General features: G+C 56.0%; 2 protein-coding genes and 1 pseudogene across 21 annotated transcripts in view; all 3 read left to right on the plus strand.

The window, feature by feature from the left end:
* Positions 1–12,633: 12,633 nt before the first annotated feature.
* Positions 12,634–45,593, plus strand: ELN (elastin). Of its 19 annotated transcripts, none has more exons than XM_057528832.1 (37): positions 12,638–13,001; positions 19,008–19,058; positions 20,030–20,059; positions 20,916–20,948; positions 23,103–23,132; positions 24,408–24,443; positions 24,943–25,038; positions 25,284–25,346; positions 25,432–25,488; positions 26,167–26,214; positions 27,209–27,280; positions 27,560–27,589; positions 28,088–28,159; positions 28,821–28,862; positions 29,272–29,331; positions 29,917–29,973; positions 31,736–31,831; positions 31,917–31,976; positions 32,545–32,802; positions 34,005–34,058; positions 34,643–34,753; positions 34,978–35,028; positions 35,430–35,516; positions 36,367–36,423; positions 37,399–37,494; positions 37,578–37,637; positions 38,192–38,296; positions 38,979–39,017; positions 40,416–40,487; positions 40,573–40,632; positions 40,932–41,015; positions 41,548–41,586; positions 41,799–41,852; positions 42,235–42,279; positions 42,665–42,694; positions 43,346–43,396; positions 44,563–45,593. In XM_057528832.1, exons 1-37 carry the CDS (start codon positions 12,920–12,922, stop codon positions 44,604–44,606), a joined length of 2,412 nt encoding a protein of 803 aa, XP_057384815.1. In that variant the 5' UTR covers positions 12,638–12,919; the 3' UTR covers positions 44,607–45,593. The 19 variants fall into 19 exon arrangements, with proteins under 19 accessions (XP_057384834.1, XP_057384832.1, XP_057384825.1 ...); XM_057528836.1 differs by having other exon boundaries at positions 28,088–28,105; positions 34,975–35,028; XM_057528831.1 differs by having other exon boundaries at positions 12,641–13,001; positions 34,975–35,028.
* On the plus strand, positions 44,713–45,593 carry LOC130704850 (uncharacterized; annotated as a pseudogene).
* Positions 45,594–55,957: 10,364 nt separating this feature from the next.
* Positions 55,958–68,918, plus strand: part of LIMK1 (LIM domain kinase 1) — a 24,895-nt gene continuing 11,934 nt past the window's right edge. Inside the window, exons 1-5 of one of the 2 annotated variants that reach the window (XM_057530181.1) lie at positions 55,958–56,197; positions 57,925–58,021; positions 64,517–64,655; positions 64,974–65,083; positions 66,634–66,840. In XM_057530181.1, the coding sequence (XP_057386164.1) occupies positions 56,143–56,197; positions 57,925–58,021; positions 64,517–64,655; positions 64,974–65,083; positions 66,634–66,840 (608 nt within the window). In that variant the 5' untranslated portion in view covers positions 55,958–56,142. The remainder of the gene's footprint in view (positions 56,198–57,924; positions 58,022–64,516; positions 64,656–64,973; positions 65,084–66,633; positions 66,841–68,918) is intronic. The other variant, XM_057530182.1, reaches the window with a different exon arrangement.

Raw genomic sequence — 68,918 nt, forward strand, 5'->3', positions numbered from 1 at the left:
CTCACAATTCTGGAGGCTAGAAGTCCAAACTCAAGGTGTTGAAAGGGTCATGCTCCTTCTGAAGGTTCTAGGGAAGAATGCTTCGATGCCTCTTTCTAGTTTCTGATGGTTGACAGCCATCCTTGGAGTTCCTTGGCTTGTAGGTGATTCATTTCGATCTCTGCCTCCGTCTTCACATGGCCATCTTCTCCCTGTGGGTCTCTGTGTCCCTGCATCTTCACGTGACCTTCTTATGAAGACACTAGTCATTGGATGTAGGACCCACCCTAATCCAATAGGACTTCATCTTAGTTTGATTACATCTGCAAAGACTCTGTTACCAAATAAGGTCATGCTCACAGGTACCAGGGATTAGGGCTTGAACATATCTTTTGGGGGACACACTTCAGCCCACTTCAAAGTTCAAGAACAGGCAAAACTAATCTGTGGTGAGAGACATCAGCCAAGTGGTTATCTCTAGCGGGTACTGACTGGGAAGGGGCACAGAGGAAGCTGCTGGGCTGGAAGTGTTCTACATGTTGATGTGGGTGGTGGTGACATGGGTATGTACCCAAGCTACCCACCTACCCTCTGTGCACTTGACTCTGTATGTGTTATTCTCACTTTAAAATGCCTTTGTGGAGCTGAATTAACTGTTGGGTGAGTGAGCGGATGTCATTATGTAGGTTAGTATGACAACACACACACACATGCACACACAACGCTACACAACCACAGACAGGCAGACACAGAGACACACATACAGACCCACTCATCCTCACTGATACCTCCCCCAAGGCCTCGGTCTCCTCGTCTGTCATCAGCAGGGGTTGGCAGGAGTGTGGAGCCCAAGGCGGAGGGGGATTCTTCTCCCCTGGAGCTGAAAGCCAAAACCCATTCTGGGGGTCACGGAGACCACCCCACCAGGCATCATTCTGGGGCCTGGAAGGTGAGTTCAGGCAGCCAGGTCTGCTCAGGATAAACAACTTAATGCAAACCCAGGGACCTGAGAGCCTCAGGTCCTGTAGGAGTAAACCCCTGAGAGGCAGAGAAAGATGCAGGCAGGAACATGTAGAAACCAGCAGGAGAAAGAGCGAGACACATGGAGAAAGAGGCGGAGACACACAGAGAGAGTGAGACAGAGACACAGAAGGAGCGGGATGGAGAGAAGGGGACATTCATCCATTCACTTCTTTCCCACCCAGCCACCCCCAGCATGTGTTCTGGGCCAGGCCATGATGGGTGCTGGGGACACAGAGGGCAAGACATAGCACTACCCACAAGGAGCTCCTGGCTGTGAAATAGAGACTCCAGCTGACCGAAGGGAGTGGGGAAGGCTTTAGGGCAGGTCTGCCTCCTTCTTTTCCCAAGGGAGTTTGTGTCCCATCCCCCTCCCTCCACCCCTTCTTCTAGAGTCCAGAGAGGGGACGGAGCCCAGAGAGCAGTGGAAGTGATGGGCCAGCTTGGAGAGGGCCACAGACTCAGCAGGGACGGACCCCCAATGCAAAGGGCCAGCTCCAGGAGATGTGTCTCAGCCCCCTCTGCATCTCCACTCTTCTTCCTCCCCACTTCCTCCCAGGCCTGCTCCGTCTAAGGACAGGGGCCAGGGACAGATGCTGGGCTTGAAATAAGGTTCAAAGCCCAACTGCTATTATTGGCTTTGGGACCTTGGGTGAGTCACTTAATTTCTCTGGGCTTCAGTTTAGTCATTTGAAAAATGGGAAGAGAATGTTTTAAAATATAAGTTTTGTTATTATTCAGTTATGGTGAGGCCAACAGATCAGGAGACCACTGCCATTGAAGAGGTAGTTTGAAATGGATGGCTAATGGGAAGCAGCTGCATAGCACTGGGAGCTCAGCTCGATGCTTTGTGATGACCTAGAGGGGTGGGAAAGGGAGGGTGGGAGGGAGGTTCAAGAGGGAGGGGATATGGGGATATATGTATACATATAGCTGATTCACTTTGTTGTACAGCAGACACTAACACAACACTGTAAAGCAATTATACTCCAATGAAGATATAAAAAAAAAAAAAAGAAAGAAAACGTTGTTTGTAATACTCAGAGATCCCAAGAGAAGAAGACATGCCATTCAGGGCCACACAGGGAAGCAGCAGGGCCGGTCAGTGGGCAGAGGGAGGGGGACACATGAGCAATAGCCTTTGTTGTGGTTTTTGTGGGAAGGAAGAGGGGAGGCAGGGTGAACAGGGTTAGGATTGGCTACTTTGAATAATTTCAGCAGGCTCTGGGGCATAGGAATGTCCCTGGTTGTCTGATACCTGGCGTGGGGTGATGAGGGTCGGTGGGTAGTAGCCCTGAGTGTGAAAGCTCCATAAGGGAGGTGGTTGAGGTGTGAACTCTGGATTGGTTGGTTTATATATGAAAGGCCCTCTCCCAGGCAACTTGTTTATTACCTCTAGAAATTGGCTAACCCTGGCGGGGGTGGTCCCTCCAGACTCAGCAAGGTCCCAAGATGGCAAAGCATCAAAAATACAGAATAAAAAGATGTGATTAATACAGGGAAATAACAGCAGCTCCTCATTCATTTGGAGATTAAACGAGTTACTGTTGTTGAAGCTCCCAGCATAGTGCCTGACAGGTGACAGGAACACAGTACAGGCTGGAATCCAAAGCCACATTCCTCCTCCTCTGAGAAGCCTTCCCGAGCTGACCACACCTGGCATCTCTTCTGCTTGATGGCCCCCAGTTCCCCATTAGTGCCATCAGATTTTTTTTTTTCTATACCAGTGAATTCTACACACACATGTTTCTGGGGGACCAGGGTTCTCACCAGTCTGGGTTGATGGGGAAAGAGTGGGCAGCTCAGCCTGAATCCAAGGATATTTTAAAAGAAATGGATGAGAAGAATCATACACCCGCCTGGATACTCGACCATCTGGTAACACAGTGTGACCAGGAAAGACCCTTTGGAGAAGTCAGTACAGGGGAGGGGACTTCCCTCCTATATGGGACATTTTGAATGTTGTGTCAGGAGGTACACACACTTCCTCAAACCCAGGCAAGAATCAGAACCAGAAGTCCTGCTCTCAGGAGAGGGTGCAATGAACATGTTGATGCAGTGAGCATCTGGAGGGCTTAGTTCCAGAATGTTCCTTCACTGTACTTGGGGCCTGGGAGGAAGAAGGTGGCCCCCTTGCCGGCTCCCACAAGTCCTTTGTTATGGACTGATTTGTGTCCCCAACCCCAAAGTCTTATGATGAAGCTCTGATCCCCAGGACCTCAGAAGGTAACTGTATTTGGAGACAGGGTCTTTAAAGAGGTAATTAAGTTAAAATGAGGTCATTAGGGTGGGCCCTAATCCAGTATGACTGGTGTCCTTATATGAAGAGGAGATTAGGACACAGACACACAGAGGAAAGACCACGCGAGGACACAGGGAGAAGACGGCCTACAAACCGAGGAAAGAGGAAAAACCAACTCTGCCCACACCTTGATCATGGACTTCCAGCCTCCAGAAATGTGAGAAAATAAATCCCTTTTGTTGAAGTCATCTGGTCTGTGGTACTTTGTCAGGGTAGCCTGAGAAAACCCATACACCCTCTAGAAACCTCTGGTGGCTCTGCCTTCTTTCCAGAAGCAGAAGCTGTGGTTGGGAGGCAGGTGACCCTTTTTGCAGAGGACTCTCATGGTCAAGGTTAGGCCAGTGGTTCTCACACTTGAATGTGCATCAGCATCACCTTGTGGGCTTGGTAAAGCTCAGATCACTGGTCCCACCCACAGAGTTTCTGAGTTGGTAGATCTGGGGTGGGGCCTGAGAATCTGCATTTCTAACAAGTTTGTTCTCATGTGGTGCTCATGTGGTGCTGCTGGTTCAGGGACCACACTTTGTTCTTGTTTTTGTTTTTTAATTTATCTATCTATCTATCTATCTACCTATCTATCCGGCTGCGCCGTGTCTTATTTGCAGCATGCGGGATCTTTTAGTTGCGGCGTGCGAACTCCTAGTTGCGGCATGTGGGATCTAGTTCCCCGACCAGGGATTGAACCCGGGCCCCTGCCTTGGGAGCGCAGAATCTTCTCCACTGGACCACCAGAGAAGTCCCAGGGACCACACTTTGAGAACCGATGATTATGATGCTCATTAAACTCTGAGAACCCCTGGCCTGACAGCCGGAGTCCCCTGTGGGAGGGTCACTTTTTGAGATGGGCCGTTTAGCCCAGTGTTTCTCGAAGTCTGCTGTGCATTGGAAACACCTGAGAGGTTTTAAAAATACCAACACCTGCACCCTCCCCCAGGGATTCCAGTCTGGGGTACAGCCTGGGCAGTGGAATTTAGAAACTCCCAGGGTTCTAATGCGCGGCCAGGGTTGAGAGGCACTGCTCCAGTCTACACGCCCATTGTTCTGCACCCCCTGCACCCTCAGGCCCAGAGCAGGGAGAAGTCACCCAGGATCACACAGCGATTGGGGCAGGTCAGAGAGTGGAATGCCAGTCTCCTGGGGACCCTGCCTTCCCACCAGAGTGGTGGCTTTCATGATTTTTCAAGCCCCAGAAGCCTTTCTTCAAATGAAATGTTACTCAGAACCTTAGTATATAAACCAAACACAACTAGGTCTGCCTTGGTTGGTACCAGCTGGGTGGGGCCTGGAGCCCTGCCCCCCCCAACCCCCAGCAGCCCCACCTCTGTCCTCAGGGTTCTGAAGAGCGCACCCTAAGATCGCTGAGCTCTGCAAGATGTCCTCTTGGGGGCCTCTGGGGAATCTGCAGGGCTTTGGTGCCAGAAGCAGGCATAGCGCCCCCCTGAGAACAATGGTGACCCAAGCTTGGGGGCCAAGACCTCAGGTCTTTTTAAAAAAATTAATTAATTAATTAATTAACTTTTGGCCGCGTTGGGTCTTTGTTGCTGCGCGCGGGCTTTCTCTAGTTGTGGCGAGCGGGGGCTACTCTTCATTGCGGTGCGCAGGCTTCTCATTGCAGTGGCTTCTCTTGTTGCAGAGCACGGGATCTAGGCGCACAGGCTTCAGTAGTTGTGGCACGCAGGCTCAGTAGTTGTGGCTCACGGGCTCTAGAGCGTAGGCTCGATAGCTGTGGCGCACGGGCTTTGTTGCTCCGCGGCATGTGGGACCTTCCCGGACCAGGGATCGAACCCGTGTCCCCTGCATTGGCAGGCGGATTCTTAACGACTGTGCCACCAAGGAAGTCCCAAGACCTCAGTTCTTGTCAGCTTAGCAGGAGCCTAACCTGTGGCCAGACAAGGTGGTGAGGGAGGTGTGTAGGAATGGGGGTCTTCCTCCCCACCGTTCACTTGTCTACCCGGACATCTTTCAGCCACATCGTGGGTGCCTCCTTCCCAAGAGCAGGAGGACGGCCCCCAGCGCAGAGCGTGAGGACAATTTGTAAACACTCATGGTAACAGTGTCTCTCAGACTTTCTGACTGACGTGCAGGAAAAAAGTTCATCTTCATCTAGTACTCCCATGCAAACATGTGAAACTCAGACAAAAGATTTAAGACACAAGGCTGATTTGGTCACATGTATTACACTTGCATCTATTCTATTCTCTCATTTTAAAATGCTGTTCCTGACCCACTAAATCAATTTTATACCCCACCAACGGGTCACAGCCTGCAATTTGAAAAGTGCTGGTAGAGCGTGAAAGGCTGAGCAAGAATGGACAGCTTCCTCGCGGAGTCAGTTACTGGTGGCTTGAATCAGGGCAGGGCCAGCTGGGATCTGTGCTTTCGGAAGCTCTCCTCCCCGTGCCCCCACTGCAGGCAAGCAGGCAGGCAGGCGGCCTGTGGGTGCACTGAAGGGTACAGGCCTTGGTCAGAGCTTTCAGCCTTCCTGCTTTTGCAGGTGCCACCCAGAGCGCATCTCCCTTTGAGAGAAGGGTACAGGATGCAGCTCTGGCGTCATCTCCTCCAGGAAGTTTTCCTGATCGCTCCTCTTTCCCAGGATTGCTGGTGCTGGTGTCCTGTGTGTCCCCCACTCCCGAGGCTTGATGCTCAGCCAGAGCAGGCAGCTCAGGAATGTGGAGGACAGAATGAGCGAGGGAGGAGATAACCCAGGCCCAGCAGGAGCCCCTGACCTGGTCTCACCTGCCTCCTACCCTGCGTCCTGGCAGCTGCCCTGGCCGCCCCGTGGGACCCGCCCGGAGCCACAGGGATCAGGCCAGCTGAGGGTTCCGGGCATGGGTGGAGGGGTCTGCCTAGGGCAGGGAGTGGCCAAACGTGGGATGGAGACTGGCAGAGCCCAGGAGGAAGAGAACTCCCTGTCCGGCAGTGTTCCTGGGTCAGGCTCTTGGAAAGGCTTCTGGGCATGGCGGGCTGGGGGAGGTGAGGCCATAAGGGCGACCAGGGCGCATGCAGGAGCGAGCACCACTGTGAGCCAGGCAGAGGGAGCACGGAGGAGGGCGGGGGGTGCCCGGACAGCTCGGCGCACCAGCTCCCAGAGCCCCGTGGGAACCCCTGGGGGCAGGCAGCTCTGCCCCAGGCCCTACTCTGTGCCCAACCCAGGGAGGAGAAGGCCCTGCTCTCCAGTTGCTGAGTGTACCCCAAAGCTGCGGCCATCACCCCATCAGAGAATGGTGTGGCTGGTGGAGTGAAATACCCCGAAGGCCTCAGCCCCAGGCCACAACGCCTTGGGGTGACCTTGGGCAGGGGGTGTGCTTCCTCAAGACTCAGTTTCCTCATCTGGGGAGCAGGATAGTTTATTCGGTCGTGAATACCTGGGTGTGTCAGTCCTGTATCCCTCCCCTCCTGCAGCTCACCAGGCTGCCAGCCAAGGCAGCCTGAAGTCATCTTCTCTTTGAGTCAGAATCCCAGAGGAGCAGGAGGCCCAGAGGAAAGATGTCCTGCTCTGGGATTGGGACAGTCCCCTGTGAGTCCCATGAGTGGATCACCCCTTGCAAGCATCCCCAGAGGCGGCCCAGGCCCCAGGCTCCCCAGGTTCAGCACAGTGTCAGGGTGCACAAAGGCATAGAGGCTCCCACAAGGGAGTGATTGAGACCAGGGCTTAGAGGAGACTCCTGGATTTTGGTTGGGGGTGGAGGGTGGAGGCCGAGAGACCCAGTAACTGGGATGGAATTTACTGCCCCCGCCCATGTGACAGGGGCTCCGAGTTAAAATTAAATAGATCTAAAGGAGATAGGAGTGCTCTTTCTGGTGGCCCGAATTTGTAGACAGGGCTCCTAACCCCTGTGTTTATAAACTTGGCTAATAATATCTCTGATTGAAAATGGAGATGTGCTTTGTAAACTGTCAAGTGTGAAAGCAATGAGAGGCGTGTTCTGCACTCCTCTGTCCTGGGTCCCCTGGGGCCGGGTGCGCAAAGCACCTGGCTCACAATGTTCTCCCCGGACCGCAGCAGACAGCCCGTGAGGCAATGTGGGAACAGCACGGGGCAGAACGGCCCGTCCGGGACACCCACCCCGCAGCTCGCACGGGCCAAGGACCCAGACTGACGAATGACTCAGACACGCAAACACCCAGGCCTGGGCAGAGGTGGCTGGATCAGAGATGCGTGCCTCGGGAGCTGGGACACCCTGGGCCGGCGGTGGAGCTGGCGCTTGTGGGGAGGGGACTTCCCCCTGGGCCTCCCGCTCCCCCAGCCTCAAACGTCTGCTTCAGTTGCCTGAAATGGTGTCACGGACCCCGTCCCACTTTTGAGCACTTGCTGTATACCAGACTCTTGCGGACACAAGTCACCCGTCTTAAAGGCTTGTGAAGACCCCTGTCTCCATAAGAGAAAGTGAGGGCTGCTGAGGGTTAATTATTATTAATGACACCATTATCAGGTATTAATTACTAGGTGATCCGTCCAAGCTCACACACTAATCAGCGTTAATCCATGTCACAATGATGACCACTGGCCCCTTTGCACCCCCAGCCTGCTCCCGGCACCCCAGCCTGGGGGTTGCAGAAATTCTAGCCCACCTCCCCAACTTCCAAACCCCGCTCTGAGCACAGCCTGTACTTTCCTTGGGCTGATCCTGTGTGATGAAACGAGATGCCATGAGTAGCCCAGATCTGTAGCGTGCTATCTCTTTCAGCTACAGACACTTTATGTCCAGTGAGGTCCCCTGAGGAGGGCCCAGTCGCCTCTGGGGAGGCCGAGCTGCAGAAGGCCTTTCTCCTCTCCTGTCTGAAATGTTGGCTCTGGGCCGAGGCTGCCTGGTACCCCTCAGTAGGAGGCCGCCCCCTCTAGCTCGGTCATCCGCACGATGGCCTCTCCGCTGTGGTGTGTGTGCCTCAGGCCTCCCCCTGCGGGCCCTCAAGGACTTCCCTTCTTCCCTCTGTCTCTCACCCTCATGCCCCACCCACCTGTAACCTTTCAGTAGCAAGAACCACCCTCGATGTTCCCTCCTCGCTTGTCCCAAGTCGGGCTCATCCCCACCAGACCCCTTGTGGTCTCGCCCTGCACCGTCCACCCTGCAGCCACGGGCCACACGTGCTTACTGAGCACTTGAAATGTGACTAATCCAAATCGAGATGTGCTCTGAGTGTAACCTACGCTCCAGTTTTAAGACTTAATGCAAAAAAGAATGCAAAATACATCATGAATAATTTTTTATTTCTGTTATCTGTTCAAGTGATAATCTTTTAGATATATTGGGTTAAATATAGCTTATTATTCACATTAGTTTTGCTTATGTTTTCTTTCGTTTTATGTGGCTACTAGAAAGTTTAAAATCAGAGGAGGGGGCTTCCCTGGTGGCGCAGTGGTTGAGAATCTGCCTGCCAATGCAGGGGACACGGGTTCGAGCCCTGGTCTGGGAAGATCCCACATGCTGTGGAGCAACTGAGCCCGTGAGCCACAATTACTGAGCCTGCGCGTCTGGAGCCTGTGCTCCGCAACAAGAGAGGCCGCGATGATGAGAGGCCCGCGCACCGCGATGAAGACTGGCCCCCACTTGCCGCAAATGGAGAAAGCCCTCGCACAGAAACGAGGACACAACACAGCCAAAAATAAATAAATAAATAAATGAAAACTAGTAAATTGGCCACATAAGATCTTAAAAAAACACACACACACACACACACACAAAACAACAACAACAACAAAAAAAACAAAAAAAAAATCAGAGGAGGGGAAAGCTCGGACTTAATGTCCATGGCTGTGTCTCATGGATAAGAGGGGATGGGCCAGAGGTCCTTCACTCTGCCTTCCTGCTAATTCTCTCTTGGAGCATCTACACTGGAACCTACACTACCCAACCAACATGCATTTCCTTCCCAAATCTCACTTGGGTCCATATGAGAAATTCATGTTTCCCCTATTGGTATAACCTGGACCTTATGGGACCCTGTGGGACCACCTGGAGGGACACTCACCAACACAGGGGTGTAAATGACTGACAACAGTGGCCCCCTCACTGGGAGGGACCCCAGTAGGGGTCCCAGGTCTGGATGACACCCAGCTCTTCCCAGCCTAGCCCAGCAGTGCACGCTTACTCTCTCTGGTCCAAGGTCCCATGCAGACAGCGCATCCTGCAGTCAATGGATAAAAGGACCATGTGAAGACAAGGAAGCAAACAGAAACCACATGTCCCGGGATTCTGGAGCTCTGTCCATACCACCAGAACTCTGCCCACATCTCCTGGCGTGCACATCTGTGTTTGTCATCCCATACTCTTGGACAGCGAGGGAGACAGAAATGGGTCTGTCCTCAAACTGCCTTCAGTGATGGCCAGGCCAGTCAGTGGGGGATAAGATGAAGCACCAAGTTCAACCCAAGAACCCTCAGAGAGGTTCCAGGGGCGGGGATGCTGAGGGGCACAGACCTGGAGGAAGCTGAGACCAGGGAACCTCAGCAACAAAGGTCTAGCACCCAGCCCTCCAGGACAAGTCCAGGCCGCTGGGGAGCAGCTCCACCAGCCAGACGGAAGGAGGGCAGCAGAGCAGTGGAGTTGGGTCAGGCAAGGCCTTGAAGGCCGTACTCAGAAGTCTGGACTTTATCTGAGAGGCAACTGAGGGTTTCTGAGCAACGCAATGACATGCTGAGAGTTGAGTGGAGGCTGGGGTTCTTTTTTTTCTAAACGGCTACACCTGGAGATGCTAGTGGACAGGGATGGCCTGTCAGTGACTCACCTGGATGCCCAGGAACAAGTGAGTGGGTAATGCCTGTCAGTAACAACAAGTAAAGCCAAGCTCCTCCAGCACTTGGTGCGCCAGGCAGTTCGACATTTATGACCTTATTGAATCTGTACAGCTATGCAGGAAGGTGAGCACTGAGCAGCTGAGGACTGTTGCGTTTCTTGAATGAATGAATGTTCAAACTCTAACCCCCAGTCCTTACATTATGCATTGAATGCATTGGGCTAAATTGCACTGAATAATCAGTCTACTGGGTTTGATTCTGAATTGAGGCCCCCTCTTGAGGTGTACGGAAGCCTTGTCGGATATGAGCTCACGGAGCTCCTGTAATGCAGGATACTAAGGAGAAGGGGGAACGCAGCTGGGGGACAGGACACAGGGCCCTGGCCCTGTGGGGAGCGGCCTGGCCCAGCAGCCTCAAGTCTATCCCTGCAAGCGCCCCTCCACACCTCTCCTGGATCCCCACAGCAAGCCCTCTCCCGCTGGCATCAGCCTCTCTCCCAGTCCTGGAATTAATAAAGACTCTGAGCAGACTGCGGTTTGAAAGTCTGAAAGCCGGTTCCTGCCCACGTCACTGCTCCGGGAGAAATGGGGCCCAGCTTCTCCCCAGCACCCCCTTCCTCCCCCCTCCCCGGGAGGGGGCAGGCACGCAGATGCACCCCACCCCTCCGCCTCCCCTCCCTTCCCCCAGCAGGCACAAGTCAGGCCCTGAGCCTCAGACCCTAACCCTGAGCACCGCCCCCCGCACCAACAAGGGCTGGCTTGGGCTCATAATCTCCATGAGCTACCCCCAGATCACCACCAAATAACACACATAGGAAGTAAGAGCTGTACACTTGCTGTGCACGCACAGCTTCAAGACAGTTCTGCTAGCGTGCATGCCCACCCCCTTCCAAACTCTTGGAGCAGCTGCCGCCTGAGACTAGGGAGAGGAAGGGATGGCCCAGGGTCCCAAGGTGACCCAGCATAGAGCCAAGCCTAATACTTTGACCCAGCATAGAGCCAAGCCTAATACTTACACACGAGTGGTTCTTGCAGAACTAATGTAGTTACAGTAGCACTATAGGACCAGGACTAGTGTACAGAGCATTTTGGATCTGCAGACACAGTACAGAAATATATGACCACATCTTATCCATCTTTGCAATAACCTCCTAGGCGGGAATATTTATCACCATTTGACAGATGAGGAAGCTGAAGTTCTCTGGAGAGGTTAACCTGCTAGAAAGTGCTAGAACCAGAACTTAGTCCTAGGTCCTACCAAGTCCAGTGCCTGGCCTTTGGCATCTGCACTCCTGGCTGCCCCTGCAGGTCCTGCAGACTGCCTCAGTGCTCCTGGTGGAGGAGGGGTCCTTTAACCCCTTTCCTCTGACCTGTGGCTCTGTCCTCCTCTCATCCTCCATCTGGGTGCAGGGAAAACTCTCAGAACTCGTGGCCTCGACTTTTCCCCCTCACAGGCTGTGATGAGGGCAGGTACCAGTTTCCCTCTCCTATCCTCTGGCTCCCAAATTTCTTCCCCACTTGGGTGAGGCGGCGTGACCCCCTTGTTTCCCACCCCACCCCATCCCCAAAATCCCCAGGGTCCCCATACTGCACAGTCAGGCGGGAACAGCCCAAGTCCTTCTGGAAATGCTGGTCCTTGCTGTTTTAGCTGAGGGCCGCCCCCTCCTGGCCACCAAAGGAATGTCAGCCCGGGGTGTTCTTCTGGGGCAGGGAGAGAACCGGCAGTCTGGGGGCTCCTGAGTCTGGTCTGGGTTCTAGGGATGCTCAGCATTGGGACAGGTGGGGGCCAAGTGATAAAAGGGGGCTGGGCCACCTATCAGTCTGGATGTGCTCCCCAGCCCCCTGGTTCTCTGCAGGGCACCTGGGGATCCAGCCTGACCTTCACCACTCCACAGGCCTGCATGGGCTGCCCCTCGATCCATGACAGATGGAACCCCTGTGATGTGTCAGAGTCTCCCACATGTCCCCAGATGTCCTGGGGAATGACACCAACAGAGTCTTAACTCCCAGGCTATTCTGCCTGCAGCCCCTTGGCCTCTGCAGACATGGATCCCAGACTGACCCATCACACCCTCCACAGCTTCAGGCAGGAGGCTGTGACCTTAGCCCACAAAGAATGGAGCCCTGCAGTGGCTCAGGGTCCCCCTTCCTTTCCCCAGGTGCCCCACGGGGCGGCGCCAACATGATCTCACCTTCCCAGCCATTCTGCCCACAGGCCCTCGACCTCTGCGGATACTGGCCTGGGCCCTGGACCTCAGATCCACCAACACCCCCGTCCCCAGCTTTGGGCAGGGCTGTCTCTTGCCAGGTCTGGGAGTGCTGAAGGAGTCTGGAAGGCTGGGGTGAGGGCAGAGGCACGGGACAGCTGGCCTGTCTCCCCACACTGGGCCCGGGGCCCAGCCACAGGGGCGGGGGCCTGGCCACTCAGGCCTTGGCTGGGGCCGGATCTTTGGCCGGCCTGCAGGGCCCTCCCTCCCGCTTCCTCTCCCGAGGGCTGTCCTGGCAGGGGCCCCCCTCGCACTTTCTGGCGGGGAACGGGGCCAGCAGTGAAAGAACAGCCACAGAGGGAAAGCAGAAGAGAGATGGGGGAAACTGTGTGTGTGTGTGTGTGTGTGCGTGTGCATGTGTGTGTGTGTGCACGCGCGTGTGTTTTAAGGAAAAAAGCCCACAGTCCAGTCCAGTCAGACCCAGCCTGGGAGGCTTGTGAGCCGGCCTTTCGTAATTGCCCCCTCCCCGCGGCCCCCTCCCCGAGGCCTCCCCCTTCTCCCGCCCTCCCGCCCGCCCTCTCTCCCTCCCTCTTTCCCTCGCAGCCCGACAAGGCAGCAATTACGCTTTGGGGATAAAACGAGGCGCAGAGAGCGGGCTGGGGCATTTCTCCCCGAGATGGCGGGTCTGACGGCGGCAGCCCTGCGGCCCGGAGCCCTCCTGCTCCTGCTGTGCATTCTCCACCCCTCGCAGCCCGGAGGTAGGCCTCACCCTGCTCCCTGACGTGCCCGCAGCCCTCGGGCCTCCCGCTCAGGTGGCTGGACCGACGGACGGACGAGAGGACGCTCTTCACCCCCAGCATCCTCCAGGGGGTCCCAGGCAGGAGGCCCTCAGCCACTGGATCCTTGGAACTGCCCCTCCTGGCAGCCAGCCGCGCTGAGCAGAAACCTGTCACACGATCGCCCCACGACTCAGGGTGGTCCCAAACCAGCACCGGCTTCTGCTGCCCCAAGAGGGCTGATGGGCCCTGCTCTGTCCTGGGGGATCTCCCGGTATGGGGGTCGCCAGCATGCTGGGGAAGGGCCGATGAGGTCCCGCTGGGTCTGTGGGCACCGGCAGTTTGCACACCTGTGGACCTGCCGGGTGTGCACGTGTGCCCTGGGGGCAGGGGACCTGGGCTGGGGGCCAGCTCAGTGGCAGTGAGCTCTCTGACCTCCACAGGTTCCTCGTCCCCTGGGAAGTCAGGACCCGCTCGGAGCAAAGTCAGGGTTAAGTTGATTATAGGGTTGTGAGTTGGAAAGCTGCTGCTGTGGTCTGTCCCTGGTGAGGAGGGCTGGGAGCATGTGTGTACGTGTGTGAGTGTGTGTGTGTGTGTGTGAGTGTGTTACACACTATTGCACAGGTGTGCATGTTGTGTATATGCCCAGACGTGTCACCAAATAGAGGAGGAGTTTTCTGCGAGGGGATGAACGTTCACAGGTTCATCCTTGGACAGGGGTGTGTGCGGGGGGCGGGGAGGAGGGGTGTTGTAGGTACGTGAAAGTGCCTGTTAGCATGTGTAAAAGTCTGCCACCCAACAGGCACGTATACGTGGGAGATCTGGTGTCCAGGTGTGTCACTGGGTGTGGTTTGTCACTGTGCATGTGAGTGTGTGTGTGTGTGTGTGTGTGTGTGGTATGGAACACAAGCGAGGACAAGGAAGCTGGGGAAGGTATCCGTCTCCTGGCGGAGGGAGAGTGGTGAGAGGCAGGGGCTTGAGTGGACCTCGGGGCACTCCTGGACCACCTGGCATGTTCCCTGCCTTGGGTCCCGAGGGCGCCCCCCCCTGGAGGCTGCTAGCACCTTGGGGGACCCTGGGAGTGGCCTACCAGGGGTCCCTGACGGTGCTCCTGGCCACGGGAAAAGAGAGGCGCAGGCAGCCCCACGAGCCTTTGGTCGGGTAGCCTGGGTGGGGTCTGGTTTCCGGGAGAGTCTTCCTCGCCATGAGAACCGGCCCTTTGGTGGCGGCCAGCGTGGGGAGGTGCACCGGCTGGAGCAGGGCCCGGCCGGAGGGCTGGAGCAACAGCTCTTTCCGTGAGATTGACCAGCTGGGCAGGACCGCTGGGAGCAGGGACTTCCTGCAGAGGTCAACTCCTGGGTCTGGATGAGGCCATGGGATGGTGTGCACCCTCAGGTGGGGCCCAGGGGCGGCAGCGAGACGGTCCCAGAGGAGCAACCGCCCCCATGCCCGAGAGCAGCAGCTCTGGTCCTGTCTGATCCTCCTCCCCGGAGTTTGACCCCCAAACGTCTGCCTTCCCAGAGAGAGCTCCCACCTAGAGCATGATGGTTAGTCCCCACTGGAACCCTGGGAGTAGAGGATTTTTATCTACGCTTTTCAAATGGGGAGACTGAGGCTCAGACAGGCTAAGGCAGCCCCAGGGGGATTAGCACCAGCCAGCTCTCTGCCCTGAGCCAAAGATGAGGTGGCCAAAGATCCAGGTTCTGAGCAGCATTTGGGGAGGGGCAGGCTGGGGGCCAAGTACTCTGGGGTGGGCCTGCCCTAAGAAGAATGCATCCTCAATGACTGAGCTAAATGCTCCGCTGGTTCTGTTCTTTCTTTGCAAACATAAATCTCAGCTCCGTCCCAGGTGGTAGAGTAGCTGGGTCCAAATAAGGGGTGTGTGAATTGATGAGGTCTTCTGGGGTTTGTGCCCAGAGCCTCCCAAAGGAAGTCTAGAGAGATGGGACGTGGGAGGGGCCCCCACCCAAACGCATGTGCGCACACACGCACACACCTGCCTGACTGTCCTGAGCGAACCCAGCTTCCCCCCACCCCAAGAAGATATTACCCTCATGCGTTCCCCAGTTCCAAAGAACCGTGTTGCCAGGGGAGACAAGGAAGGGGCATCCGGGAAGACTCTGTGATGGTAAAAGTTGTTTAGACCCATTTAAGACGGGTCAAAAGTAGCTTTGAAGATCAGCTGCCCCAAACTCCCACACCATTTAAAAAGAGAGAGAAATTAAATCAGTTATAATAGGCACCAGCTGCCCCAAACCCCCAGAAATTTTATCATTTTGGTTTTGGGTGTTTTCTTGTTTGTTTGCTTGTTTGTTTTCTTATTTCGGAACTGAAGACGGTTTGCAATAGGGATTTTCAGCCCTGGTTGCATAATTGGAGTTACCCGGGAACTTGAAACAATTCTGATGTGGGGTCTCACCCAAGAATTCTTGCTTTATTTGGTGGTCTGGGGAGGGACCCAGACCTGTAGGTCTTGTAAAAAGCTGCCCAGGTGACTCTGAGGAGCCTCCAGGACCTTGGACCTTGGGGTTAGGGGTTGATCCTGCTCCAAGTCTGCTGGGACCAAGGCAGGAGGACAGACATGTCCGGGGGAGGGAGGGAGGGGACAGAGTCAGTCACTGGAGGATTGTTTTCGAAAAACCCTTGGCGGCCTTTCTCCATGCAAACGACAAACAGCTTCGCGTGGTCTTATCTGCACCCCAGGCCGGCCCCCTGGACTTGGAACTGGCAAAGCCCCCTGCCAAGGCCTGCTGGCCTGCTGCTCGCTCCCAAACAGCCATGTCCCAGATCTTTGAACCTAGATCAAAGAATCTGGAACGCAGAATGCCCTGCGTGTGATTGGGGTCAGATGTGGTTCCTGGGCCAGGCACTTCATTTCTCTGACTCTTGGTTTCCCTGGCTGTAAAATGGGGAGAAACATCCCTGCCCTACTTACTGCCTAGGGCCGGTGGGAGGCTCCAGCAATGTAACATTGCACAAAAAATGCATCAAGTAAGAGGACTGTGGGAATGCAAATTTTAAAAACTGTGTATTCTCTTATTCAGAATTTGCTATCTTGGGCTGATCAACCCTTGTAATTCGTGCACGTTTGTGAGGTTTAATTTTCCCTCTTGCTACTCATGCCACGTTTTGTCCAGTGGGGAGGCAGCCCGTGTGTAAACAGAGATGCAGTAATGGAGGAAGCTGACAAGACTGGGAGAGGGGGTGGCCTAGAGGAGTCCCAGGAAATCCAGAAAGGCTTCACGGAAGAAGTGACATTTGAGTTAGACCTTGAAAAAAGGTAAATGTTCGAGGAGCTTCTGTGGATGAGAGATGGGCCTCAGTCTTTGGGGCTCTGGGAGGCAAAACTAGAGAGACAGAGGGGCAGATTCTATCTCAGTAGGAGGAAGCTGTCTCTGCAGGTAGAGCGGACAGCATCGGGAGGTGGGAATTTGCCTGTCACTGGAGGCGTGCAAGCAGGAACACAATAGGATGTTTACAGAAGGAATTTCAGCCCAGGCCAGGAGACAGTCATGATCCCTGAGAGTCTAGGATCACAATTCTAAGATGCAAGAGACAAGTTCCACCCTGGGCTAGCCGGTGAAACAAGCCAAACCCACATAAAACAAGACAAGTATGCTCCAGGCCAACTGCTTTGGGCCAGATGAGCAGTGAGAACCACAGGCTCAGAGACGGCAGGGGGGAGAAGCTGAGCCCAGTCTTGGTGGAAGGGTAGGACTTGGATAGAGGAGAGGGCATTCCTGGCAGGAGGAACTGCTCAGGCCAAGGAGGGGAGGTGGGAAGGAGGATGCCCCCTTCCCATGATGGGGCAGGAGTGGAGGCTGCTGCCTTTTGAAGGCCTTTGATCAACTACTGTCTTATTCTATTCTCACCTCTCCTGCACTTGAAGAGAGGCCGGGCGGGCATCCTTTACACCCACTAAGCCTTCCCTGTTTCCTCAGTGCAAAATGGGGATCAAAACCTCTGGCTCCCCAGGCTGTCATGGTTCAGGCACGGAGTCTGGCAAACACTGCTGAGATCTGAATCATGGGGGTGGAGAGTAGGGAGAAGAAAGAGCTGGGGACAGAAGAAGCAGAGAAGGAGCTGACAGGCCCAGGAGGAGCCTGGCCCCTGGTCGGGGAACAGAACCCCAGGAGAGGAAGTGGGGCTTCAGCCAGGCCAGCCCGAGGTGGGGAGACCCCGAGGTGGGGAGACCCTTAGGCTGGTTGGGGATGGAACAGGTCAGACCAGACCCACAGGCAACCTCCTTGCCTCCCCTCCACCTAACTCACCCATCCTTTATTGAACACCTACTGTATACCTGGCCTCAGGCCATGTACTGTGCAGTGAAGTAGAAACAAAGTGTCACCTTTTTTTTTAAGCGTTACCGAGTGCCAGGCCCAGGGTAGGACAGGTCTCTTGAACTCTTTGACAACTCGCAACAACCTGGCAAGGCAGCAGTTATCAGCCCCATGTTGTTACAAAGGAAACTGAGGTTCAGAGAGGTTAAGTGACTTGCCTGAGGTCACACAGATGGTAAGAAGTGGCACAGCCAAGACTAGAGGCTAGATGGGTCTATCCTGAGCCCCTTGCTCCCTCCACCCACCATGTCGTTCCTGCAGTCTGCCCTGGAGCAGAAGGTTAGAGAGGGAGGAAGGGGAGGAGGGAGAGAGGCCGAGGCAGAGAAAGGTCTGGAGCACAACAGGGAAAGGCACATAAGAGACAGAGCTCAGAGCTCGGAACCGGAGGCTGGAGCCAGAGAAGGCATCAAAGGCCTGGGGCGGACCATGTGTGCACTTGGCAGCCGATGACAGGACCCAGGCGCTCATTCCCAGCAGGCCCAGCCTCCTGGGGCCACTGCCCTGAGCCCCCGAGGCTGTGAGCAGACTGCTTAGACACTCCAGGCCTGGATTGCAGTGCCTTGGTGGGGGGAGGTAGGGGGGTGGCGCCGGGGCTTTGGCACGGGGTGGCCATGACAGCTTGGCATCCCCCACCCTGCTGGGCCTTGGCTTAGGCTGACAGGACCCTGGGGCCAGCAGGCCAGATGTCTGCTGGGCACACTGCGGAGCTGCCCGACACTGTCCCCCAACCCAGTCCGCGCCCCATTCAGCAGGGTGGTGCTGGGGCCCGGGCTGGGGCAACGGCAAGGCGGCTTGTCGAGGCTGGGGCCGTTCTGTGGCGATGGAGTCGGGGCCTGGTCTGCACCAGGATTGTCTGTTGCCATGACTACGTGCAGGCTGGGTCTGGGGCGCCTGCATCACAGTATTCCCCGGTGAGAGCTTCACTGGTCCGTGGGGACTGAACTCGTGATCTGGGCTGGGCAGACAGCCCCTGGACTGGCCAGTGAATTAGCTTTTCCTTAGGAAACTATTCACTTTGCTCATTCATGGTGTCCCCCTCTGGGCCTCGGCGCTTCCTTAGGCAGCTCTGTGTCAGACAGCCAGAGCACCACCCAACCACTGCTGCCCGGTGGCTGAGGACGCGAACCTCACGCTGTCCTCCCAGCGTGGGAATGGCTGCACTTCTGTCGGCAGCAGACACGGTTCCTCACCGCTCACCGTCACAGTCTGGCCTGCCCTCACACAACTCTGGCCCCCGCCCGTGCCGCTCAGGGCTGGAGAGGCTTGGCTGCCCAGCAAAAGGTGCTCAGGCCCAGCCCCATGCCAGGCTCTCTCCAGGTAATGCAGTGCAAACCGTTATGCTCAGAGGAGTGGCCTGGCTTTGAATCCAGGCTTCATCTCTTTCCACCTGTGCGACCCCCCGCACATCCCTTAACCTCTCTGAGCCTGACTTCACATCTGTTAACATGAAGGTAATAATCCCTTCCCTTCCAACCTCACCAGGCCATTTTGAGGAGCATGAATGAGAAAATGCTTTGTAAACATTATTTGCTTAGTCAACCTAAATTGCTTTGGAAACAGGCAGTATTATCATCATCATCATTATCTTTATTGTTAGCGTGCTTTTATTCATTCTGGCTAATGGGGGACTCTACCTACTTCATTCCAGGGGTCCCAGGGGCTGTTCCTGGTGGAGTGCCTGGAGGCGTCTTCTACCCAGGTAATGTACATGAGATTGTCACACTCCCAGGTAAGACAGATGGTGATTACATTTGCAAGAGATGCACATTGTGACACTGCAGAAGGAACAACATTGGCACACCTACCCCAGAAGACCCATAAGTTACTCCTATTTTAAAAAGCAGTTACATGATGCTATTTTACAACTATTAAGAGCATAAATTTTCTGAAAGATGAAACGCAATGCTTGTGAGACTGTCGGAAAGTGGCCGCCTCACCGATCCCTGCTGTTTAGTCTTCGAACCATTCACCTGACTCTTGGAAACCCATTCAAAGGAAATAATTGAAAAGAAGAGAAAAAGAACCATCTGCCCCAAGGTTCATAGGAATGTTCCTTGCAAAAATGCAAACAAGAAACCCACCTGACTGGAGGGTGTGATTAAGTAAACTTATATGATGCAACTACTAAAAATTATGAATATGCTATCTGTCGGGTAACATGGTAAAGTGATTTTCAAGTAAAGACAATATAAAAGCAAGGACTAGGTGCAGATGGAGATTGGGCCCCCCTCCAAAAAAAGAAAATGGGCAGAATATTAACTCAATGGCATGGGGGGGGGGTGCGTATTTTCTTTTCTTTTTTTTTAAACATCTTTATTGGAGTATAATTGCTTTACAATTTTTCTTTTAATTTAGAAAAAAGCATAATGTTTTAAAGTAGATTGAAACATCAAAACTAATATTTTCAATACTTACAAAGTGTCTGAGTGTTCAGAACCAACGTGGAAGTGAGGGCAGCTACCAGCACACTCCCAGGTACACACGGGCACACAGCTGTTTCCCCAATGAGATGGATGAGGAAACAGAGGCTCACAGAGGTCAAGGCTTGCCCGAGGTCACATGGCTAGGCAGCGGTGGATTTGACCAGGGTCGATGGATGGCTTCCTGGCAGGGGCCCTGATGGTCCTCTGTCTCTCTCTGTCTTTCTCTCTCTCTCTCCCCTCAACACAGGGGCTGGTCTCGGAGGCCTGGGAGTAGGAGGTGAGCTCAGACACCAAACTTGGTTCCTCAGCGATGGGGTCTGGGTCTCACTCTAGTCCACATTATGTGCTCAGACCTCAGAACCTCAGAAGGCCCAGACATTAAGGGACCCCTCATTTCACAGACCGAGCATCCAGTGGGGAGGGATTTGTCTAAGAACTAGAGCTCACGAGCCCCCTAAGCCCCTCCCCCTGGCCTCTTTCCCTGGGGGCCCTGCCTTCTTTCATATTTCTTTCTTTTTTTTTTCAAATTAATTAATTAATTTATTTTTGGCTGTGTTGGGTCTTTGTTGCTGTGTGCGGGCTTTCTCTAGTTGCTGCAGGCGGGGGCTACTCTGCATTGCGGTGCGTGGGCTTCTCACTGCAGTGGCTTCTTTTGTTGCGGAGCATGGGCTCTAGGCGCACGGGCTCAGTAGTTGTGGCTCGCGGGGTCTAGAGAGCAGGCTCAGTAGCTGTGGCGCACAGGCTTAGTTGCTCTGCGGCATGTGGGATCTTCCCGGACCAGGGCTCGAACCTGTGTCCCCTGCACTGGCAGGCAGATTCTTAACCGCTGCGCCACCAGAGACGTCCCTCTTTCATATTTCTTTTGATCCTCAGTAATATCCCTGCAAAGCCAACTATGCGGGAAGCATCATCCCCTTCAGAGGCTGGGAAACAGTGTGAGAGAGGGTAACCCCAAATCAGGGCCAGAGCTGGGCTTCCCACCCAGGCATGTGGACACTGGGCTCCCAGCAGCTCCCTGTGCAGAGGGGAGGACCATTCCTCACCCCACAGTGAGACCCCGCAGTGCCCTGGGGGATCGTGGTAGGTCAGGTGGGCTGGGACTCCCCATTTACCACCATCTCTTCCCTCTGCAGCACTGGGCCCTGGAGGCAAACCACCCAAGCCAGGTAAGCCCCGTGGCCGCAGAGCACTGAGTGAGTGCCGGCGGGGCAGGGGAGGGAAGGGTCCGCAGAGCTGTAAACCCAGCCTATGGACGGAGGAGGGAGGGAAGTGGTGGGCAGCAACAGCCCCTCTGCCCCCTAGTCAACCCCACCTATGACCTGGCTAGGGCCAAGCTCCAGGGCATCCAGGGTCAGGAGGCTGGAGGCAGCTTGCTGTCCTCCATGTGTGAGGGGTGTCTGGCACCTACCCTGCCAGTGCCTATGTGCCCAGCTGCCCTGACTGTCCCCTGTGCACAGGGTCCCAGAAACAGCCCTGGTGCTGGAGTCAAAGATAGGAATTGATGTTCCAGTGGCCACCAAGCCTGTGGGCTCAGACACAGATGGTGGGCCCCATACTCTGCCTGAATGGTCCCTGACCACAAGCCAAGCCCTCTCTTACTCCAGGCCAAGATCCTAGATATCCCTGAACTTAATGACAATCTGAGCCCTTATCCTGACCCCAGGCTGAATCTTGACCCCAGACCAAGCCCTGAACCTGACCCTAGGCTGCACCCTGACCCTGGCCCCAGATGAGCTTCCTTCCCAGGCCCCTTCCAGCTGTGTCCAGACCAAGGAGTTCTCCAATATGAAGATGTGGCCAGATCTATCCCGGCCTTGCCCATGGGGCTTGGATCTGCCACTAGGGTCCACCCTCAGCTGCAGAGAACACACTCCCAGGAAAGAGGGAGGGCGGGTTCCTCCTCCAGGAGGCCCTGGTGGGTAAGGAGCAGGTGGAGGAAGGGGCGTCTCTGTCCGGATTTACGGCCCTAACAGCATGAGATGCTTCACATGCAGCCCTGGCACCCCCCACCCTGACCCATGTCTCCCTGGCTCTGAAGCCTGGGACTGCAGGACAGTTTGCATGTCCAACAGCTCTTACGAAATCCACATGTTCAATGATTCAAGTGCAAGTGAATCTACAAGACCCAGCTTCCCCTTCCCTGCAAGCCCATCTGGGTTATGAAACTACAGGGCTGGGGCCAGGCGAGAGAGATGCAGGAGGGCAGGAGGCCTAGGCAAGGGGTTTGCTGGGGTCTGTTGGGGTCTGCAAGGCTGGAGCCCTCGGGATTCACTGCTTATCCCACCTGAACCTGTTTCCTATCTTCTTGGAGGGGTGAGTGATCTTAACAGGGTCTTTGACGGTAGAGAGAGAACAGGGAAAGGCTAGATAAACAAAGGTGTGGAATTAGGATCGTGCTTAGCTGTGAAGACCCAAATGGTAGAGGTCGTGACTGCAGAGCTAGAACGGGGATTGATTGATCCCATTGGCAGCAGGGGACACATGGCAGGTTGTGATGAAACACCAAAGAGAAGACTGCGAAAACTGCATTCAGCTGCAGTTGATAAAGTGAAGCTTTTATTAATGAAAGATTTAGTTTAGACTTCCAAAAGAACTTCTGGCTCCGGGTGAAGGCGTAGACCAAGAGGAGAGTCAGAGCATCTGCTGATGAAAAGGGGCTGGACTCCATGACCTCCCTGAGGTCATCTTTCAGCCTTAGGACTCTGGGCTACAAAGGCCTGGACAGGGCCACAGTGCCCCTCCCCCGACAAAGGGCAGCTCCCCACATCTGGGCAGCAGGGACGTCTGGGCCTGCCCAGATGGGATGGAACTGGGCACAGACAATGCATGTCATGCTTGGGAACAACTAATCCGTTGGCGAGTAGAGGGTGGGTGGCCTGGCAGCTGCTCCGCGTGGGCCTCGGCTGGTGGCCCTACCTGGGCTCTCAGTGGGGGACCAGGCAGCTGGGAGCCAGCCCCACCGACACCCCCAGCACCGGCTGGAGGCCAGTCACCCACACGAGAGGACGGGAAGGAGCAGGGGGGCCACCCACTGGTCACCCTGTCAGGCTGCAGACACTCTGTGCCCTCTGCCCACAAGTCCTCTGGTCCCAGGAAGGTCGGGAACACACTGGCCCTTTTGTAAGTGGGGAAACTGAGTCTCAGAGAGGTGAAGTGACTTGCTCTTTCATGCAAGGAGTAGCTTGGGACAGCAGGATTTGAATCCAGGGCTCTCTGACTCCAGGGCAGAGAGACGGTTGGGTAAGCCAGGCCCCTGGGCAACCAACCGTGGGCAAGTCCTCGCCCCTCTCTCCTCCTCACCCCTCTCTCCTCCTTTCTAGGGGCTGGACTCCTTGGGGCATTTGGGCCAGGTGAGTCCACAGAAAGGAAGGCATGTAGCTGGTCATGCTACGGGGTGGCCCTGGGACCAGACAACTCTGGGGGAGCACGGGACGAGAGTAGATGGCTGCACAGGGGCTGCGTGCCCCACCCCACGCACCCAGCCTCTTCTCACTTCCTGTTCGGTCCCCATCCTCTCCTCCCAGCCCCTCTGTGGTCAGGAAAGGCCCGAGCATGTCTGCTGCCCTGTTGGAGCTCAGGATACAGGCCTGGCTTGAGAGAAACCCCTGCCAGAGCTGGGGAGGGGCAGGGCCTGCAGTCCTGGGAAGTGGACCCAGGCACGCCCCACGCCAAGCTAGACCACACCACACCTGCCCGGAAGGGAGACTGGCCAGAGTCAGAGGCCCATCTTACAGAGGGGCTGGCGGGGTTTCAGACGGGCCAGCTCACAAAAGTAGGAAATGGGGTGGGGGACCCCACCCAGTGAAAGCCAGGTGGACTCTCCAGGGCTCAGCAGTCCTGCGTGTTTGAGGTCGGTCCCCAGAGAGGCCGCCCCTGAGCTTGAAACCCTGGTGGCCAGGACTGGTGCTTGTGGGAGAGATTCTCACATAATTGGAAACAAACCCGGCACGGTTGTGAACTCCAACCTGATTGCCCATCCGTCCTGGCCAAAGCCGTGGAATGTCTCCTGGAGGGGGAAAAGGAGAGATTGAGCCCAGATGTGGGAAGGAGAGAGCCAGAGGGACACATTTGGCTTTTCATAAACATTTTAGCATCTGTCTGCAGGCAGGGAGGCTCCCGGACTGCAGGGCAGCTAGACGGATGGACAAAGGGGGCTCCAGATACAGGGGAGAGGGCGTGGCCTGAGGCAGGGGACCCCTGCAAGGAAGCCAATGAGAGGCCTGGGGTGGGGCGGCTAACGTGGGAACAGAGCAGGGCCTGGCCTCGGTGAGGCCTTGCTGGCAGCTCCTGCTCAGCTCCAGCCCTCACAGAAAGCCCTTCTGGGTCCCTCGTTAGGTGGCGGGCCTTCTAAGGGAAGTGAGGTCCGGTCAGGGCGTGTTGCAGGGCGTCAACACAGTCAGTCCACGTGGCACATAGCAGTTGGTTGCTAAGCAGCGGCTGCTATTTTATCAGACTGGCCCCTGAGGGCCAAAGGTTTGAGTCCGGCTTACGGCCCTGAGCGGCCACACGCCGACCATAGCATCGCCAGGTTCCTGCCCCTACTCCACGAGACCCTTTCCACCCTGGGCCCAGGAACGATGCCCCACACCAGCCCCTCACCCGGCTCTGTCTTCTTCTCCCTGCAGGTGCTGGAGGGCTCGTAGGCGCTGGTCTTGGGGCAGGTTAGTGTTGACACCCAGGCAAGATGCCCCTCTGGGGGCCAGAGCCAAGCCCAGGGCATCTGCCCGGTATGGAGGGCAGTTGGGGGTACAAGGATGCAGACCGGGCCCGTCCTGGGCACTGGTGTAGGGGGTGGTGCTGAGACCACCTGCCCCGAGCAGCTGTCCAGGGCACAAGGGAATCACAGCTGGGTCCTGGGTGCTGTTATAACCTAGTAACGAGAGCTGGAGGGAAGCAGCCCCAGGAGCCCAAAGGAGTCGCCCACCTCGGCGGGGCTTCAGGAAGGCTTTTTGGAGGAGGGAGGTGTGGAAGTTTGACCCCAAAAGGTCCCTGCGGTTTGTCAGGCCGAGCGGAGCAGCCTGGTCCATACTGCCCGCCGACGCCGCACGCAGTCCTGGGAGCAGCTTTGTGTGGAGCAGAAGAGCCTCAAATGTACCTCGTGGGCAGGGCGGGCCGGGGAAGGGCTGCGGGCAGGACCTCACCCCGTCCTCCTCTCCGCAGGGCTCGGGGCCTTTCCTGCAGGGGCCTACCCAGGAGCTCTGGTGCCCGGCGGCCCGGCTGGCGCTGCTGCAGCCTATAAAGCCGCTGCCAAGGCCGGTGAGTGTTACCCTTTGGGACGTGCCCTAAGCCCTCTGGCCCCCGCAGGCTCTCCACTTTGCAAAGAACCTTTCCTGAGGGGCAGGCCGACGGGAGCCTCAGCTCCATCTCCTGGGGGTGTGGGGAGGCAACCAGCTGTGCCCGAGTCTCAGAGGTGGTGGCAGGGCCAGACCTCAGCCCCGGGCCCTCCTGCCTTTGACTGTTCCCGGTGTGACCTCTCTCCTCTCCCACTCCTGGCTCTGTAGGTGCTGCGGGGCTTGGTGGGGTCGGCGGCATTGGTGGCGTTGGTGGCTTAGGAGTGCCTGCAGGTATGGAGGCAAGACCTGGGTGGCCCCGGTGAAGGCCGCAGGGTCGGGGGTGGAGCCCACTCTGACGTGGCCCCTTCCCTACCAGGTGCGGTGGTACCTCAGCTCGGAGCAGGAGTTGGAGGGAAGCCCGGGAAGGTGCCAGGTCAGCGTGGATGGAGTCCCTGGGGGTGGAGGGCAGAGGTCAGGGAGGAGCGAGAGCTTCTGAGGCCCACGGGGCAGGAAGGACAGGGCCTGGCTGCAGCAGGGCAGGGGGCATAGCCAGTCCCAGAGCACGGTGCCGTGTCCCAGGTAGGGGCGAGGGGCCCTGGTCTACCTTCCGGGCCCTTCTTCCAGGACCTTGGAGCAGACCTCAGAGACAGACTCTGTGGCACCCACATTCAGGCGACAGATGGGAAGTCAGTGCAGAAGGGCCCGCCCCGCCACTGCGGAGCTGGGGTGAGCCCGAGGTGCGCCAACTCCCCATCCGGTGCTTGTTCGTCTGCACCAAGCCCTTGAGGAAGTGACTTCAGGTTAAACAAAAGGCTGCCTGAGTCCACACAGCAGGGAGGGAACATCATCTGGAAACTGTTAACCCAGAGGTGGGCTGGGCCGGCCATGTAAACAGGCTCCAAGAGATGGGACAAATCCACGCACAGAAGGGTTTGCAGATGACTTCCGGAACTTTCGGGAGGAGGGCTGCAGCCAGCACACGTGTGTCCCTCGCTGTTCCCGCCGGGCACCCAGGTGGCTGGCTCGGGAGCCCCGGAGCTGCCACGGCGGGACAGGCCAGGAGGGGCCCCTGGAGGCCAGGCTGTTGCTCATGCTCCTTCTTTGGCCACAGGTGTGGGGCTCCCAGGTGTATTCCCAGGCGGAGTGCTCCCCGGCGCAGGTGAGAGCAAGGAGGGAAAGGGGACCCTATAGCAAGGAGAGCGGACCCTGGCAGCCTCCCCGGTGGCCCCCCACCTCCCCCAAAGCCAAGGCCACCAGGGACCTTGGGTCCTGCCCGGCATTTTCTCCCTAAGCATCAAAGCTCAGGCTACAGACATAAGACCTCTGGTTGTCTTTCCCCTACAAAGATCAACAAGCTTCCCCTGGCCCCCCAGAGCCCTGAGCCCAGGCCCAGACCCAGACATCATTGCAGCCTGCAGTGGGCCCCCAAGGACAGACCAAGTCCCCATTGTGGCCAGCTGTTTCCCAAAAGCCATAAGTCACCAGGGGGCCCACCCAGTGCATCTGCCCTGCAGGAGACCCTCGGAGCTGCCCTCTCAACCTCCTTTCCCCACCAGGGCCCGGCCACCCCACCCAACGTGTGACCTCTTGAATTCCCCCAAAAGCCCAGGCTCGGGCTGCTCTGCGGGATTTGCTGGCAGAGTGTCCCTCCCTTGGCCCCTTCCTGCCACGATGGCCCAGCCCCAGGGGAGACAGGAGAGGTGGCAGCCCTGGACACTGGCAAATGGAGTGTCACCCAGCCAGAGCAGATGACTGCTTTGTGTTTGCTTGTGAATCACATCCAGTGAGAGCCCCCCAAGGTCACAGGCCTCCCCGACCTGCAGGCTCTTCCCATTTCTGGCAGGCTTCTGCTGTCTGCCTTCTCTAATGAGGGTGGGCAGGGCGGCGGGAAATTAACTCCAGTTTAGAGACAGGCCAACAGAAACACAGAAGCACATGGCTAGGAAATAGGATTAAAACTTCTGACCTTGGGTCAGATGGGGAAGAAAAGTCACCACCAAAGAGGCCCTCCCCCGACCCTGTGAGCCATGCCAGTAGCTGACAGTCAGTGAGGAGGGAGGCCAGCTGTGTCACTGACGGGGGTGTGGTGCCGGGCTGGACCTTCCAGGCCGGCCTTCCCATGCCCACTGCAAGCCCCCACTTTGCCCCTTCAGGAGCTCGGTTCCCGGGTGTAGGGGTGCTCCCTGGGGTTCCCACTGGAGCAGGAGTCAAGGCCAAGGCCCCAGGTATGTTGCCAGCTGGGCTGGTGACCCGTGGTGGGAATCTCCATTCGCCCTCAGTCCCCTCCGTCCCGGGGTGAGGGGCGGGGACCCTGGGCTCAGCTGGCTGAGATGGGCGGCACATCTGTCAGAAATCCCCGAGTGTGTGCGAGGCAGCATGAGCTGGGAGGTCTGGGCAGAAGTGGCCACGGCTCGGGTCAGCCCGCCCCTCAGCGCTGCCATTGGTGCGTGGGTGCCCTGTGCCCGTGGTGGCAGGGCTGCAGTGATGGCTCCTTGTCACTGCAGGTGGAGGCGGAGCTTTTGCTGGAATCCCAGGTAAGGCAAGGCTGGGTCCCCCACGCCAGTGAGGGTGGGCAGGCCAATGGGTCGGCCAGCCGGGCAGGAGATCCTCCCCTGGGAGGGGCTGGGCGTGCCGACTGCTCCAGGCCTCAGACTGGCTTCAGCACAAAGTGGCATCAGTCACAGGCCTGCTTCCCCCGTCCCAGCCCTCTGTCTGGGAGCCCAGATGAGCCCAGAAAACCCAGCAGTCTGTGCCAAATGCCACAAGGGCTACAGGCCCTAAGTGTGGCCCAAGCCCCAGGAGGGAGAGTGTCCTGTAGCTTCCAGAAGGAAGTGGCCCGTCACTGGGGGTTGCTCTGCTGGCCGATGAGAAAGAGGCAGGAAGGCCCTCTAGGCACTAGGATGGTTTCTGGATTCCGGATGCCATGGGAGCTCATTCTGTCTGAGCAGAAAGTGGAGCGTGAGGCTGGGGGCTTCCCCGGGGCTGCTGGCCCGAGTGGCTGGGACCTGATTTTGCTCTCCTTGTTCCCACAGGAGTTGGACCCTTTGGAGGTCAGCAGCCTGGAGTCCCTCTGGGGTACCCCATCAAGGCACCCAAGCTGCCAAGTAAGGCAGAAGGGGGATTCAAGAGACACCATTCGCTGGGCCTCCCTACTGGGAAGCCAGCTTGAGAGGGGACTTGTTTGGCCACCTGTGTCTTGGGGTGGATGGGGGTAGTCAGGAAACCTGGTATTAAAGCCCATTTCTGGTCGCCAGCAAAGGGAAACAGGGGGAAGCCATCCTGCAGGTGTTGGTCTCACTCCCATGCACACACATGCACAAGTGTGCACACACATGCACACACATGCACAGAGACCCGTAGCCCTGATGGGAAACCACTTGCGTTGATGGTAAGAAACACCATTCACTGGAAAGACCCCTCTGATGTCAACCCACCTCCACCCCAGCAATCAGCTCACATCATGAGCTGTTTCCTGATGGGGAGGAGAGTAAGGAAGATACTCAGACTCTAGGGCCATGGCAGGGCCTGGGTTGGTAAAAGAATGGGTGTCCCATCATGCCCTGGGGCAGGGGTGTCCTCTCCCTCCTCCACCAAGGCCTCTGCTCTCCCGAGAGCCTCTGAGAGCAGCTCACAGCCCTGGTGGGGGCGGCGCGGTCTCGGGCTTCAGTACCTGTGGGAATAGGTCTGTCTACCCAGGTAGTGGGGGCCCAGTGAGGCATGGGGCTGCCATGGGCCAGCCCCTGATCCCACACTCTGTCTCCTCAGGTGGCTACGGACTGCCCTACAGCACTGGGAAACTGCCCTATGGTAAGGCCCTCTTAGACTGGCGGGCTTCTGGCTCTCTCCAGCTGCAGGGTTCTGGCAAGGGAGCTGTGGCCCCAGCTCAGGGCTAAGAGAGCACCAGCTGGAGGGCGGGGGGGTGTGGAGTCTCGGAATGGGAGTCCCCGAAGGAGGGGACATGGAACTTGGACTCAGACAGCCTCATTCTCAATCCTGGCCCTCGCACTTATCACCAGGTCTTGGGAGAACCGGTTTCTTCTCTGAGCCTCAGTGTCTTTGTCTGTAAAATGGGAATAACCATCCCATACACATTTGTATTTAACTCTGGCTGTGGGGGGGGCAGGTGGAGACTCTGGGTGGCCTGGCCCTTGAAGGGCAGGGGAGGGGGCAGCCACGGTGAGGCCCACGTGGATGCCCAGAGGCTCTCGTTTTTCAGGCTATGGGCCTGGAGGAGTAGCTGGTGCCGCGGGCAAGGCCGGGTACCCGACAGGGACAGGTAAGGAGAGCCTCACCCCACTGCCAGCCAAAGGGGGCACTAATCACCGAGGCTCCATAAAGCAGGCCAGCCCACCCTACATCCAGACCCCGGTCTGAGCCTGGAGAAGGATCCTCAACCTCTGCATGCTATGAAACCCCACATCCACACCCAGATGTGAACCAGTTGGTTTTCTTTTTTTTATATAAATCTATTTATTTATTTACTTTTGGTTGCATTGGGTCTCTGTTGCTGTGCGCGGCTTTCTCTAATTGCGGCGAGCGGGGGCTACTCTTCATTGCGGTGCGAGGGCTTCTCATTGCGGTGGCTTCTCTTGTTGTGGAGCACAGGCTCTAGGTGTGCGGGCTTCAGTAGTTGTGGCACGTAGGCTCAGCAGTTGTGGTGCACGGGCTTAGCTGCTCTGCGGTATGTGGGATCCTCCCAGACCAGGGCTTGAACCCGTGTCTCCTGCATTGGCAGGCGGATTCTTAACCACTGCGCCACCAGGGAAGCCCCGAACCAGTTGGTTTTCTTGGGGCTGGAATAGGTGGGCTCTGGAGATACAGGGGCACACTTTCCAGAGTCTCTCTCCTTCCTCTCCCCCAGGGGTTGGCACACAGGCTGCAGCAGCAGCAGCAGCAGCTAAAGCAGCAGCAAAACTTGGTGAGTACGCCTGGAGTCCCTGCCTGCTAGCTGCCAACCCCCCAACCTCTCCATCCCTATTACCACTGAGAGCCTTCCTCACAGATAACTCACTAAGGTGGCCCCTCCCCACTCCACCCCCATTTATCCAACTTTTTTTTTTTAAATTTTTATTTATTATTTATTTATTATGTTTATTTTTGGTTGTGTTGGGTCTTCGTTTCTGTGTGAGGGCTTTCTCCAGTTGCGGCGAGTGGGGGCCACTCTTCATCGCGGTGCGCGGGCCTGTCACTATCGCGGCCTCTCTTGTTGCGGAGCAGAGGCTCCAGACGCGCAGGCTCAGTAGTTGTGGCTCACGGGCCCAGTTGCTCCGCGGCATGTGGGATCTTCCCAGAGCAGGGCTCGAACCCGTGTCCCCTGCATTGGCAGGCAGATTCTCAACCACTGCGCCACCAGGGAAGCCCATATCCAACTTTTGCAACACCACCCGTTCCTCTCTCCTTCCATCCATCCATTCATTCATTCTTTTTTCCATCCGTCCATTCACTCCACCCTCCAATCCTCCATTCCTCCATCCCTCCATCCATCTCTCCATCCATCCACCCATCCCTCCATCCATCCATTCATCCATCCCTCCCTCCTTCTGTCCCTCCCTCCATCCATCCATCCATGAATCCATCCCTCCCTCCACCCACCAATCCTTCCATCCATCTATCCACCCACTTATCTCTCCATCCATCCATCCATCTACCCATCCATCCATTCATCCATCCCTCCCTCCTTCTGTCCCTCCCTCCCTCCACCCATCCATTTCAGAGACCAGGGACAGATAAGAGCTCTGCTGGAGAATGTTGGCACTGCTGTGGGAGTCAAGAGGGAGACGTTGTTTCTACCTGGGGATAATCAGGAAGCGTTCTCAGAGAAAATATTTGATTCAGGCCTTAAAATATAGGTGGAGTTTGCCATGTGGTTAAAATAGGAGGGAGCAGGCAGAGGGAATGGGTAAAAGGGTGGTTAGAATGATAATTTTAGGTGGTACCTATATGAGCATTTAAACAATTTAATAGTTTAGTATCAATTTAATATGTACTATAAAACTTTTAACTAGCTCCTCAAGCCCATGATCCCTTGGCTAGTAGATGTGGCATGGCCTTCTCTATGCCCACGTGGGGAGCAAAGTGGGCATCTGTCCCCCAGTCCCGGGTGATTCCCCAGTTCAGAGTCAATCATGGGGGGTGAAGTCTTCACCTCTACCCCAGTCCCAGGGGAGCCCTTCCTGTAGCCTGTAGCACTGAGCTGGAGGCCTGCCCCACGGAGGCCCCACAAGCCCTCCCTCCAAGCCCCCAGGGCTGGAGGGGATGGCTGGAATGTGGGAGCAGGAGAGTGGGACGGCAAGGGGCTGCCAGAGCCAGGCAGCCAGGCGCTTGGATTGCAAACTTGGCCGCGTCTTCGGAACACAGGGAGAGGAAGTCTTGAACATTCTTGCAGGGGCCCCTCTGGCCCGGGGAGCGGCCGCTTGTGGTTTCTCAGTATGTGGCAGTGATTAGAATGGGATTTGTCTGAAAACATACAAGTCCCTTAATGAGGGTGTTGAAATGGACACTTTGGGGGTGAGTCAAGGAACAGTGGGGTGGGGGCATTCCCAAGCAGGCCCAGCTGGAGATGCCTGGGCCTCATTCCCAGAGGAGATTGCACTGTGAAAACACCAGCATCCAAGTAGCCTCCTGCCTGGCTTCAGGAGGGGCCCCTGGGAGCCACATTTGCACTATCCCCCTCCTAACAGGTGCTGGAGGAGCCGGCGTTCTCCCTGGCATTGGTGTTGGAGGTGCTGGCATTCCTGGCGGGCCCGGCGTGATTCCTGGCATCGGAGGCATCGCAGGTCGTGTCCACTCCAGCAGGGGGTGGAGGGTCTCCTTGAGAATGCTGTAGGGGAAGGGCCTCACCCTCTGTGGCTCTCTCTCCAGGGGCCGGGGCTCCAGATGCTGCTGCTGCCGCTGCTGCCGCCGCTAAGGCAGCCAAATATGGTGAGTGTCCCCACAGGGGGCAGGACCAGGGCTCCGGCCAGCCCTGGCCTCCGCATGGGCCTTGGAGACCCTAGTCCTATAAGGCTGGATGGACTTTGCCTTCGTCCATCTGGGGCACCGTCCCTCGCCAAGCGTCATTGTCATGCCTCCTTGCTTCTGCCCATTCTGGCCACTCTGCCTGGGAGACTCTGTCCAGTGCTCTCCACTGACTGACTCAGCAGAGGGCAGGGACCCTGTGGAGCATCTGTCTCCTCCCACTCTCCCCCAGGGCCACCCAGAGCTGCTGCACCAACTGCCTGGGTGCCCAGAGGAGCGTTCTGACTCTGCTTTAGAGCTAGATTGTGCTCTTCCCAACCATAGATGCAAACCCTTAGAGCTCTGTCGGGGGTTCCCTCATTTCCCTGCCCTTCTCTCGGATGACTTGGATCCATGCAGATGCAATGCCCGCTCACCTGGGATCCTGCACTCAGGACCTGCCACTCCTGTAGCTCCCCAGAGTCATGCCCCTGGAGACCCTCTGAGGTTCCCACAGGGTCCAGGCCAGGGGAACAATCCTTTCCTTCCACAGGCGCTGCTGCAGGCTTAGTGCCTGGTGCACCAGGCTTTGGCCCAGGAGTAGTCGGCATCCCAGGAGTTGGAGTCCCAGGAGTTGGAGTCCCAGGAGTTGGAGTCCCAGGAGTTGGAGTCCCAGGTGTTGGAGTCCCAGGTGTTGGGGTCCCAGGAGTTGGAGTCCCAGGTGTTGGGGTCCCAGGAGTTGGAGTCCCAGGTGTTGGAGTCCCAGGAGTTGGAGTCCCAGGTGTTGGCATCCCAGGTGTTGGAATCCCAGGTATTGGGGGCCCGGGCATCATGGGTGGACCAGGTGAGCTTGGCTCTGTGTGTGTGTGTGTGTGTGTGTGTGTGTGTGTATGTATGTGTGTGTGTGTGTAAGAGAGAGATGTTGAAATTATTGCCAAGACTTTTGTATTCTCCCCGACACCTCCCCACTCTATCCTCTTCTCTCCACACCCTTGGTCATCTTCTCTCCCTTGGGATATAACCACCTCCTAATTAACTACGGCCAGCATCATCTTGAATTCACCTTTTGGCTGTCAGTGTGCTCCTGGGGGCAGGAACCATGTCTTTTTCATCTCTGTGTTCCCAGCCCTTAGCTGAATATGTGCTCAGTAAATGGTGGATAGATGGGTGGGTAGGTAGATGGGTGGATAGATGGATGGGGGGGGGGTGGATGGGCAAAGGGACAGCTAGGGAGGTAGGTGAATGGCCATGTGGATGAGTAGGCAAATTGATGGATGAGAGAGTGGGTGGTGGGTGGATGAAGGGACAGATACAAGGATGGGTGGTTACATGGATGGATAGATAGATATAGGTAAAATGGTGGATGGTGAGTTAAATGGGTAAATGAAAAGAGAGATGAATAAGCATGTGGGGGACAAGATAAGTGGTTAGAAGGATGGATGGATGGATGGATGGATGGATGGATGGATGGATAAGCACGTGGGTAGATGAGCATATGAATGGGTGGGTAGAAGGCAAATACAAAATGGATGGGGGACTTCCCTGGCAGTCCAGTGGTTAAGACTCTGCGCTCCCAGTGCAGGGGGTGAGGGTTTGATCCCTGGTCGGGGAACAAAGATCCCACGTGCCGCGGGGCGCCGCGAGAAAAAGAAAATCAAAATGGTTGGTTGGTTAGATATTTAGATGAATGGATAGATAGATAGATGGATGGATAAATGCGTGTGTGGGTGGACAGAGAGATAAGTGGTTGAGTGGGTAGGTTGAGGTCCAAAGATAGACAAATGGACAGCCATACAGGAAGGTCAGCAGATGGATGAATGGGTGGCTGGATAGGCAGATGGACAGATGGGCTGATGGAGATATATGTGTGAGTAAATGGATGGACCACTCTGTGTTGGCTCAACAGATAGAAAGAAGATGGACTGAAAGACAGATGGGTGGACAGAGGGATATATATAGCGCATCTCTGCTCCATTCTCTCCTGAGCATTTGTGTTTCCCTTGGTCTCTACAGGGGCTGTGTCACCAGCTGCAGCTGCTAAAGCAGCAGCCAAAGCAGCCAAATTCGGTGAGTCCTGTGCTGATAGCTCCACCCCACCCTATTCTGGCCTTTACTTGCCAGAACTAAAGGACCGTCATCTTCCAGTCCCCGTTGTACAGCCCAGAGAAGGGGAGTGACTTGCCCAGGGCCACACAGCAAGTCACTGGCAGAGCTGGGACTTGGCCCTGTTGGGCCCCAGGACTATGTCTCCCCCAGTTGTCTCCCACCATGAGGCCAAGGGACTGGGTGATAGGAGAGTCCCAGTACGGCATTCCCAGTGGAGACAGTGTCCCTGACCCTCCCTGCTCTGGCCAGGACCCTCTCAGAGGAGCCCAAGACTGGCTGAGGATAGGGGACCTGTGCACAGTCTTTCCATCTTCAACAAAGAGGCTCTTCCCCAAGCGCTCAGAGAAGAGAGGGGCTGGAGACACACTGCGGGGTGTCAGTAGGGAGGAAGTTGGTGGGGGGCCCAGGTGTCCCATGGTTTCCTGTCCTTCATGGACCAGACATAGGGGAAGCTCGCATCCTCTTCTCCAGTCCAGCGTCCCCCAGAGCCCTTCCCAGCCTCTCTCATTGAGATCGTTTTCCACTTGGTTCTCTTCTCTCTGCAGGGGCCAGAGGCGGAGTGGGAGTTGGAGGTATTCCCACTTTCGGCGTCGGTGCTGGGGGCTTTCCTGGCTTCGGTGTCGGAGTCGGAGGTGTTCCTGGAGCTGGCCTTTCCCGTGAGCCTTAGTTCCATGAGGGGGAAACAGGGAAGGGGTGGGGGCTTGGCGGATGGGGGTGGGGGTGGGGGAGGGTAGACTGGGCTTCGCCGAGCTCAGGGAGGAGTTGGGGGAGAGCGCAGGGAGGGTCTCCAGTGCCTTTGGGGCAGGAGCTCTGTCAGCCCAGCCTGGCTGAGATCCAGCAAGGTTTCTGAGTCTCTTTCTTTCTCGGTTCCTCATAGCAGCAGCCCAGGCAGCCGCCGCCCAGGCAGCCGCCGCCAAGGCAGCCAAGATCGGTAAGTGCCCCAGCCCTGCCTGTCCTCATGCCCAGGGCCATGCCCTCCCCTCCTCCCCACCACAGCCCTGCTCTCCTGCAGGGCCCAGGCTCAAAGCTCAGAGCAGTTCTCCAACACGAGGGCAGAGCAACCTCACACTAGGGCCTCCAGGGCTGAAATGGCCTGGGTCAAGGTCGGAAGCCCCTGGGCCCATCTTCCAAAGCCACAGTGAAGTTTTCTGCGCTTTTCAATTGCGCACCATTAGGATCATTGGTGCCTGGCTTATCTCCCCCAGACCAGCGAGTTAAAGGTGCCCGTCCATACACAACCATTATGCCATTATGCAACCCCTACCTCCACCCTCTGCTCCCCCAAGAAGGGGGCACTTCAAGGGCAGAGCTGGATGCTCTTCACCCCTCCAGGTGCTGTAGGAGCAGGAGCCCTGGGAGGGCTGGTGCCAGGTGCCGGAGGAGAAATACCAGGTGTGCCAGGCGCTGTAGGGGTACCAGGTGAGCTGTGTCCCCAACCCAGACATGGGTTTGGCTTATCTCATGGAAGGGGCCCTGGAGGTGGCCTATGTCAAGTGTACCATTTTACAGATGACAAGACTGAGCCCAGAGGCAAGGGTAGAGACAAAGCAATTTCCCTTAGTTTGGAGGGAAGAGCCCCCATGGGATTCCAGATTGCTGAGTGAACCCGGCAAGTCCCCTACCTACCCCGGGGACGCTCAGGATGTCAGCCCAATAGGCAGTGGAACTCTGCTCTACCAGGGTTGGGGGGCCTCATTCACCCCTCACGGGGCCTTTCTGGTTTCTGATCAGGTGGGAGGGCCTGTGTCAGCCTTTGTTTTCCCGGCACTCTTTCTCTAAGGGGAGGAGATTAAGAATTACAATGAGATTAATTTACAGCTTTCCTTGGTTGTTTTTTTCCCACCAGAAGATTTCTCTTCTGCATTTCTTCTTCTTTCTGGGAGGAAGTTCCCCTTTTGAGTTCCCCCCCAAGAAATGTGGCGCTTCCTCTAATAGTTTTGGATACGGACGTGATCAGGATTTTTAAAGACGAACATCACCTTCAGCAGAAAGCTCCAGAAATCTTTTAGACTGAGGTTTAGGAGAGACAGCTTCGGGCTGCCCTCCACCATGGGCAGAGCGAGAAGGCCAGTCTCAGAGCTGCTTCTCAGGGAAGGGACGTGCCCAGGGCGGCTGATGGGCCATCTGAGAGCGGGCCTGCCTCACGCTGGGTTTCCTGGGTGAGGGGACAGTTCCCTAGAGGTGGTCTCTGAGAAGCCTTTCCACTGTGGAGGGTGGGTAAGAGGGGGAAGTGGTGCTGAGGACCACTCCACACTCTTCACATCTCCAGGGGCAGGGATCCAGGCAGCTGCAGCCGCCAAAGCAGCCGCCAAAGCTGCCCAGTTTGGTAAGTGAGCCCCCTGCCAGTTCTGTCTTCGACCCTCAGCCTAGAGCACTGCTCTCTTGTGTCCCTGCTTTGGGGTCCGGCAGACCCCCCTCCTTAGGCTGTCATGTTCTGGGCGTGGGCCTTCCTCACAGCTTTTGGCCCATCTGACCACTTTGAGGGGTGTGGATGAAGTTTCTGATTAGGAAGGCAAAGTGAGAACAGGTGCTGGCGAGCCCTCCAGAACACACCCCCTACCCTTCCCAAAGCCACTGCTGCCTCCCAGTCCAGCTGGGGCCTTGCCCTGCTTCTGGAACAAATGCTGGGCTCCTCTGGGCTCCCACCTACCCCAAGGGACAGCCATGTTCTTGCTCCCTGACAAGGTTCTCCATGTCGTGCTTCATCTGAGGGCCACCCTGGCAGCCCCAGGTTCCCATACCTTCCTGAATATGGCATAGCGAAACAGCTCACTTTAGAGCCAGAGAAATCTTAACTTCAGGTCTGCTGACCCCCAAACTCACATATGATAAACAACTCTTTTTTGTGAAACTATCATTTGCTGAGGTAATCATTACACCAGCCTTATGAAATTGGTACTCTTATGCCCATTTCACAGATGTGGAAACTGAGGCTCCAAGAGCCTAAGAGACTTGCCCATAGTCACACAGCTAAATGGTGGCCGAGCTGAGCTTGGAAGCCAGTCCTGCCTGTCTTGCAGAGCTCCCTTTACTACATAAGTCTGCCTCCATCACCCTCAGGAGTCTCAAAGGGGCCCTTGTAACTCCAAAGTTTAAGAACTCCTGATCCTGCCCAGACCTCATATTAGGGATGAAGAAGCTGAGGCCCATCAAGGGAAAGTAACTTGTCCAAGGTCACACAGCAAGTCTGTGCCCGGCTAAGGACCCAGGGCTCCTGACCTCCAGCCCGCTGCTCTTTCCATTAGCTTCTGCCCTCCTTGATCAGGACTTGGTTAAGGATGAGCTCTTCTCTGTCTTGCAGGGTTAGGCCCAGGTGTCGGTCTGGGCCCCGGTGTCGGTCTGGGTCCCGGAGTCGGCGTGGGTCCCGGTGTTGGCATTGGCCCCGGTGGCGTCATAGGTAAGCAGTGTGAGCAAGTGGGCCTGAGGGGCCTCTGAATGCTCCATGGGCGCCATCCTTGAACCCCCTCTCTCTCCTCCCAGGAGTAGGGGCCCCAGCTGCAGCCAAATCCGCTGCTAAGGCGGCCGCCAAAGCCCAGTTCCGTGAGTGCCCTGCCTGCCTTCTCTCCTCACCCCACAAGCCCAGGCCTGGCCCAGCGTGACCCAAGCCTAAACTGGACCCCAGGACATGCCATATATCTCAGGCCCGCCCTGCAGCCTCATGAGGCCCACAAGGCGGCAGACAGAGGGATTGGAAGTGCAGATTTGGCCTGAGAGAGACCCGGGTTCGAGTCCTGAGCCACACACTAGCTGAGTGACCTCTGAGTTTCCTGTCCTCTCGTGTGGGTACCGATGGCACCTGTCACAGAGGCTTGTTAGGAGAATCAAATGAGTTCATCCAAAAGGGAGGAACAGGAGGTTAGCCTGAAAAGGGCAGTGGTGTCCAGAGTGTGTGTCCCTGAATGCCAGCCTGGGGAAGGGCTGGACTTGGTGGTCAATGAGAGTTTTAGGAAGACCATTCTGGTGGCAGCGTAGAGGGCAGATTAAGGGGGTCTGGACCCCTTCCCTTGGGGCCTGACTCAGCTCCCTGAGCCGTACACCCCACAAAGGGCCTGTTCCCTGCCTGCTGCCGCCACCCCACTCCCCATCTCCCCCAGGGGCTGCCGCTGGGCTTCCTGCCGGCGTTCCCGGATTTGGACCCGGTGTTGGAGTTCCTGGACTTGGAGTTGGTGTTGGTGTTCCTGGATTTGGGGCAGGTGCAGGTGAGGGGCCTTCTAGGGGCTGAACAGAAACGCCCCTGACCTCAGAGGAGGGAGACCTCTCCTCCCAGCACGTCCCCTCCACTCAGAGGTGTGCAATAAATTCCCCATTAGGTTCTCCTGAGCAGTTAGAGACAACTGGGGTAACAGGATGTGGGCAGGCCAGGCGAAGGGTCCTCTTCTGCCAGATTTCAGAGTTTCTGTCTCCTCAGTGGAAGGGTGCCAGGGCTCCAAACTGAGAAGAAGCCCACCACCCAAGGAAGGAGGCTGGAGGTCCCTGGGGTCAGTGGTGTGGGTGGGCTAGCCTGGCGCCCCTTCAGCAGTGCACTGTGGCAAGGGGGCCACTAGGAACTCTAGCTCTTCATCTACTAGTTACTGAGCCTGCTCTGTGTCCAGCCTCAGGCAGACCACGCCGGGCCTAGAGGAGACGGGAGGGGACAGATGGAAGGAGGAGGCACAGTTCAGCCCTCAAGCACCCCCAGACCAGACTGGTAGAGGCACAGTTAGACACTGAAGCTCTGTACTTGGCTGGGTGAGCTCCTGGCTGCAGAGCCACAGCTTCAGGGCTTTGAGAGAAGCAAAGAAGGCTGAGGAAGTCAAGGAGGGCTCCCTGGAGGAAGCAGAATCCCCAGGCACAGAGCTCAGCTGCTGACCACCCCACTCTTCCTTTTGCCCTTTTCCCCAGTACCTGGAGCCCTGGCCGCAGCTAAAGCTGCCAAGTACGGTGAGTGCACCCCACACACCATCCCTGACAGCACCTGGTCACCCAGCTCCCCTCCCCCTGGGCCAGGGCCCAGTGCCTGGAGCCTACAGCGCAGGGTTGGGATGGTCAGGATGGAAAAAGGCAGTTTCTAGGAAGCATTAATGATGGTTCAGCAGACTCTGGCTCCTGCCCACTAAATGACTAGAGTGCCTCCAGCCCCAGGACAACCAAAACCACTCTTCACATTTCCAGCCCCCCTGGGGGCAGTTTCACTTTGGTGAGGACCATGGTCCCTAAGACCCCTCAGACCCTGACAGTTTCATGGGGCCCAAGGCCAGGGAGGGGCCGGGGCTGCTCTCCCAGCAAAGCCAGGACTCCTCATCTGGGCCCCTGCCTCCCTGTCAGCATGACTGCGCCCGCCACGAGCCACGAGGACGTGGCAGACCTGCCCTCCCCCCACACTTGGCACTCAGGCAGTCCCGCCTGGCCAGATCCACACCGTCTATGTCCCCCTGCATTCCCGGCCTCCTGGGATCTGGGCCGGGGCCTCCTCCAGGGAACTGCCAACCAGGCCTGGCCGGTCCACGTGGGGCCAGTTTCCACCTCGGAAAATCCCAGCTTCCTCAGCCCCCGCCCACGGCGGGACTGATGACCCACAGGCCCCTCTCCTGTTCCTTGCTGGCGGCTCTGCTGGCCTGAGTTCGGCAGCCATTGCCAGGGAAACAGAGCAGTTAAGGGCTCTGGCTCCGAAGTCATTTCCTGCCCATGAAACCTTGAACACATTGCTTAACCACTGCTCAATTTTCTCATCTGTGAAATGGGGCTAATAGTACCTACCTTTCCTGCTGCCCGGAGCAGTCTGATAAGTGTGACACACGGACCATGAGTGTCCCCCTAAAGCGCTAGCTGTAACTCCTGCTGCTGCCGCTCCTGGCAGCTCTGTACTGGACAGTGGTTCACACTCAGAGGTCCTTTCACTCTTCAAACACCTATAGGTGAGCAGGCGTAAGGATCGTCATCTCCTTTATAGAGATGCAACTCTGCGGCTCAGAGAGGTGACAGCTATGATGAGTGGAGAAACCAGATTCAAACCCAGGGCTGTCAGGACCTGAGACTAGTCCTCCACCCTTGGCAGCCTGTGGCCACAGCCACCACTGTGACCACCTGCAGGTCCCAGCACCAGGCCGGGAGGAAGGAGAGGAGACAGGCAGGCTGAGGCTCAAGGGGGTGTTCCCTTGCCCGATGGGTCAGGGCAGAGCTGGACCTCAGACCCGGGTGTCTGGTTATGGACTTCTGCCCAGTGCTCCTTCCACTAGGTCACATGGCCTCAGCCACCTGTCTACTTGCCTAGTAGCCCTGGGGCCGGGAGACCCCGTCCTTCAGAAAGGGGAGGATTGACTCTTTGTCCTCTCTCCACAGGAGCAGGAGTGCCTGGGGCCCTTGGAGACGTTGGAGGTCTTGGCGGAGTCGGTGTCCCAGGTGGTGTGGTAGGTGAGTTGAAACCCCAGGACAGGCTGGGCATTGAGGGAGACGGACCCACGGAGAGTCCCGCCCTGAGCCCCCTCTGTGTCCCCAGGAGCCGGACCTGATGCTGTGGCTGCTGCCGCCAAAGCCGCCGCCAAAGCCGCCCAGTTTGGTGAGCGCAGGCTTGAGGCGGGGCTGCCGCCAGGCTTCTAGGGTTTGACAGGAGGGGAGGGGTCCTGACCACGCACCATGGAGCACATATTCCCTGACCTGTTCCTGAGGCCCTCAGGGGCATCGTCTCCCAGGGGCCCGGCCCACCTCCTGGCCCCACTAGCCCTCCAAGGCCCTGGGGGCTCAGGCTCCACCTGGGTCCTGGGATGATCTCCCCACCCCCCCACCTCCTCCCGCACCCCACCGCGGACAGACCAGCTGCTCTCAGGTGCGGGGCTTAATGCACAGCTCTCTCCTCAGGGCTGGGGGGACCCGGTGGGCTCGGAGTCGGTGGGCTCGGAGTCGGAGGGCTTGGACTTGTCCCAGGGGCTGCGGGCCTTGGAGGTAAGGGGTACCCTGGAATCAGTGAGTGCATGACCGCCCCCTTCTCTGGGCTCCTGCAGCATTTGGAGGGGCCTGAGCAGGCTTAGCGAGGGCTGCCCCTTGCAGCTGGGTGTCCCAGTCCTCTCCCTCTCTTTCAATTCACCCAACCACCTCAAGTGGGAGTTCATTAGGATAGAGATGGTTATGCCCATTTTCCAGAGAAGAAAAGCAAAGCTTGGAGGGAAATTACTTTCCCAAAGTCTCTGCCATCATGGTGGACTTTATGTTAACATTTCTCTCTCTCTTGGGTCATCATTGTATCTCCCTACCTGACCTGGCCTGAAGTCTCTTACCCCGTGTACTCCACAAGGTTGGCCACACAGTAGGAGCTTAGTAAAGACTTCTGGAAAGATGGACGGATGAAGGCGGGGTGGAGGGATGGTGGAAGGATGAGTCAGTAGGCAGATGGCAGATCGGTGAGCAGGTCAGGAGGGGGACATCACTTGGGGAGGGAGGAGATATTCCTCAGCGCTCATGCGCCCCATCTCCCCAGGTGTGTCCCCAGCTGCAGCTGCTAAAGCAGCCAAATATGGTGAGTTGCTCCCGATGCCTCCCTCTGCCCAGGCCTGCAGGCTGCTTATGCCCCACCCCCACTGCCCTGTCCCCGCCCCGGCGCAGGCCTCAGTCCTGCTCACGATACCCCTGAAGGCACATCCGGGAGATCCCTGACCCCAGACCCCAGAGGGGATGCTCAGGGTCCCTTAAACTGTGGCGAGTCCTGACCCCCATCTGCCCTCTTCTCAGGTGCCGCTGGCCTTGGAGGTTTCCTAGGCGCCGCCAGGCCGTTCCCACTTGGAGGTAGGGACCACCTCCGCTGTGAAATCCTCAGCTCGGCCCGGCCCTGGAGGAGGCCTGGCTGCCTAGCAGCTGGGACTCTGAAGCTGCATCTGGCACAGGGACACAGAGAGAGGGTGGAGGGGACAGTCCGGGGAAGGAGGCATCCTGGGGGCAGAGGGGCAGGCCTCAGGGTCAGGTGGACACATGTGCCCCAGACACCAGGCCGACGAGCTGAGGCCATGGAGACGCACCCCAGGATGCCAGGAGGGGACCAGCTTTGTTAAGAAAGCTGCTTTGGCAGTGGGGAGGGGGCGGTGGGAGGAGGTGGTCCTAGTCAGAGAGGCAATAGGTGGCAAGGCTGGGGTGGGCCCTGCCCCCCACCAACCCCAAACCCCTCCTGCAGGTGTCGCAGCAAGGCCTGGCTTCGGACTGTCTCCTATCTTCCCAGGTATGACCAGGATCCCCCGCCCTGGGCCCCATCCTTCCTCCTTCCCTGGTTCATCTCCTGCTCAGAAGGGCTGAGCCAGGACCCGAAGGGTACCCCACGCCCTCAGATCGCACAGAGTTGGGTTTCCCCTTCTCCTCTCCCTCCCGTGCCGGGCCAGGGAGCATCAGCTTTTCCAACACACCACGTTCATATGAGGCAAACTGAGGTTCAGAGAGTGCCAGGGACACGCTCAAGGTCACACAGTCACTGATAGAGGCAAAGCCAAGGGCTTCCAACACCCAAGCCCAGAACTTGGCCCCTCTCAGACGAGGCCCAGGCTGCCCGGGAGGGCTTGGCGGGCACCCCAGAGGTGGGCACACTCACGACCCCTCTCCTTGCCTTGTAGGTGGCGGAGCCGGGGGCCTGGGAGTCGGTGGTGAGTCTATCATAAGAACAAGGGGCCCCAGTTCAAGCAGAGCCCTGAGCTCCTTCGCAGGGCGGGGGTCGATCCTGCTGAGGGAGCGGCTAGTGCAGCCACGGCCCTGGGCTGGCCCTCTGGCGTGGGGACCCGAGGGAGCTCCACGGGGAATCACAGAAGCTGAAGTCAGCCCTGGGATGTGGGGATATGGGGACCCCGATTCCTGGGGCTCCCAGCCGGGCACTCGACTGGGCACCAGGAGTGAGACAGGGACCTGGGTCAGCCCGGGTCTTAAGGTCTAACCAGAGAGGTTGACAAGGTCCCATAGAAAAGGAAAGAAACTGTAGGGGAAGAACAAGGCCTGTTCAAGCAGGTGGTCAGGGAGGCTGAGCCTGAAGCCTGTCGGTGGGGGGTAAGGCTGCCCCTGGGAGGCGTGGCCAGGGTCTGACTGTGGTGGGAGAAGGCCCGCAGAGCTGCTCAGTCCTCCACAGGCAGCAGGCCATCTGCAAGGAGCGAGGTTGGACAGGAGGGTAGGGCCGGGGTCAGAGAGGCCTTTGGAACCCGCTGCTGCAAGATGGAGGCGCGTGGAGGGGCGGGGGGTTGGAGTGGGGTGTCTGGGAGAGGCGGGAAGGCCTGGCCTCCTCCCCAATCCCGGCCTTCCCTCCACAGGCAAACCTCCCAAGCTCTATGGAGGGGCTCTGGGAGCCCTGGGATACCAAGGTGAGTAGAGACTCAGCCCCTGGAAGTGGGCGGGGGGTGGGAGGGTGGGTGTCGGGCAGAGGCGGAGTGATGGGACCCGTCAGCCTGGGAGAGAGGGCAGCACGTCAGACGAGGCCTGGCAGGGAGTGGGGAGGCTGGGGCAGAGCTGGACACCTTACCCACCCGTTCTTCTACCTGCGACACAGACACGCAGAGCTGAGAGTGGGCCCAGGACCCTCCAGGCTCATCCAGGCCAGGCCTGGCAGCCCCTCCCTCCCTGGTACCCACACCCGCCCCTGCAGGGAGGAGCCGAGAGAAAGAGAAGGGATGAGGAGGAGGGAGGGGCTGGGAGGGGCAGAGAAGGAGAGAGAGAATGGAGGCGACAACAAAGGGAGCCCTGGAGTCAGGGGGTCGGAGGGGTGGACCCGGCAGGGTGGGCAGAGGCGGCCCAGAGCCACACCCTTGCTCCAAGAGGCAGACGTGCCTCTGGCAGTGTGTGTGTGTGGGGGGGGGGGTCTGATCACCACCCCCCAGGCATCTCCCAACGAGGCCCAAAAGAGACCCAGAGAAGCCCCAGCTCCGCCCCTGTGCCCAGCTCAGGCTGCGGATCCCCTTCCCCCCGCCCCCTGCTTCCCGCTGAGCAGATGAGACAGCCCAGGCCAGGGCAGGGAGAGACAGAGGCAAGAGCAGCCTGACCTCGTCCAGGGCGCCCAGCTCTCAGTCAGGCACCAGCTGGTGCCTGTGGCCCTGTCACACAAGCTTTCTTTTTGTTGGCTTTCTTTCCCAACAAACACCCTGGATGAGCTTCACAGAGAGAGAGAAAGATGGTGCTCGCTGCCACCAGGTGGCAGTAATGAGCCACATCGAGCTCCCCCAAGGGTAGGCGCTACCCCAGGCCCTACTACCAGACATCGGTGCCTTGATGATTTGAAATAAGGTTAACCAATCAGACCCTCCGCACGAGAGGGCAGGAGTCCTGCTACCACCCCCCTGCCCAGTGGGAGTCTGTACAGCGGAAGAGTTCAGAGAGTGGCCTGGGGTCGTGTCCAGGCTTCCCGTGGCTTCTTGGAGCCTCTGTTCCCTGCTGTGATGATGTGGGTGCTAAGAACAGCTTGGAGTTGGGGGGCGTGGGCAAGGGCTTGAGAAGCGACCAAGACTGACCCTTGTGTGTACCTCCCCGCACCCAGCTGGGGCCTGCCTGGGGAAAGCCTGTGGCCGGAAGAGAAAGTGAGCTTCCCAGGACCCCTGACTCACGACCTCATCAACGTTGGTGCTACTGCTTGGTGGAGAATGTAAACCCTTTGTGACCCCCGCCCCCATCCCATGCCCCCTCCTAAGTTCCCACCCCCAGGAGGGAACAGGGCAGGCAGGGTGGCCTTGGAAATCCACAGGGCAAGGAAACAAGAGAGTGGTGGCCAAGTGGGCCCCTGGAAGCCCCCTGCTTCAGAGGCAAGGGGTGGGTGGGCTTGGCCCCTGCCCCCACCCCCTTCCCACCCAGGAGCTCCCCCTCCACACACTCCATCTCCAAGGGAACTTGGTGCTACGTACTGGTGCTCTCATTCTTCCTGCGGGGAGGGAGGAGGGAAGGACAGCCCCTTAGGGAACCCCTTCCCTGGGGCTCCTCTGAAGATGGTGCAGACACTTCCTGGGCAGTCTCACCTCCCCCTGCCCACCAGGACCCACCTCTGGCTGCGGTCCAGTTGGTACCCAAGCATCGAAACCCTAAAGCTGGATTCGGTCACACGATCTCTTGGCCCCCTTGGCCCACTCTCCCCTACCAGTCGCTATTCCCCATGTCTGGGGCACCTTCAGGTCGGAAGATTTCCCCCCATTGGGAATAGCCCTCTTGCTCTTGTGGAATTCATCCGCCCATCTGCCCATCCGTCCATCCGTCCTGGCCCCCATTTGGCTGCCCGGCACCGCTAGCTGGCTGGGCGCCCCTACCATCAACTCGATTAACCTGTCATGGCAGCCTGTGCCCTGCCTCTGCCCCACCACACACACCCCTACGTAGGGGCCCCGAGCCCAGGTTGTGAGGGGCTGTGCCGACTGGGGCAGCAGGAATCTCCCCCCAAAACTGGGTCTCCCCCCACGCAGTACTGTATCCCCGGTCCTCCCCCTGGAGCCACTGTACTTCAGAGCATTTCCCCCCCTGCCCCGCCCATCTCTTTGTGTCTCGCTGTGATAGATCAATAAATATTTTATTTTTTGTCCTGGATATTTGGGGATTATTTTTGATTGTTGATGTTCTCCTTTGGTTTTATTTTTGTGGTTTATGGGGGAAAAAAAAACCTTTTTTTTTTTTTTTTTTCTGATCTGGGGAGCTACATCCCCAGTAGAAGATTCATTTTAATCACTTTGGTATAACTCTGAGTGAAACACACATTTTTTTTTTTTAAATAAGAAAAGAGAATTAACTGCTTCAGAAAAGACTAATAAATGAAAACCTTTTAAAGGAAACTATGTCTTGGCCTCCTTTGTAATCCCTCATCTGCCTTCAGCTCCTGGTCCGGGTAGGGAACAGGGCTCGGCCTTGGGGAACCTGTTCAAAATGTATTTAGGGGGCTGCCAATCGCCTGCCATTGGTTTCTGGTGAATTGATCCGTCTCCTAGTTCAGCGTGTCCTTTAATAATGATAATCCCTTTGTAGGGGAAGCAGAGCAGCCAGCCCTACACATGCCCACCCACAGTGGGTCTCATTCCTCTGAGGATGTGGGTTCACCCACCCAGACACTCCTTCCCCAGCCCTCACCCCTTAGGTCCAAATCCTTGGCCTCTAGATGTTGAGAGTACAGATAGAGGAAACAAAAATGACCCTTCTGTCCAGACCAAACACTTGGCCTTGGTGAACAGCCTTGCAGAGAGAAAAGAAATGGCCCAGGGCTTCCCTGGTGGCGCAGTGGTTGAGAATCTGCCTGCCAATGCAGGGGACACGGGTTCGAGCCCTGGTCTGGGAAGATCCCACATGCCGCGGAGCAACTAGGCCCGTGAGACACAACTACTGAGCCTGCGTGTCTGGAGCTTGTGCTCCGCAACAAGAGAGGCCGCGATAGTGAGAGGCCCGCGCACCGCGATTAAGAGTGGCCCCCGCTTGCCGCAACTGGAGAAAGCCCTCGCACAGAAACTGAGACCCAACACAGCCATAAATAACTAAATAAAATTAAAAAAAAAAAAAAAAAGAAATGGCCCGACCTCAGAAAAACAGATGGATGTTTCCCTCTAAACATCCCCTCTAAGGAAGACTCACTGTCACACATGGCCACTAGGGCACCACTTTACTTCCTTACAAAACATAACAAATGATACCCTGCAGGTGGCAACAGGAGGCTCAGTACTACCCTTGGATGCACCAATTCCCCAGGGTCGTCCCCCTCCCCTCAGGGCTACAAATCCACAGAGCATGGGGACGTGCCCTCCTGGAGCCCACAACTCCCTTCTAGAGCACACTCTTGGGTACCAGATTCTGGAATTTCCTCTGCAGACCACCAAGTCCACTTCCAGGGCCCACATGGCCTCATGTGTGCATCCGTCCCCCTGAGAGCGAACCCCATGGCCAGTGGGCACTCGTGGAGGCCAGAAGGATGGCGAGGGAGCTGTTTGTTGGCAGTGTGGGTGCAGTCTGCCGTGCAGACAGCAGCAGACGGCTGTATGGGTATCCGTGCGCCTGCGCACAAGGACCCTGTGGAAAGAGCAAGGGGGTGGGGCGATGCTCAGGGACAGCTTCCCAGGGGACAACAGAGCACAGGAAGCAATCTACTAGGCAGAGAATAGAGCAGAGAGTAGGGAGGGTCAGGCCTTTCAAGCAGGAAGGGCAGCCCTGTGATGGTTCTGACTGCCTGGTGGGAGGGAGCAGAGCCGAGCAAAGGCGAAGGATGGATCAGAAGCGGGTAGGGGGTAGGTTAAAGGATACCACGGGGTGGGGGGCTGCTGTGACAGTCAGTGAGGAGTGACAGCCTGCCCAAGAGTAGTGGCAAACCAGATTCATTCGTTCGTTCACTTGTTCAGCAAAAAGATCCCTTGCTCATCCTGGGAAACCCCTCAGCCCCAGGCAAATTGGGATAGTTGGTCACCCTCCCTTCCAGAGACATCTATTCATCATGCACAAACATATACACACATTAGTTGCATTACTCAGCATCTTGGTGTTATTTTAATCAAAACTGTGTTTCAAAGATCATTCCTTATCAGCTGTATATTCATTTAACAAATACTTATGGAGTTACCTACCATGCACTAGGTACGGTTTTAGAAGCTGAATATACAGTAGTAAACAAAATGGGCAAAAATCCCTTTCCTCATGAAGTTAACATACCAGTAACTATATCTGTTGTATTTATTTAATCACTTTGCTATTATGACCAATGCTGTCCTGGACATTTGTGTGTACGTATCTTTCCTACATGTCAGTGTGAGTTGGTCTATAGCAGCACCGTCCACAGAACTTTCTGTGATGACGGAAATGTCCTCTATCTGCTGTGTCCAGTGTGTAACCACTAGCTACGTGGGCTCTTGAGCTCTAAAAATATGACTAGTGAGACTAAGGAATTGAATTTTTAATTTTGTTTTTTAATTTAAATTTTTAAGTGTAAATAGCCACAGTATTGGATGATACAGGTCTATGGGAGAAAGTCCTGAAAATAGAAAAGATAAATCAAAAAACAAAACAAAACAAAAGATCCCTTGCTCATCCCTCTGCAGCTCTCCAGCCTCTGAAAGTTGGCCAGCCCCAGCATTCAGCCCTGGCGCCTCCCTGCTTCGATTTCTCATAATTCATGGCTTTAAATACCGCGTATGCGTTGGCAGTTCCCAAACTGACACCTCCAGCGCAGACCTCTCCCCTGAACTCTGGACTTGCACGTTCAAGGTCAGTTCTTAACATCTCCACCTGGAAGTCTCATAATCCTGCGTAGCATGGGTCCGCCCACCCCCGCCAAAACCTGCTCTCCTCCCCACCTTCCCCATCTCAGTAAACAGCAGCTCCAGTGGTTCAGGCCAGCAGATTTGGAGACTTCTTCTCCTCCCACGGCCCACACTAGATTCACCAGCAAATCCTGGGTCACTGCCTTCAGAAGATAACCAGAGTTCAACCACCCCTCCCAACCCCATGCCCTGGTCCACCAGCCGTTCTTGCCCCGGTGACTGACACAGCTTCCAGACTCGGCTCCCTGATTCTGCCCTGGCTCCCCTTCAGCCTTCTCTCCACACAGCAGCCAAAACAATCCTTTTAAAACATAAGTCAGCTCAGGTCACACATCTGCTCAAAATCCTGCCGTGGCTCCCGTCTCATTCGGGGCCCAAGCCAGAGGCCTTTCAATGGCCGAGGAGCCCCTACCTGAGTTGGACAAGGTGTTCTGACCAGCATCCTGCTACTCGGCCCCCTGCCAGGCCGTGTGGTTACACTGCCCTCTTCCCTTCCCTGCAGGCAACAGGCCACCCCTCTGCAGCCTCCACGTCTGCTATCTCTCCTGCCCAGAAAGCTCTTCCCTCCGTTATCAGCGTGCTTGGCATCCTCACCTCTTTCAGGTCTTGATTCAAATGTCACCTTCTCAGAAAGTCCTTCCCTGACCCCCTTTCTAAACCTGCAAACTATAGGGAGTTCCCTGGCGGTCCAGTGGTTACGATTCCGAGCTTTCACTGCAAAGGACGGGGGTTCAATCCCTGGTCAGGGAATTAGGATCTTGCAAGCCATGCAGTGCGGCCAAAAATAATAATGATAATTAAATAAAATTGCAAACTATACCTTCCTCCCCCACTTGGGAGACCAGTGACTTGGCCCTGCCTTCTCTTTCTCCAGAGCACCCATCACCAGTACCCATCATGTCACCGCATAGCACAGTATACTTTGCGTCTTTGTTTATTGTCTGACTCTCCCCACCAGAATGCAACTCCCTAAGGATAGACATTGTTTTGAGATCAAAATAGTTTAAACTCCCTGCTTTCATTAGTTACACGCTCTGGTAGAGAGGTGGTAATGGTAAGCAAATGTGCTAGGCTGATAATAGCTTCAAAGATATCCAGGTCCTAATCCCTGAAACCTTGTAAATATTACTGTTATTAGTCTGCTCAGGCTGTCATAGCAAATTGCCACAGGCTGGGTGGCAGAAATTTATTTTCTCACAGTTCTGCAGGCTGGAAGTCCAAGATCAAGTTGTCCACAGGGTTGGTTTCTCCTGAGGCCTCCCTCCTTGGCATGTAGGTGGCTGTCTTCTCCCTGTGTCCTCACATGGTCTTCCCTCTGTGCATATAAGTCTCTTACTCTCCTCTTCTTATAAGGACGCCAGTCATAGTGGATTAGGGCCCATTCTGATGACCTGTTTTAACCTAATTGCCTCTTTAAAGATTCTATCTCCAAATACAGTGACATTCTGAAGTTCTTGGGGGTTGGGACTTCGACATATGAATTTTAGGGGGGATGCAATTTAGCCCCTAACAGTTACCTTATATGGAGAAAGAGTCTTTGCAGATGTGATTAAGTTAAGGATCTTGAGATGGGGAGATTATCCTGCTGGGCCCTAAATGCTATCACAAGTATCCTTAAAAGAAACTGGAAGAATTGTATGCCAACAAATTGAATAACCTAAAGAAATGAATAAATTCCTAAAAACACACAACCTGCCAAGACTGAATTGTGAAAAAATGGAAAATCTGAAGAGACCAATGACAAGAAAGGAGAATGAATCAGTAATCAATCCTCCCAACAAAGAAAAGTCAAGACCAGATGGTTTCCACTGGTGAATTCTACCAAATATTTAAAGATGAATTTATACCAATTCTCCTGAAACTCTTCCAAAAGATTGAGGAGGAGAAACAGTTCCAAGTTCATTCCAAGAGGCCAGCATTACCCCGATACCAAAGCCAGACAAAGACACTACAAGAAGAGGGCTTCCCTGGTGGTGCAGTGGTTAAGAATCCGCCTGCCAATGCAGGGGACACGGGTTCGAGCCCTGGTCCGGGAAGATCCCACATGCCGCGGAGCACTAAGCCTGTGCGCCACAACTACTGAGCCCACATGCCTAGAGCCTGTGCTCCGTAACAAGAGAAGCCACCGCAATGAGAAGCCTGTGCACTGCAACGAAGGTAGCCCCTGCTTGCCACAACTAGAGAAAGCCCGTGTGCGGCAACGAAGACCCAACGCAGCCAAAAATAAAATAAATTAATTAAAGAAAAAAAAATCAAGACACTACAAAAAGAGAAAACTACAGAGAAATGACACTATTAAGATGGCAGAATAGGAGGTCTTCAGCCCATATCGTCCCACAAACAATCCTAAAATTCATGTAGGACCCCAAATAACAAAAACAATCTTGAACAGGAAGAATAAAGCTGGAGGCATCATACTTCCTGATTTCAAAATATATTACAAAGCTACAGTAATAAAGAGAGAGAAAGAGAGACCAATGGAACAGAATAGAGAGCCCAGAAGTAAATCCATGCATTTACGATCAACAGATTTTCAACAAGTGTACCAAAAACACACAATGGGGTAAGGATAGTCTCTTCAATAAATGGTGCTGGTAAAACTGAATATCCAGATGCAGAAGAAGGAAACTGAACACTTATCTCACACCATAACACAAAAATCGACTCAAAATGGATTAAAGACAAACATAAGACCTGAAACTGTAAAACTACTAGAAGAAAGCATAGGGAAAAAGCTTCTTGACATTGGTCTGGGCAATGATTTTTTGCATATGACTCCAGGAGCACAGATGACAAAAGTGAAAATGGACAAATGGGACAGCATCAAACTAAAAAGTTTCCACAGAGCAAAGGAAACCATCAACAGAGTGAAGAGACCACCCATGAAATGGGAGAAAATCTTTTCAGACCATACATTTGATAACAGGTTAATATCCAAAACATATCTGGAACTCAAGAAACTCAACATTTAAAAAAGAAAAAGAACTAATTTTAAAATAAGCAAAGAACTTGAGCAGGCATTTCTCAGGAGAGCACATATAAAGGACCAATAAGTATATGAAAAGGTGCTTAGCATCACCAATCACCAGGTCATGCAAGTACAAATCAAAACCACAATGAGATATCACCCCCTACCTGTTTAAATGGCTATTATCAAAAAAAAAAAAAGATAAGCGTTGGAGAAGATGGGGAGAAAAGGGAACCCTTGTATACTGCTAGTGGGAATGTAAGTTGGAACAAGCGTCATGGAAAACAGTGTGGAGGTTCCTCAAAAAAATTAAAATAGAGCTATCATATGATCCAGCAATTCCACTTCTGGTATATAACCGAAGGAAATGAAATCACTATCTTGAAGAGATATTTGCACTCTCATGTTTATTGCAGCATTATCCACAATAGCCAAGCTGTGGAAACAACCTACGTATCCAACAACAGATGAATGAATAAAGAAAATGTGTTGTATATCTACAGTGGAATATTATTCAGCCTTATAAAGGAAGGAAATCCTAAATAAATAAATAAATACAGGAAGGAAGGAAGGAAGGAAATCCTGCCACATACTACAACATGGATGAACCTAGGGGACGTTATGCTAACTGAAATAAGCCAGTCACAGACAAATACTGTGTGATCCCACTTATATGAAGCATCTGAAGTAGTCAAATTCATGGAAACAGAAAGTAGAATGGTGGTCACCAGGGCCTGGGAGAGGGGAAGAAGGGAGTTTGTTTAATGGGTACAGAGCTTCAGATTTGCAAGATGAAAAATTTTTGGACTCTGTAATGACCTATATGGGAAATGAATGTTTAAAAAAAAGTGGATAATGTACATGTATAAATGATTCACTGTGCTGTATGCCTGAAACTAATACAACACTGTAAATCAACTATATTCCATATAAAGAAAGAATGAAAGAGAAGATTAAAAAAAAAGGTTTTGGAGATCTGTTTCACAACAGTGTGAATATACAATTTACCCTTGAACAATGCTGGTTTGAACCGGGAGAGTTCACTTATATGCGGATTTTTTTTCAATAAATATAACACCTGTATTTTCATTTTACAGGTCTTTAACTAAGTGTGGGGAAAAGTTTGTGTGCGATTAGAGATCATAATATGTAGAATCAAAAGAACAGCGGGTTGAGTCCTGATTCTCTCCAAACGGTTTCAGCTTCCTGGCCTTGGGTGAGTCATTTATCAATTCCTTTGTTTTTGAGGCAGAGATAGCAGCGTTCAGATTTTCCACTGTGTGTGTGTGTGTGTGTTGAGGGCAGCGGGGGGGGGGGGGGGGGGGGGGGGGGGAGGGTGTTGGTGCCTCTAACCCCTGAATCATTCAAAGGTCAACTGTACTTAACACTATTGAAACGTACACTTAAAAATGGTTAAGATGATAAGTTTATATTATGTGTTTTGATGACACAGTTTTAAAAAGAAAAGTAGCCGGAAGGGGGAAGGAACTGATTTCTCCTCTAGAGACTCCGGAAGGAATGCAGCCCTTGTTTTTAGCCCAAAGCCACTGAGTTAGGACTTCTGGCCTCCAAAACTGTGAGCAAAATAATTTGTGACCACAGCCACAGGAAACGAATACAGTGAATAAATGATTAATTCTAACGTCAGGTGAATCAGTGCTATGAGGATTAAAAGCCAGGGAAGGAGACGGAGAGTGAGAAAGAATGTTAAGTTAGCTGGGATGGTTGGGGACACCTAACCTCAGGTCAAAGGCCCTGTGATGAACACATGCCTGGGAAGTTAGAAGAGCAGAGAGGTGCACCGTAGTTAACTAGAAAGAGCAAAGGAGAGAAGAAATATGGCCAAAGAAGTAGCCAGGGACTAGGTCCCATAAAGCTTGCAGTAAGGGCTTTGGGTTTGAAAGCAAGGAAATGTCACACTTTGACCCTTCAGAGGCTCTGGAGGGTCACAGGGGTGCATGACTCAGGGGCCGTCATACTGTACACCCAGCTAGACCAGGGAGGAGAGAGGAGTGGAGGGAGAAGTGGTGGAATTCTAGATCTGCTTTGTACAGGGAGCCAAGAGGATCTGCCAATAGGATTTGCTGATGGATCGATCAAGTGCAAGGAAAAGGAATAGGGAGAGAGAAGTCGAGGATGCCTTCAAATTTTGGCTGAGCCACTAAAGGACGGGGATGTCATTTACTGAGATGAGAAACACTGGGGGAGGAGCAGATCCAGGCACAAGTTAAGAGCTCTGATCCGGATGCATTAAGTTTGAGGTGCCCATTTGTCATCCAAGTGGAGATGCCAAGTAGATATTTGGGTTCTTGCATCCGCAGCTCAAGGAGAGGGCAGGGGAGTCAACAAGCCACGTGTCTGGGTGATGTCACGCAGAGTGGGCAAGAAGGGGGCAGGCTGCATCTGACAGCAGGGATCCCATGATGTCAGCTCTCTTTTCCTCCCTAGGCTAGGACAGTTCAGGCTCTGGCCCCTGCCCTGGGTCACAGTCTTGGGCTAATCCAGTGAGTAACCCCACGGAGCCTCTTGTCACCAGCCTGTGTTCAGCCAGGCATCAATTTGGCAATTTGGACAAATCCTAACCATTGACCTGGAGTGAGTCTTTCCCAAAGGGCTCTGGACCCCTCATCTAGAAAACTTGTATCACGAACCACATCAGTAAAATATTTTTGAGCAAATATCACACATATTTGCCACTTGGATGGCAGACAGGCACCTAAAACTTAACACATTCAAGCCAGAGCTCTTAATTTGCACCCAAATTAATATTTGTTCCCCAACACACACATAGACACAGTCACTTATAAATTACATACATAATTGACTATATAAATAATAAAAAATGTTCATCACATAACAATGCAAAAGCAGAGTTTAAGAAGAATGTTCGAAAGATGAAATGAACAACAGTTGAATGCTTTTATTTATTAAAAGTACAAAATTGCTTTTTTGCTTTCAGTTAAAAAAAGATTTAATAATAACTTGGATGAGCAATGTGACCGAATATGTCAGATCTGATGAGTTGGTCCTTGGTTTCACCGGGAAACGTGGCTGACAAGGAGCTCCAACAAGAGAGGGAAGTGCCAGCTCTGTCTTTTCGCTCGTCTTGCAGTATCAGCATCATCTTCAATCTGCTGTCTTTTCAAGACTCTTTTGCAGCCACAAGTCTACTCTGTAAGGGTTAGTTGTGTTATAAAACTGGGTGATATCCTCTAGCTAACCAGGCACAGGCCCACGGCCCCTCTAGGTCCACTCAGTATCCCCCTGCACCCTGCACTGGGGCCCTCTCCCAAGCCCCTTCACCCAGGGGTGCTAACTGCTGCCACCTCCTGAGGCCGTGAGTGTCCTCATGGGTTTCCCTTAATGCTGCCCAGTCCGTTGTAAAATCCCCTTTATTAAACTCTCCTCAGTAATCCCTGCTGAGTGCTTCTCGGTTTCCTACCAGGACCCTGCCTGACATATACCCTATAGTAAAGCAACAAGCAAGCAAAAAACGTTGCTGTCCAGCCTCCGAGGACCTCCACACCTCCTTGGGATACTTTACTATAAGTGCTTTAGGGTCATCTGACCAGCAGACAGAATGAGGGCACCAGCATCAATCTGAATATTAAGAAAGGAGGGAAGGAGGGAGGGAGGAAAAGAAAGAAGGAGAGATGGAGGGAGGAAGGAAGAAAGAAAAAGTATATTTTGTTCCCTCCCGCAGGTAATTGTTTTGCACCCAGGGGTGAATGCCCCACCTTGTAGGCCACTGGACCCAAGCCCTGACTAGAGAAAAATCTATACAAACTTGATGGCTGGAGCGGGAGTGTGGGCAGTTCTGTCCCTTGTTCACTGGGTGAACTTAAGCATGTGGCTCAACCTCTCCCCGCATAGGCTCCCAGGCTGTAGGACGACGAAGTGGGCGGTGGGCCTCGCGGAGATAGGATTCTTCACTTGTCGGCAGGGTGCTCCACGCTTCCAGTGCTGGACTGAGCACCTGTGCGTCGGGGACCACCCAATTCCTCTGGCCACTTCCCTCAGCCAAAACCCCATTCAGCCGTGCCTCCTCCGGAAGGCTGGGCAGGGCGGCGCCCGCTCCAGGTCTCCAGCACTGGGAGGAGCAAATCCCTGAGCACGGTTGCCACAGTCTCCCCCAGGGGCTGCTCCTTCAGCGCCCTGCCTAGCTGGTGAGAGCCTGAGACGTGGGCCATCGCCTTCCCCCCCAGACCCTGCTGGGGCCTGCCCTCCCCGCAGGGCTCAGAGAGGGAGAGGACCTGGCCGGCGCCCCTGCCCAAGGCAACCACTATGGTCCTCAGGGTCCACAACGTCTCCTCCGGGTCGGGTCTCGGTTCTTGGCCCCCATCCAGCAGGCTTGGGTCTAGGGGCTCCCCGCAGGGAAACCGAGGTCCCTAATTGGCTCTACTACACCCCCTAGGTTGCCGCATCAGAGCACGCATTCCACCTAAGCCGCAGCTTTGGGTTTATGCGCCTTGGCCAAGTGGCGCGGAGCAGAGTGTTGTCACTCCAGGAAGAATGAATGAAAGGAGGAGCTGAGCGGGGCGGGGCGCCGCCGAGGGCGCGGGGCGGGGCCGCGCAGGGCAGTTCGGCCGCTCGCCCGCGCCCCGCCCCGCCCCCGTGCCGCAGCTCCGAGGCCCCGCCCCGGCCCGCCCCTCTGTTTGCTCCCCAGGCCGCCGCGGCGCGGAGCCGGTGCCGGAGCCGGTGTCTGAGAGGCGGCGGCGGTGCCGCCGCGAGCCCCGAGCCCCGAGCCCATCCCGGCCCGGCCCGCGCTCTCCGCCCCCGCCTCCCGGGCCGGCGGCGGCGGCGGCGACTGCGGGCGAGCGTGCGGGGCCCGGGCCGCCCCCAGCCCCAGCCCCGCCGGGCCCCGCCCCCCGCCGAGTGCATGAGGTTGACGCTACTTTGTTGCACCTGGAGGGAAGAACGTATGGGAGAGGAAGGTGCGCTGGGTGCGGGCCGGCGGGGCGCCGACCCAGGGGCCGGGCGGGCGGGGGCGCCGCGCTCGGGGAGACGGGGAAGCGGGGGGCACGGGTGGGGGCCGGGCCTGGCCGCCGCGGAGGCTGGGTCTGCCGCGAGGCCGCGCCCCTGTGTCCTCCGGGATGAGCTCGTCCTTCCGAAGCCCGCAGGCCCCTCCCTGAAAAGCTCCCACCCTGTTTCCCCCTCCTCGGCCCCGGTGGGCTGCCCTCCCGCAGTCGGAGGGCCCCTCCTCCCTTTCATCCCCTCCTTCTCCCATCCCCCGACAGACGACCACCCGGGAGGAATCCCAGGCACAGCCCGCCCAGCCCTGGCCTCCATCCGCGTGCTGTGTCCACCCGGGGCTCGCCCTAGGCCACCCCTTATCCCGTCTCTAACTGGCCTTGGAAGAAAGAGTCGCTGGGAAAGCCTCAGCCCTGACTCGCAGCCCAGCGTTTGGCCGGCTCCGTGACCTTGAGCCAGGTGCTGCCTGCTGGGCCTCAGTTTCCCCTTTTGTACAGTTGAGGGCCGCATAGTTGGCCCGTGGTGCTGGTGGTTGGGAGCCTGGGGGCAGGATGGACAGAGCAGAGATGCGCCTCTGGGGAACCTTTGGATGTATGCTGGGGCCCCCACCCCCTCTCCCTGCACCAAACCCAGTGCTTGCCATCAGTCTTGGCTGGGAAGATGACTCTCATCCTAGCCTCCTCTTCTGCCCCTTCCCCCTACTGGGGCACAAGGCTTGGGTTTGCAGGACAGTTAGGGTTATGAAGACACCAAGATTCCCTCCCTGGGATCTCCTTTCCTGGGTTTCCTCATCTGAGCCATCTCATAGGTCCACCAGGTTCAACAAAAGTCCTATTATGCCAGCTTCTCCAGCCCTGCGCTCCCCTGGGGCTGCTGCCAACCCTCCCCCAGGTCCTTGAAGGCCCACTTGGAGCAGGGGCCCACCTTACGGTAGCTCCTAGGTCCCTGGGTCCTCATGGAGGGGCAGACTGTGGCCTTGGAGCCTGGCTGGTGACCCAGCAAGCCTTACCTTCTCCAGGGCTCAGTCTCCCCATCTGTACAATGGGAAGGTGCAGGCTGGGAGATCTTCCAGGGCCCACCCAGCTCCAAGGGTGTCAGGCCCCAAGGATGACTAAGCATGCCTAGTGGCCGGCTTGAAGAGGTGTCAGGCCTCCCTGGAGCAGGTGTCTGGGAGCCCAGCCCTACGGCCCTGGCCCCTTGTTAGGCCACGGCATAGCCAAGCCTTCCAGGGGGCTTCAGTACAGGACGCACCAACCTAGCCCTGTCCAGTCCCTGCCCTTTGAAGGGACTGGGCAGGCAGGAGAGGACGGGGGGCTGTGACAAGAATGTCAGCCACTGCCTTATTTCTAAATCGTGCTGCTTTCTTTCTCCGCATTTACCGTGCCAGACCCTTAGTTGAAGGATGCCATTGCTGGGGGTTGGCGGACATCTGCTCCTCCTCCTCAGTTTACAGAGAGAGAAACTGAGGCCCAGAGGAGCTTGGTAGTTCAGCTGTGGTCTCAGCAAGACTCTCAGCCCTGCATTCTCTCTCCTGCTCTGTACAGTGACTGCTCAGCCTGGGCGCTGCGTGTGTACGGGAGGATTTGTGGAGGTGCATGTGGAGTTGGGGCAGGGCAGGCCAGGCCAGGCCAGGCCTGCAGCAGACTGCATCTCCTGAGAATGGTTCCTAACACCCTTCTCACCCCTGCAGGAAGCGAGTTGCCCGTGTGTGCAAGCTGCGGCCAGAGGATCTATGATGGCCAGTACCTCCAGGCCCTGAATGCTGACTGGCACTCAGACTGCTTCAGGTAGGGCAGGCTGGCCTGAGCTCGGATGCCCTAACCAAGGCCTGCCAGAGACGTGGCGATTCCTCCTGGTGCCACCTCTGGTTGTGACTTCCAGCAAGTCCTTGGCTTCAGTTTCCCCATCTGTAAAATGAAACATTTGGACTAGAAGATCCCTGGAGGCCTTTCTTTTTTGTCATTCTAGACAGAAAAGGAGAGAAAAGGCGAGACTTGCGTTTATGCTCGTAATACCAAGGCCTGTTGGCACCTTGGTGGGGGAGGAGTGGAGGGCAGTGCGCCCCTTCCTGCTGGGTGCTGGTGCTCCAGAGAGAGGCCTTGGGAGGAGCTGGGCCTCCTTTGGGCCCCGGGCTAGTTTGGAAGATGCATATCCATAAGACCAGTCCCTTCCCTCCGGACACCAACTCCCAAGTGTAGGAGAGTAGGATCAGAGCTGTGATGGAGCACATGGGGACCCAGAGGTGGCCCAGCAATCCAGGAGCACCATCCTGAGAAGCAGGGGCAGGGGGTAGCCTTAGATAGCTCTGTAGGGCCAGAGCTGGGGATGTGAGATTTCCCACATGGAGAAGTGTGGTAGGAAGCAATTCTAGACAGAGGGCCCAGCGGGTGCAAAGGGTAGAATGGTGACGGGGCCTGGCCCAGTCAGTGAACGACAGAGTTCAGGCAGGAAAGCACCAAAAAGGAGGGAAGGTAAAGTGGCGAGGCCCAGCTGGGGTCAGGGCATCAACCACCGGCCGAAGGGGTTTAATTTAGGCAGTGGGAGGCTCCGACAAGGATTTTTTTTTCTTTTATAAAAATAATGTCTAACATTTTCTACAATTTAGGAAGGGCCAGGCACTGTTTTAAGGACTTTTTATAGTTGGATGTGTGTTGTCTCCATGAATTGGAACACAGAGGTTAATTCTCTTGACCAAAGATACACAGCCAGTGAGCGAAATGAACACACAACACCCACACTGGCTGGGGATCCCAGAGGAGAGGCGGGCTCCGTGTCCTGGGGTTCCCAATCAGGTGTTCAGAAGGAGGCCTTCAGGGAGGAAAGGGCCTCTGAACAGGCAGAGACAGGGAGGTGGGACAGTGCAAACTGTTGAAGGCAAAAGTTGAAGGCCCGGGATCAGCTCATCTGGTTGGAACAGAGTGAGTCGAGGGACATGATGAGGAGGCAAAGTTAGGATCGATTCAGTGAAGGGCCCTGAGTGCCAAGATAAGGAGCTTCTGAGGGCAGTAGGGAGCCAGCAGAGAGTGTCAGAAAGCAGGGGAGGGATGTGGGCAGAAGTGCTACTGAAAAATGCCATCCCAGTGGGCAGATGGTGGTAACATGGCAGGGAAGGGACTGTCAATAGTTTGGGGCTCTGTGCTCATAAGACCTGACATAGGACACTGATTAAGAGTGGAGAGAGTTTCAGATCTAGAAGGGACGATATTTGACAAGGATTAGTCATATTAGCCACTATTCATTGGTGACTCTTGTAATGTCATTTCATTAAACCTTCACCATAACCGTAGGTGCCATTATTTGCTCGATTTCCACGTAAGAAATGGAGGCTCGGAGAAATCAAGTAACTTGCTCAAAGTTGCAACAGCCGGAGCTGGGACTCGAACCTATGTCTGTCTCACTCCAAGTCACTGCAGAGCTGAAGCAGTCAGGGGCTGTGGGGTGGAGCTGGGGGCTGGTGAGTGGCAGGGGCAGAATCTACAGCGGTCTGGTTTTTCACCCCGGGTGCAGAGGAGGCCAGTGGTCTGTTGGCTCTGGTGGAGCTGGGGGCCAGGTTGGTGAGGAGTTGTGCCCTGTCCTTGTTGAGGTGGAGGTGCAGTAGGCTAGCCAGGGTGGCAGTGCCCTCGCGAGAGCTGGCCGAGGTGATCTGAGACCGGTCAGAGGTGGGACGGCCAGAGAGAACAGCCCACTCAGTGCTGGGGGATGGGATTTGAGAAGAGGCCGAGAGAAATCCAGGGAAGAACTCTGGGGGCCCCGGTGCATGGGGTGGGGAGGGAGGTAGAGCCTTGGGAGACATGGGGGAGGGCCAGGCGTGCAGCCACAGAAGCCACAGAAGGGCAGCAGTGGGGCAGGATGCGTGGAGCCTAGCTTTGGAGGGGTCCCTGCCCTGTTAACCAGCAGAGGGCTGAGGCCCCAGGAGGGGGCAGTGGGGGGGGCACGTTGGGTTTGGCCCTGGTGCGGTGGGGACACAGGGAAGGCTCCCACAGTGAGGGAGGGCCCACAGGCAGTAAGAGCCATGGCTTCCACCTGGTTCCACGACTTACACAGTGTTTCTGGCCCTGCGGCGTGTGGTTCTCCCAACAGCCCCCAAATCTGGTTGAGGCCAACAGTGTCCTCACTCCCATGACAGTCAGGAAAGCAGCTCAGAGAGGAGTCGCTGCTTGCTGGGCCCCTGGAAGCATCTCAGTGCCGTGAAGCGGGGCTGCTACCAGCCCCTGGGCTCCGAGAGCCTTGCAGCGGGAGAGTTGCTGTGGGCCCACAGAATGCCTCTGGCATTAGCACTAGGTGTCATTGTCATGGCAGAGCCAGCCCCTTTCTCTGTTCCAGCCTCCTGGAAGGTCGTGGCCAGGCCCAGGAGGGTCCAGGCTTCCCTTTGCCCAGCTGCTGCCTCTGGGAGGTCCCTTCCCAGAAGCCTGCAGCGCAGGAGCCCTGGGGCTGCCGTAACTCGGGTAACATCTCCCTGGAGGCTGGTTGGGCTGACCCTGGATGAGGAGGGCTGAGTGCACAGCTGGCACTGGGGGCCGGAGCCTGGGCTGGGACGCCCCCCTCTTTGGGGGACTTTCAGGCAAGGAGGATGGACTGTCCGTGGAAGTCAAGCTCTGTTCCCTCGGGGGCAGCACCAGAAGAAGCAGCTGCTCCCTGTCCCCAGAGAGTCTCCAGTGCCTTTGTCACAGCAGAGGCCGGGGGGCACGGAGGGTGCCTTTCTCGGGTGTGCAGGGCTGAGGACACGGTGCCGGCCAAGCTTCTCCGCCCGCACCAGAGCCCAGGCAGTAGGCCCTTCAGCTGCTTCCTGTTGTGAGCTAAGACCAAGTCCTCTTGCACCCACATCACTGCATCCTCCTCCCCTGCCGTGTGGCCACGCTGGCCCCTCCCTCTGCAGCCTCCAATCCTGAGTGCCTGGAGTAGGATGGGGAAGCAGCCTGTCCGGCCCACCCCTGCACTCCCCGTAGGCCTCTGGGGCCCCCCTGCGATAGGTAGCAGCAAAGGATGCTGGCCTCGAACCTGAGAAGATGCCGCTTCCTCCGACGGGCTAAGTAAGTGGAAAGCCCCCTCCCCACCTGTCCCAGGCCTCGGGCAGGGCCCCTGGTGTGAGGGCTGGGGCTGGAGGCCACGGTGGGACAGACCCACCTGAGACCGGGCAGTGGGGCAGGAGAACTGAAACTCCTTGCTCACTGTTGGCCGCCTGTCGAGGGGAAGCAGGCCACCGCTGAGGCTCCTGGCCCTTCTGGTACAGGTCTCCCTTGAGGCTGGTCCCCCAGCTGCTCTTTTTCACCCTTGGTGTCCAGGGATGTGGCTCTGGGTAGAGGGCACCCCTGGGAGGGAAGGACCTGTCGCTGTAGGGGTTGCCACTGCTTCCCAGCCCGGCCTATTCATGCCCCCCTCCAGCCCCACAGTGCCCTCCTCTCCTGCCCAAGCCTGGCTCTGCCTTCGCCTGCTCTGGGAGAGGGTTACACTGTACCTGGTATTACTCTCTTGACACCCTTTGTAGGGGCAGGGGCATTGGGGGGCACCCCAAGAGCCAGGCATGTCCTGCCCCACCTGCCTCCTCTGGCTCCTGGCCAGATGCGGGCCTGAGGGGTGAGGGGATGCACAGGGTCAGGGGCTCCTGCGTGCCTTCCATCGGCAAAGGTCCACTGAGGCTCCAGGCGCCAGCCACCAAACCACTATGTGAGCCTGGGCTAGATCCCCTATCTGAGATGGAGGCTGAGCCAGGGCACCCTGGAGCAGTTCTGAGGACGCTGGGGGTGGGAACTGCTCCTGGTTGAGTGCACAGAGTGAGCCAGTCTGGCAGGAAGCACTTCTGTTCTCTTCGGGGACCAGCGTTTGTAGGTGCCTGGCCTGGGACCTCAGGGAGCCGGCAGGTTAATGGCAGAGGCTGGGGGTGCAGGCTGCGTGGGGGGCCATGGGCGCATTTGAGCAGGCTTCAGGGAAGTGGTTATCAGGGAGCTGACTGCACTCACAGAGCTTGAGTGAAGCAGCGTGGGGTCTTCCAGGGCTGCTACAGTGATGAATGTTTGTGCGAGGGAAGGACTAGGAGTTTGCAGGCAGAAGAGCATTCTCTCCCCTGGAGGAAGGCGGCCGCTCCAGAGCCCCGACTGACCCGCCCACAGAGGTGGGGAAGGGGGCCGCTTCCTGCAGCCTGGGGCTGTGGGGGAGACTCCTGCGGTGACACTCCTGTGACGCGCTTCGTGTCTGGTGGCTCTGGTCAGCGGAAGGGCGAAGTGAATCACCGATCCGCACAGGGAGTGGGGAATCTCCCCAAGGTCACCATGCGCTGCCTGCGCCCCGCCTCTTTGCGGAGCCTGCTCTCCTGCGCCCCTTCCTGCTAGGTTAGAGCCCCCTGGGGGCTGCGCTGGGGACCTCCCCGTCCCCGGGTGTCCGCCCTCCTGGCTCGGTGCCTTCCTTTCCTTGTCGCCCGCCCCGCGGTAAGATGCCCACCCACTGCAGTCGCAGCGATTGTGGGGGCAGGAAGGGCTGCGGGGGCAACAGATGACGTCATGGCTCCCGTCCAGCCGCTGCTTCCGCTGCAGCCTCCCGCATCCCAGCGCTGCCTCCAGAGGCTTTCCCTCCCCAGTCTCCACCCCATTGAGAGAGCTCATCAGACCCCGCCTTCCTGGCTTCAAAACCCAGGCATTTTGTGTTCCTCTGCCCGCCCCCTGCCCAAAGCCCCAAGCTGTGGTCCCCAGCCCCTCCCCTCAGGCTACCAGACAATGGGGAACTGGCTGGATCCTCTTAAAGGGACAGTGTCCCAGCAGCACTCTTGCTGCTGTGCGCTCCCTCCTCCTCCTCCCTCCTCCCCCTCCTCCTCCCCCCTCCCCCTCCCCAGTTCCCTAGTTCAGGAGCAGTCAGTGAGTGCAGTGAGTGAGTGCTGCCCTGTGCAAGCTACGGTAGAGCAGCGGAGGCTTTCCCGGCTGCCTGGAGCACAGTGCTCTCTGACCCAGCCCCAGTCTTTCCTGCCCTCCTGTCTCCTGGTTTGTTCCCCTACTGAGCCATGAGCTCTGGGCCTGGGCCTTCCTATCCCTATGTGACCTTGGTACATCACCCGGAGCACCCAAACAGCAACAGAGCTGGACGGGTCCCCTAGCCGTTCTCTGCGCAGTGTGTACTCCAGCCCAGACATACCTATGCATGCCAGGACCCTGGGTCAGGCTCTGCAGAACTCAGTGGGGCTCGTGCCCGGGGCGGAGGGGGATGTCGGTCACTGGGGGTCCCACATTTTTGCATTTGCTTATTACCCTGGCTTAGCTGAGCTGCTGGTCCCCACCCGACCAGGACGCTTGAGGGGAAAGACGGCAGGCATGTAGGTCTAGCTCCTGGCCTGGGGGGTGGCACCTAGAAAGAAGCCTGTACATCATTTCTCCCCATCTGCCCTTCAGGGGCCCCACCAGCCAGGCCTTCCTGCTACCTATGCTGAACCCCGTTCTTGTGACTGGCAGCACCCGTGGGGCTGGCTGGAGCCTAGGAAACCGGGAGATCCCCTCTCTTAACTGACTGACTGATCTATACTGAGCTGAACTCCTGCCTTGTATCTTGGTGGAACTGGGTGTATCTTCATGGGGCCTATGGTGCCCATCTCTGTGACCTTGGGCAGGGAGGACCCTCCAAAGTTCGTCTGCCTCATCTCTAAAATGAGGATAGCCATGCCTGTCTCATGGTGGCCTGTGAGGATTAGTAAATTTATTAAGCAAGAAAATGGGAAGGTGCCAGCACTTAGTAGGTCTTCACAGCGCCGAAAGGTCACCACCATCTACATCAGTGGCCAGAGCTGCCTCCACTTTGCTGGGAGTGGGGGGAGGGGGAGGGGGAGGAAGCAGACTAGACTGGAAGAGTGGGGCTCACAGTTTGTTCCAGCCCCGCCCCCCCCCCAACCTGAGTCCTGGGCTCCCAGGTTCCAGCCCTCCCTGGGCCTGACTGGTGGGTGACTGAGAGTAACTTGCCTGCCCTCGCTGGCCATCTTCCTTGCACGACAAGGGACAGGGGGCTCAGATGAAGAGCACCTCTCAGCCCAGGTCTAGCAAGTGGGCCAGACACCCTGGGTGCAGAACTGCTGAGGGTGGTTGTTCAGGCTGCACATAGTACCAAGGCTCCTGGCTGAGGGACCACAGCAGAGGGGGTGGGGGTGGGCGCTGAATCCATTCCCGGCTCCACTTGCCAAGCCCTGTGCCCCAGCACAGGCTGCTTCCGTCCAGAGGGCACACCTTTCTCTGGTGCTGCCTGTAGACTGGAAGGGCCCAGGTGTGCGGGAGGGGTGGGCCCCTCTGAGCCCCAGCTCCCCTTCCACCCAGGTGTTGCGAATGCAGTGCCTCCCTTTCACACCAGTACTACGAGAAGGATGGGCAGCTCTTCTGCAAGAAGGACTACTGGGCCCGCTATGGCGAGTCTTGCCACGGGTGCTCAGAGCACATCACCAAGGGGCTGGTCATGGTAAGCACCCCTCCCCCACTCACACACCTCACCTGTGTGTGTGTGTACGTGTGTGTGTGTGTTTTCACAGGTTTCCCTGCTCCAGATCTCTCTCCCATCATCTCTCTTGTTCTTCTTTTCACTAGTTCTCTGATTCCTCTGTGCCTCCTGAGCCTGTTTCTCTGTCTGTATCCCTCAGCCCCCTATTACGGAGGCAACTCTGTCTGCCCCGAAGTTGGTTTGGGGCTGCCCTTCTGCGAGGAGGCCGAGGGGAGGAGCTATAGGGGCTGAAGGGGCTGCTGAGGTGGCTTGTCCTCGCCCCCCCAACTCCCCTTCCAGGTGGCCGGGGAGCTGAAATACCACCCCGAATGCTTCATCTGCCTCACATGTGGGACCTTCATCGGTGACGGAGACACCTACACTCTGGTGGAGCACTCCAAGCTGTACTGGTGAGTGCCCCGCCCCTCCCTGCGCCTGGCATGTGCCCCGCCCCTCCCTGCGCCTGGCGTGTGCCCCGCCCCTCCCTGCGCCTGGCGTGCCCACCCGTGTCACACGTGTCCCACGCCGGGGCCCTTCCCCTTTCCATGTGGGGGGCGGTCATAGTGACAGTGTAGAAACCATTGGGAAATAAGACACAGCAATCAGATGGAGAAAGCCTCAGACATCAGCTTTCTTTTCTCTTCTTCTTTTTTTTTTTTTTAATATTTATCTAATATTTTGGCTGCGTCAGGTCTTAGTTGCGGCACGCGGGATCTTTTGTTGTGGCGCGCGGGCTTCTCTCTAGTTGTGGTGCATGGGCTCTCTAGTTGTGGCGTGCAGGCTCAGTAGTTGCAGTGCACGCGGGCTTAGTTGCCCTGCGGCATGTGGGATCTTAGTTCCCCGACCAGGGATCGAACCCACATCCCCTGCCTTGGAAGGCTTATTCTCAACCACTGGATCACCAGGGAAGTCCCACAGACATCAGCTTCTTACTGACATCACTGCTGTGCAGTTCTGGCACCAACCCTCAGAGTTAGCACCAACCCTGTGAGCTCAGGACCTGTCCCCAGCAAGACCGCCCTGACTTCAGACACCAGCCACAAGTTTGGGGGTTCCCAGGCCGCTCGCATTTCTGACCGATTGGCTGCAAAGTCAGAGATTCCCACAACTCTCTCAGCTTTGATACTTCGCTCAATGACTCAGAGCTCAAGAGAGCACTATACTCACAATTATAGTTTTTTACTAAAGGCTGCAAATCAGGACCAGCCAGATGAAGAGACACAAAGGGCGAGGTCCGGGAGGGTCTCGAATGCACAGCTTCCGTGCATTCCACCCGTGGAATCAAGACGTGTGACCCCTCCTCCCTGGCATCACCAGAGTTTTTATTGGGGTTTCATTATGTAGCATAATTGATTGAATCACTGGGCACGGGATTGAACTCAGTCTCCTCGAGGTCAGGCTGGGTCAGAGCCTCGGCCCTCTCATCACGTGGTCAGTCTTTCTGGTGACCAGCACCACCCTCCCCGCCGCCTGAGTCATCTCATTAACATTAGCTCAAGTGTGGCTTGAAGGGCTCAAGAAAAAGGAAGATACTCCTGTTCCAAGGATTTAGAGCCTCTTTCCCAGGAGCCAGGGACAAAGACCAGACAAATTCTTTATTATGGCAACACTGATAAAGCTGGATTTGAGGGCAGCATGACTTTTGAGGATCCCAAATGGACTCTTAATGACTTCCTGCTGAACTGGATTTATCCCCAGGCCTCATCTTGGCCAGCTGACGGAGCATAGACAACCCAGAATGAGCCCCGGAGAGGGGCAAGGCTGGGCTGAGCATGCCCAGTTCCTGCTCCCAGCCCATCAGGCAGCCAAGATCCTCCTTTTCCCTTGGGGAGCAGTAAGGGGAGGGTGGGAGGAGAAGAGAGCCCGGGGCTGAGGGGTCGGGGTGGGGGTGATGCTGGTGACCGTCCTGACGCGCTTTTCTTCCCGCTCTTTGGGTCCCCACCGCCTGTGGCTCTTGCAGCGGACACTGCTACTACCAGACTGTGGTGACCCCCGTCATTGAGCAGATCCTGCCTGATTCCCCCAGCTCCCACCTGCCCCACACAGTCACCCTCGTATCCATCCCAGCCTCAGCTCATGGCAAACGTGGCCTCTCGGTCTCCATCGACCCCCCTCACGGCCTGCCAGGCTGCAGCACAGAGCACTCCCACACCGTCCGCGTCCAGGGGTGAGTGGCTGGCCTGCCGAGCCTGCAGCTGGTGCAGCTGTGGGCACGGATGCTCTAGGTGGGTGGCCGACTCTGGGGCAGGGGGGCCCTGAGAATGGGTGAGCACATGGGCCCAGATGGAACCCAGCTCTGACAACCTGGTATACCAGATGCCTGGTCCAATCATTCCTCCAAAAAACTAGAACAAATGTTAGATAAAATATTTTAAATGTTTTCTTTAATCTCTGCATGACCCAACAAGAAAGAGAAGTAACCAGGTCAGGAATCAGTGAAGGAAGGAGCCCAGGGGTGTCAGCAGAGCACGGAAGGCAGCCATGCCTTAAGGGCAAATCTAAATTGGGTGAATTAAGCTTCAGTTTTCGAGTCTTCTCATGGCTGAGCCTCTCAAAGCCCTGACTTGCTCAAGGAAAGTGAGTCTAATAAGAGAATGCCTCCCCACCCCATAAAGCTGCAACCCCCAAAGGGCTGTCAGGGTGAGGAAGAACAAGAAATAAACCATACCTTCCACCAGCCCCCCCTCCCCGCCGCCCCTGGCAACCAACTCGCAGAACTAGAAAATAAACTGATTTGAACCTAAATGGAAGGGGAGAGGGAATCTCCTCTGAGAATTCATATACTTGGGTTTGCCAACCAAGTTCACATGCCTGGGTGGTTCAGAAAACCTCCAGGCAAAATTGTAAAAGTTTAAAGTACTTCTCCACTAGGGGTAATGTCCCTAGGCCCTGACAGAATCAGATGCAGATACTTTCTGGAGGAACCCACCTCCAGGCTTCACAGAATTTCTCGAGATAAGCCTCCCAAGGAAGGTGAGCCGTTCGGTCAAAAATCACAGAGAACAAGGCACTGTGAGCAAGAACCAGCAGAAACAACAGGTGGCAGAAGCAGACCTACAAAACCTGCAGATAGTGGGATTATCAGAAACAATATAAAATCATTATGCTCCATATGTTTTAATAAATAAGAGATCCTTGGAAAAAGTGAGTAAAGAGCAAATGAATTTGGAAAAGAACTAAATAGAACCCCTAAAAGTGAAAGATGGGTTTAGCAGTAGAGGAGGGTCTTAAACAGCTGAAGGGAGAAGCAGAAACACAACAAGGTGAAAATAGGGAAAGAGAGGTTAAGACGTACGGAGGACAGAGTGAGCAGATCTAATCATCCATCTAGAATCACAGGAGAAGAGAGAATGAGAGAGAGGCAGTATTGGAAGATACGATGGCTGAGAACTTCCCAGAGCTGATAAAAGATACCAACCCACAGACTCAAACCCAGTAAATCCCAAACAGGAAAACTAAAAAGAAATTCACCCATGGATTACCCCACCTGGTGAAACTACTACACCAAAGACAAAAGAAAAGACTTTAAAAGTAGCCATAGGGAGGACTTCCCTGGTGGCTCAGTGGTTAAGAATCCACCTGCCAATGTAGGGGACATGGGTTCTCGCCCCGGTCTGGGAAGATCCCACATGCCGAGGAGCAACTAAACCTGTGTGCCACAACTACTGAGCCTGTGCTCTAGAGCCCGCGAGCCACAACTACTGAGCCTGTGTGCCACAACTACTGAAGCTCTTGTGCCTAGAGCGCATGCTCCACAACAAGAGAAGCCCCTGCAATGAGAAGCCTGCGCACTGCAACGAAGAGTAGCCCCGACTTGCCGCAATAGAGAGAAAGCCTGCGTGCAGCAGCAACGAAGACCCAACGCAGCCAAAAATAAATAAATAAATTTATTAAAAAAAAAAAATTTCCTTCAAAAAAAGAACAGGCTGACAGCTGATTTCTCAACAGAAACAATGAAAGCCAGAAATAGTGAAATGATATATTCAATGCACTCAGCAAAAAAGAACCATAAACCTAGAATTCTATACTTGATGAAAATATCCTTCAAGTATGAAGGTGAAATAAAGATATGTTAAGGCAGACAAAATGGGATTTGATACTAGCAGATCATCCCTAAAGAAAATTCTAAAGGTTGTAGAAAAGGTCCGAGATGTAAGAAGAAATGAAGGTTAAGGGGCTGACGCAGTTGATAACATGCTGTGAGACATTGAGCAGTTCCCTTGTCCTCTCGGGGCTTTGGGGTCT

The sequence above is a fragment of the Balaenoptera acutorostrata genome, chromosome 15 (genome assembly GCF_949987535.1).
Source record: "Balaenoptera acutorostrata chromosome 15, mBalAcu1.1, whole genome shotgun sequence".
Taxonomy (NCBI): domain Eukaryota; kingdom Metazoa; phylum Chordata; class Mammalia; order Artiodactyla; family Balaenopteridae; genus Balaenoptera; species Balaenoptera acutorostrata.

Bases quoted from the DNA above. Each gene is read 5' to 3' on its own strand.
- ELN (XM_057528831.1), top strand. From the start codon at position 12,920: ATGGCGGGTCTGACGGCGGCAGCCCTGCGGCCCGGAGCCCTCCTGCTC. The intron at 35,517-36,366 runs GTGAGCTGTGTC...TCACATCTCCAG, and splicing joins AGGCGCTGTAGGGGTACCAG to GGGCAGGGATCCAGGCAGCT. The intron at 41,853-42,234 runs GTAGGGACCACC...CCCCTCCTGCAG, and splicing joins CAGGCCGTTCCCACTTGGAG to GTGTCGCAGCAAGGCCTGGC.